The sequence below is a fragment of the Neltuma alba genome, unplaced genomic scaffold (genome assembly GCF_004799145.2).
Source record: "Neltuma alba isolate B1F8T4 unplaced genomic scaffold, ASM479914v2 tig00012964_pilon, whole genome shotgun sequence".
Taxonomy (NCBI): domain Eukaryota; kingdom Viridiplantae; phylum Streptophyta; class Magnoliopsida; order Fabales; family Fabaceae; genus Neltuma; species Neltuma alba.
The window spans coordinates 66,277-138,365 of NW_021637323.1; the positions used below are offsets into that span (position 1 = coordinate 66,277).

General features: G+C 32.4%; 3 protein-coding genes across 3 annotated transcripts; all 3 read right to left on the minus strand.

Annotated features, from left to right (window-relative positions):
- Positions 1–17,421: 17,421 nt before the first annotated feature.
- On the minus strand, positions 17,422–17,862 carry LOC114733081 (putative disease resistance RPP13-like protein 1). The gene has a single exon (XM_028920489.1). The coding sequence runs from the start codon at positions 17,860–17,862 to the stop codon at positions 17,422–17,424; it is 441 nt and encodes a 146-aa protein (XP_028776322.1).
- Positions 17,863–33,174: 15,312 nt separating this feature from the next.
- LOC114733082 (putative disease resistance protein RGA1) lies at positions 33,175–37,341 on the minus strand. The gene is made up of 2 exons (XM_028920490.1): positions 34,694–37,341; positions 33,175–34,261 (listed from the first exon to the last, which is right to left on the minus strand). Exons 1-2 carry the CDS (start codon positions 37,339–37,341, stop codon positions 33,175–33,177), a joined length of 3,735 nt encoding a protein of 1,244 aa, XP_028776323.1.
- A 14,581-nt stretch (positions 37,342–51,922) lies between these two features.
- LOC114733083 (putative disease resistance protein RGA4) lies at positions 51,923–52,993 on the minus strand. The gene has a single exon (XM_028920491.1). The coding sequence runs from the start codon at positions 52,991–52,993 to the stop codon at positions 51,923–51,925; it is 1,071 nt and encodes a 356-aa protein (XP_028776324.1).
- Between the last annotated feature and the right edge of the window lie 19,096 nt (positions 52,994–72,089).

Genomic DNA, 72,089 nt, shown 5'->3' on the forward strand with positions numbered 1-72,089 from the left:
CAAGAGGAGCACAAGAAAATATGCGTAGGGGACATGTAACTATACTGCAACGTGAGCAGTTGTGGAGAACCGGAGAGTTTGACAGGACAAGCTTTCGTCTTCGGCTTACGCCTGTTGGTTGGTTTGATTCTTCCAATACACTTCTTGGGCCCATGTGAAAAAGCCCAACAGTTGGGGTTTAAATATAAGGTGACCCAATTTAATTTTTCAAAATTTTTTTAATAAATGTAAGTTGAGAAAATTGGGAATAAATCCTTCCTTGGAATTTGATGGAACTTTATGTAACTCAACTTTCATTTTGTATAACGTAACTTCTTTAATGTCAATCCCTAGCATGCAATCATCTTTCCTCATGCGTTGTGTAACTCAATTTCTTTGTTCGCAACTAAATTTTCTTTGTATGCAAGTCATATTTCTTATGTGCAAATTAGTTACTTATGTCTAAATAATATTTTGTACAAATCAGCTTCTCTTTATATAACTTAACTTCCATTATATGCAACTTATTTTTTCTTATATAGTCCATTATCCTAGAGATTATTTGCCAATTAAAATTCTAATGAGGGATTTATGCCCAATTTTTTCATATAGGTTTTACTTTTCACATAATATTGATGATTATTATGTCTGATATATAATCATATATTAGTTGTTCTTTTTGCCGTCGCTTGAAATATATAATTGCAACCTTTAAAATTGTCGCTAAAAAAGTTTCACATCCTTGAGGTCCAATTCAATCCGCTCTCGATTAAGTCAATGACATATTTGAAAACCAAGTCATATTATATAAAAGAGAGAACATTCAAAAATTCATTAAATTTACGCCAACATATTTTCATTTGTGTGAATTGGAAAGCACAGCTGATGCTGTTGTGCAGCTGCTTTCAGAAAGTCCTAGCCTGCTTAGTGCTGATGACAATTTGGGCTCAGTACGTTTTTCTGTTCCACTAAGTACAAGCACATAGCATTTCTTCCTAATATTTCTCATGAAACCGAAATAAATATCACTTTTATTATCAAACCGTAGTGGTATATAATTTTAAAACATGATAATATATGTAGGTTTTGGAAACAACAAATCAAGTAGGAAGGGTTTCAGCTTCACCTCCCTTTGACAAGCCTTATAAAGAAATGGCTCTGCATTGTGAGGCCCTCCTCAGATCATAAAGATGGGCAATTCTCAGATTGTTGTGGTTGTCATAGGAGCAATTCCTCATTAGCTTCTTTTTCTTCACCTCAAGTTGACACCAAGCATTTCAGGCAGAGTCAGTGATTGGTTGGTGTTTTTGTGGCAGCCTTGACCAATCATATTGAATAATGCATCATGATCCTTCTTCAGTGATTTCCTTCCTTATTCATTTCCTTGCTCTTTATGCTGAGCTGGTTATATGTGCATAGGTTACCCCAACTCCCCAACCATGTTGGGTGTACACGTCTTTTTCTTGTCTCTCACCATTTGAAAGTGAGAATTTTGTAAAGATAACTCTTTTTAGAATGAAATTATAATTTTAGAGAATTTTTGAGATGCACTACTCATGATTAGAACAGTAATATGATTCTGAGCTTAGTCATCTCATGAATGAGTTTTCAATAAATATTAAGAATTGCAATTCGGCCCTGCTTCCTTCACCATCAAAGCAAAGCGGTAAGAGAGGCTATTGAATTAATTAGAAGTGATGCCAAAACAGAGCCTTCATGGCTCACTTATCCTTCTTGACATGTCTTTTAGATGCTCCCGTCATTCAACAAAGTTAAAGACAAATTGTTTTCTCTACTTATAGTAAAGGTTTGACGTGAGGCTATCAATTAACGATAAAAGAATAAACTGTTTCTCAAGCATGCTTTAAGAAATGGCTTCACACAAAATGGGTTTGTGTGTGTGAGTGTACTCTATTTTCTATCTCAAGTTACTGATATTTATGAATTTCATCTGTTGGTGATTTTATTTTTATAATTTCAATCGAATACAAACCAAAATTATAATAACCTTTCTAAAGGGACTTTTTTAAAAAAAAAAAAGTGAACTAAAGGGAATGTTATTGGTAAAGTTACTATAGTTCCCCTTTTCTTTGACCGTGAAAACAGATAGTTGGTTGACTACTTGTAAAACAGCATAATTTAATCACAAGAAAAAAATTAGTCATATTAATTAGAACAACAACAAAGTTAAAGACAAATTCTTTTCTCCATTTGCAATAAAATATTGACGTCTGAAGTTATGATTTAGAGAAGGAAAAAAGAATAAAAAAAATTCTAAAGTACTCCTCTGGTCCTTAATATAGGACCCTTAACAGGTCTGGCCTGTGGTGAGGCATATTGGTTTGAGCCTGGCCTACGGCCTGTGAAAGACCTTTTGTTTGGCCTGAGCCTGGCCTGTAATCATGCTTAGCCTGGCCTGTGGCCTGTTAAGAGGCGTGTTTTTTTAACAAATTTTAAACATATATAAATCAATTTAAAATTACGATAATTTAACCCAATTTATCTAAAATACAAACAGAAAATATGAAATTATCAAATTAACACAATTTGTAAAACGTGTCCCCTTAGGCCAAAGAAAAAATCAAATATGAAAAATTATTAGAAAACATAATTTCACTCTGGTATAAAAATATCACTTTATCCCATCTCTAGTATAAAAATTAGTTGATTAATAGATCTAGTTTAAAATATGAAACATCTTTAATCCCCTTTATATTTTAAATTTATCATTTGTTCAAACTAATTTACTAACAAAATAATATTTGATCCTGTTGTTACGCATGGTTGTTTTAAAAAAATATGTTACATTTATTATAATTTATTTATTTATTTCAATTAATTAAGCAATTGTTATAATAAGAATTAGATTGAACACGCATATACACAGTCTAAAACATAATAGGTCAATTCTCTTTCTCTCTCTAGGTATTTATATATCCTATATAAGATTAATATGCAAAGCATGGGTCAAATAAACGAATGATGCTTTTATTTTTTTTTAAATGCACTTATGATTTTTTCTCTGTTCAAATATGTGTCGTTATATAAACATCAATTATTTTTATTATAGAGAATGGAAATAAAATGAAGTATGCAATGAGTTCTGAATAACACGTTTATGTGGATGGGAGTTTTCTCAATTAACCAATCAGAATAATAGATTCCCTCCTGTCTATTTATAATTTTAACTCTAAAAAAAAAAATAGCAGGCCCAGGCTGCCTAACAAGCCTAATAGGCTTATTATCAGGCCTGAGCCTGACCTGATAAAGTAAACAGGTCTTTTTACAGGTCTGAGCCTGTTCTGATATCTAAATAGGTCAAGCCAGGCCAGGCTATTTACAGGTCAGGCCACATGCCCTTGATAAGCTGCAACCTATTTCCACCCCAATTGGCGAGGTTCCGTGTTCAATTCGTCCTAATGTCCAACTCCGCATCACTTGAAACCGCATGGGCTCTCTCCATTTCTTTTTCATCTTTTTCCTTCCACTTCTCTAATCTTGAACTTTTATTTAATCTATAACTGAAAAAACACAAAAGCATGGTATTTAGGGAGTATTTGGATGAAAACTAAACCATAATTTAAAAAATAATTTTACGATATACGAGACAAATATATAAAAAAATTTGTCTTGATTTATAAAAAAATACTTTCTAAAAACACTTTTATCTGATCACCCCCTTCTTACCTTCTCATTGTACACTTTAAAAACTCTTATTTTCTTTTTCTCCATGCCCTCGCTTTCTGTCTATGCTCTATACCTTTTGCTCCCTTTTTTTCTTTATCTTATTCTCTCTCTAGCTTTTCACTCCAAAACTACAAGCAAAAATTAGAATAATAAAAATATTACACAAAAGCCATAAACTTTTTTGAAAAAATTGCATGCCAATCGATTAAGATAGTAGAAAATATTTAGTTAAAAGAAGGCCGTATAAAATTGTTGTTTCTTAGGTATAGAATAATGACAATTTTTTTTTAACAACATTTGATTAGAAGGGAGGAATAACAGTTGGCCATAATTTTTTATGGCGTTGGCGTTTTGTTCCTTGTGAATTTAAAGATGAACAATAGAAGACAATAAACAAGCCAAAAAAAAGAAAAAAGAAAAAAGAAAGAGTAAAGAGAGGCCGTAGGGGAAGAGAGAGGGTTTTTAATTTTTTATAATGTGTGATATGAAGATATTACATGTCATCTGCATTTGCGGTTTTTCAACCAGAGGTTAAATGAAGGGTCAGAATTAGAGTAGTGGAAGCAAATGAAAGAAATGGAGAGAACTCGTGCCGCACTTGAAAACCTGATCTGAATTCTTTCTATTTCCTTTTTCCGTACTTCCGACAGAAAATGCCAAAACTATAATGACGTTCTTAATTAAAGAGAATGTTAATGGAAAGCAGACTGATAATTAGTTCTAAAACAAGTAATGGAAAATTATTGAGAAAGGAAAGAATGAGAGACTCAGTGTGAAAAACAATGGAGACAAATCACAAAAGTATGCTTATCTTATCGGAGAAGAAATGGCTTTTTTTTGGCCGGAGACATGAATTCATATATTTATCTTGCTCAAAGACAACGATATAACAATGAATTTATCACATTGGATCCTTATTTTTCCGTTAAATATCAAAATTATATATTAGTGCTATATCAATGTTAATAAGATATTCAAAGTCAAATTAAATAAGGGTTAAAGTATATCCATTATCCTAAAATATTTTCTTAAATGCATCTAACACCCTAAAATATTTTGGTACACCCAACATCAAGGCAAAAAAAAAAAAAAAAGAAACTTCAGGGGGTTGAAGGTTCTGAAAAAAATATTTTAATGTGTTGGATAAATAGATGCACTTTAACCCATTAAATTAATAGTAGTTTAATTTTTCAATGCAGAGACATATTCTTCTCTTTTTAAAAATACTTATTTTTATGGAATATATATATTCCAAATATTTTGATCTAAAGGAGTTTGAATAACTGCATATTTGAAAAGAATCTCATAACTTACTGATTGCTCAGAATTCGAAAATTAAACAACTTTCTTTTATGCGAAGCGTAAACAAATAACAAAGAGGAAGATAAGGATCTTTAATTGAAAAACCCATGATGTCGCTGTGTTTTTCTATTCATTATTTATATTATTTAAAAATTTAAAAATTTAACCTTCGTTCATTAAATTCAAAAGCAGGCGGAAACAGAGTTAACTTTATACGAGTGAAACTCCTGGAAAAGGGAAAAAAAAAAAGGCAAAAGAAGAAGAAGAAAAAACTACTATACAAATTTTTTTTCTCCGTTTGAGATGAACTCTTGACTAGAAGAATTAATTTGTCTGATAGAAAAGAATAAAGAGATTCGTATACATACTTTAATGAATAACTTATTCTCATACATTAAATGTTCATACATTTCTAAAATATAACTTATAAAAAAATCAGATCCATTCAAAAAATTATAACTTATAAAAAAAAAATTAGAAGGAGTAACATTTTATCTACGAACAAATATTTTGAAAGGAGAAAAATAAATATCTCTTACCTCCACGATATACTAGATCCTGTGTAATAAAGCAACATCTAGTAATCAACTATATATATACATAGATATATATATATATATATATGTATATCTCAAATATTAAGATTTGATTTTCCAACACCGCATATGCAGGATCTTCAAGCATCGAACAAGGAATCTCAAGGCCAGATTTAAAGCTTGTGTGAACTATGAGAGCCAAATTATGAATTTTCCAATTCTTTATTGCATTCTTTTTTAATCTAACAAATAATAAAGGACCTCGAAGAAGTGAAGGTAATAAGGCACCAATTCTTTATTCCAAAACAACATTTGGAATGTGAACAATTTTGAAACCCCTGCATGTACATATGATACATATATTATATACTGTGGACTCTTGATATATATGATGCCAAAACCGAGCACTTTATGAGTTTTAGCTTCTTTAATAATGATGCGACACTGTTGATGGATTGAGGAAGAGACGCCAATTTAGAGCATTATTAGAAGAGCTCAATTAGTCTCTGTAATTATGAAGTGAGATCTGCTATCATGAATCAAAATAACTGCAACCATCAATTTGAAGCTTCACTAATGATGTTAGATTCCTTATACATCCACTTTGAATACCTTAAAATTTGCTCCATTAACAAAAATAGTTATATCATCATCATCATCATCCATTATGTGGATTCCTTTCTTTATCAAGAAATGTTCTTCTCTGTTTTGTGGAGTTTTTGTTGGAGATAACTTCTGCACAAGTCAATAAAAGTGCAACAATACTCCTGAGATTAAAAAAAATGATCGGTTGAAGGGTTTTTTTTTTCCTGTTTCAATTAAGAGCAAGGGTAAACAGAACAACCCAACATGCCAAAAGATTTTACGGAAAGAGAAAACTTGGGTACAATATTTACAAATATCTGCTGCCAAATTCTTCTGTACGTAAATTCATCCTTGAAAGCCAAAGAATAATGCAGGTTTCCCGTACCAGTAGATTTTCTTCAAGTTCTTGTATTTCCACATATCAGTGCCGAAGCAACCTCATTAGTTTACCATCATGGTTTTAAAACTTTTTGTTACTCATTAGAATTTCCAACAAATTACTTAAGAACTCAGTACTAATAACGGAAAATGGTTTTGGTGCACAAGACCTCTCAAAGGAATCTCTCAAATATAATTAAGGCAAACCCATATCCATAAGATAACAAAAGTCCACTTCACAATTTCAACGATCTAATCATTCGTTTGGAAACACAAGGAAAAATTAAACAGAATTAATTGTGGTTAAAAATTTTTGGAAAAATGACCAAAAAATACTCATTGAAATTGAAAAAGACAAAAAGATCATCTAAATAAATAAAATGATCAGATGGGCATGAAGTATGTATTTGGAATTTGCAAGTTTTGGTGGAATGACTACAATGCCTCTAAAGTGAAAAGAAACAAGTAGGTGAGAGTTTTCACATATCAACGCATTAACTAAAACAGGTTGCAAAACTCGTTACGCAAATGGTCACTTTTATTTTATAAGTTTTTATTCCCGTTATATGATCAAGAAAATTATAGGCAAAAGGATTAAAATGGTTGCAAATCTCCTGACGCAAATGGTAAATTTCATTATGTAAGGATTCATTCCTATTACTTGTTTTATAAAATTGTCTGCAAATAGCTTTAAACATATTGCAAAACTTGTTATAGAAATGGTCATTTTCATTTTGCATGTTATTATTCCTGTTACATATTTAGTAAAATTGTGTGCAAAATGATTAAAAATTATTGCAAATAAAAAGGTTGCAAATCTCCTAATACAACTGGTAACTTTTATTACGCAAGTTGTCATTCACATTACTTTATAATTAAACTGTTAAAATTTGACATGTAAGTTCGTAACTGCGGTACTGATCAAATAAAAAAAAATTTAATTTATAAAAATAATATAATAATGATTTTATAAAATGCTAAATTTAAGCCATATATTTTTTGATCTAAATGTTAGAATGAGATTTTGAGTGAAAAATGAAAAAGAAAAAAAGGAGGATCTGCTTTCCTTAACTGAACAATACTTCTACTCCAGTCACTTGCAACATATTAAATAATGCATTAAATTAAATGGATATTTTTTTTTAAATTTAGTTTTATTAAAATTTTGTCTATTTCTTTTTATTTAGAAATCATTTTTTATGTTTCTTTCTTTAATGAAAATTAAATAAAAATAGAATTAGAAAACAATGATTAAATGCACCAGTGAGTTATATTATTATTTAGCATAGAAACTACCGTTACCAGCAATTCATGCCAAGGGTAACTGTTGCAAAAACTGTTTCCGCCAAAGAGAAGTCACGGAAGACGGACCTGTTTTAAGAGAATCTTGAATTACTCACTCCAATCTTATTATAAAATTTAAGTTTAGAAAAGAGGTGCTTCATTTTATAAATTTTAATTTGAATTTATTTTAATATTCAATGTATTTATCTTTTTAATTTAGTTTTTAATTAATTATTTTAGTTTTTTTTTGCCAATAACTGTATGTTGCATTAATAAGAAAAGGAGGCTGACTTATTTATGAGAGGGAGAGAGATGGCTTGATAAATATTTTAATTATTTATTTTCTCTTTTTAGTCTATATTCTCTCTCATTATATTTCTCTCATATATAATTCGCCAAAGTTTTCTATCTTTTTCTTTGCATTTACAAACAATTCTCGCATCTCTATCTTCTTCTTTTTTTTTTCTATTTTTAATAAGAATTAAATAATAATAAAATGAAAAAACGATCATTAAATACTTTACAAATGACTTGTGTTTGGCATCAATTTTTTTTAAGACTTATATAAGAATTAGAATAGTATATTGCAGTTTTTGCTTAATTAATTCCATGGTTTAACTTTTTTAATATAATGAAATCCTAATTCTTTGGCTAATTATATTAATGTTCTTTAATTAACTTATCAACAATCTCTGATATAATTGACTCATGATCCAAGTTGTTATCCCATGTTACAGGGAGGAGAGATAATCTTAAACGAAAGAAAGAGGAGGGAAGTTTTCAATCAATATCACACTCTTTAGTAAAGATAAAATAAGTAAATTTTATTAATTTAACATATACTTAATGATTTAACTAACATTTTTTTAATTTGTGCAAATTGATTACCAAAAGTCTTATATTTTGAAATTAAGAAAATATATCAGTAGTCACTACTGATTAAGAATCACATTGTTCATCCACAGAGACTCCAATGCTGTGTGCAAAGGCATAAACTGAGCGCGGAAAACAGGTGCACGCATGTGCTTGTGGGGGTGAAGGGGTTCGAGGGTAATAAAGATGCATGTAGCAGAACTTCAAGCTACAGAAGTAAAAACCCAGCTTTGTATTCTCTCCATTTTTCTCTCTTCATAAGCTCATAATAAAAAAAAAAATCGATTGGTCAAATTTTATTTTATAAAATTATTATTCAAAACATACATATATAAAATTAAACTGTTAAAATTTCACATGCTCAATTTATAACTGCGGTACAGAATAAATAGAAAATTTTAATTTATAAAAATATTATAAGAACAGTTCTGTAAAAGATTAAATCTGAGACATCTATTTTTTGACTTAAAGGTAGAAATGAAATTTTGAGAAGAAAAGAAGGAAAAAAGAGAGAGGAGAATATGCTTCCGCTAACTCAACAATACTGAAATTTTGATTCTTAATATTACCTTCTATTCTTAATATAAAATCTTGTTAATTAATTTGAGAAAACTAAAGAAGTTAAAACAAACGAATTTTAACAAACAAATTTTATCTTAAATATAAATTATTTATTAATGATAATTTTTAACAAACGAATTTTTTAAAAAATATTTTTTAAAATTTAAAATTACAAATCAGTCTTATTTATTAGTATATTTTAATAATAATTAATAACATTTGAAAAGTAAATTAATTACCTGTAAAGGTAGCTTGTATGCTAAATAAGAATATAACTCACTCGTGCATTTAATCATTGTTTCTTAATTTTATTTATATTTAATTTTCATTGAAGAGAGAAACATAAAATTGATTTCTAAATAAAAAGAAATAGAGCACTTAATATGTTACTTACAAGTGACTAGAGGAGAAGTATTGTGGAGTCAGTGGAAACAGATCCTTCCTTTTTTTTCTTTTTCATTTTTCACTCAAAATCTCATTTTTACACTTAGATCAAAAAATAGATGGCGTAAATTTAACATTTTATAAAATTATTATTATAATATTATTTTTATAAATTATTTTTTTTATTTGATCGGTACTGCAGTTACGAACTCGCATGTCAAATGTTCAGTTTCCATTTAAATAAAATATATCGACTACTCCTGTATTTTTTCTAAATTACAAAAACTTTCTTTTTATTTTAAAAATATATATAAATCCTCATAAAATTAAAATATATGTTACACAGAATTTTTTTTGGAAAAATTTCACTGTAGGACCGCAGAAGACAATTAATATCAAAGAGCTCCCAAAACTTTCTGAAACCTCACTGCAGGACCAAGGGACCAATCTGGTATTAATTTTTAGAGTGAGATTACAATAATACCCCTCCCTTTTTATTTTATTAAAAAATAAATATTTACCGGAGTTACTGTTCCGGCCACCGGAGGTCGGAGGTCCGGCCACCGACGCTCAGGTGGCCGCCGTCGGGGTCCGGTCACCGGTGGCTGGAACAGTAACTTCAGCGGGACCTCCGGTGGCTGGAGTTTTTTTGTTTAAAAGAAAGTGACCAAGGGAGGGTTTGAACCCAGGACCCCTTGACATACCAAAAGACTTGTAACCACCAAGCCAAGCAACCCATTCAATCATAAAATGCAAATAAAATTACATATAACAAAATAAACGCAACAGTTCAAATGTAAGTGAACAAGTGAAATTAGACGATTTACAAGTGTAATTCAGCAATTTACAACAAAAATTAGACAATTTACAAATAACATAATAGAAGTCATAACCCCAAATGCAAGTGTTTAAGTGCAAATGAGCAAGTGAAATTTGAAGATTTACAATAAAATTTTATGGATTTACAACCCAAATTTGGTAAACACAAGAGAATTCACAACCCAAAATGTAAGTGTTTGAGTGTAAGTGAACCAGTGAAATTAGACGATTTACAAGTGGAATTCAACAATTTACAACAAAAATTAGGCAATTTACAAATAACATAATGGAACTCACAATCCCAAATACAAGTGTTTAAGTGTAAATGAGCAAATAAAATTTGAAGATTTACAACAAAAGTTTATAGATTTGCAAGTGAAATTCGACAATTTCACTTGCTCATTTGCACTTAAACACTTGCATTTGGGGTTATCACTTCTATTATGTTATTTGTAAATTGCCTAATTTTTGTTGTAAATTTCTGAATTCCACTTGTAAATCATCTAATTTCACTTCTTCACTTACACTCAAACACTTACATTTTGGGTTATGAATTCTCTTGTGTTTACCAAATTTGGGTTGTAAATCCATAAAATTTTATTGTAAATCTTCAAATTTCACTTGCTCATTTGCACTTAAACACTTGCATTTGGGGTTATGACTTCTATTATGTTATTTGTAAATTGTCTAATTTTTGTTGTAAATTGCTGAATTACACTTGTAAATCGTCTAATTTCACTTGTTCACTTACACTCAAACACTTACATTTTGGGTTGTGAATTCTCTTGTGTTTGCCAAATTTGGGTTGTAAATCCATAAAATTTTATTGTAAATCTTCAAATTTCACTTGCTCATTTGCACTTAAACACTTGCATTTGGGGTTATGAATTCTATTATGTTATTTGTAAATTGTCTAATTTTTGTTGTAAATTGCTGAATTACACTTGTAAATAGTCTAATTTCACTTGTTCACTTACACTCAAACACTTACATTTTGGGTTGTGAATTCTCTTGTGTTTGCCAAATTTGGGTTGTAAATCCATAAAATTTTATTGTAAATCTTCAAATTTCACTTGCTCATTTGCACTTAAATATTTGCATTTTGGGTTATGACTTTTATTATGTTATTTGTAAATTGCCTAATTTTTGTTGCAAATTTCTGAATTCCACTTGTAAATCGTCTAATTTCACTTGTTCACTTACATTTGGACTGTTGCGTTTATTTTGTTATATATAGTTTTATTTGCATTTTATGATTGAATGGGTTGCTTGGCTTGGTGGTTACAAGTCTTTTGGTGTGCCAAGGGGTCCTGGGTTCAAACCCTTCTTTGGCCACTTTCTTTTAAACAAAAAAATTCCGGCCACCGGAGGTCCCGCCGGAGTTACTGTTCCGGCCACCGGTGACCGGACCCCGACGGCGGCCACCTGAGCGCCGGTGGCCGGACCTCCGACCTCCGGTGGCCGGAACAGTAACTCTGGTAAATATTTATTTTTTAATAAAATAAAAAGGGAGGGGTATTATTGTAATCTCACTCTAAAAATTAATATCAGATTGGTCCCTTGGTCCTGCAGTGAGGTTTCAGAAAGTTTTGGAGGCTCTTTGAGATTATTTGCCTTCTGCGGTCCTACAGTAAAATTCCTCCTTTTTTTTTGTGTGTATTTGAGATTTAATTCCTATCTATCCAATTATTAATTTACCGTTAAGTTTTATTTTATTTCTTTTCCCCAAGAGAATCCAAGGCTGAGTTAGCAGGCAAGTGGTTTGAAATTCTGCTGTTCGTATGCATCTTTATTACTGGCAGTGCTGTCCAAACCTTTCAGCCCCGCAAGCACATGCATGCACCTGTTTCCGTCATCTGCCAGACTGCCACACTCATTATTGTCCAGCCAATTCATTCAGATTTATCACGAAATTATTGATGGAGGCTGGTATAGTTGTAAATTGAACGCCAGACCAAAAAAAAAAAAAGAGTACTAAAATTGAATGTATTGTCTCCTTCACATTGACGCCAACGGATAAGACTAGAGGCCAGGGTCCATTTCACCCCACGCCACTTTTCACTCTACCCTGCCATTTTTTCCAACATTGCTTGCCTACTTACCATTCCCATAACTTATTATAAATGTCACTTGTAATAAAAAAGTACATTAAATTAATAAATTTTTTTAACTTTATTCCTATTAAAGTGGTTATTAAATTGATGTCGGCACTTCAAAGGCCCGGTGCTGCTATGCATATATACAAATATACTATTGAAACTTTGTAATTGCTGTTGTTTCCTTCATATCATTTTGGGTGTGTTTCGATTAGTAGTGATAGAAGTACTTTTTTTTTTCCAATATGATTAGATAAAAATCAAATGATATAATGTGATTTATGTTTGAATTGAGTTTGAAAAGCTTGAGAAGCTAAAACTTATTTGGGTGATTAATAAAAAAGTAAGTTTAGATATAAAATAACTTAAAAGGATAAGAATTTTATTAAGTTATACATATCTAATATTATATATATAATGTGACCATTTTAAAATAAGTATTAAAAATAAAATTATTAAAAATAAAGAAATTTAATTTATTATTAGGACGAAATCAAAAAATACTAAAATACTTAATTAAATATATTTAATGGATAAATATATATATATATTTAACAGTGGCAAACGCTGCACCTCTGTTCTTCCCCTTTTTTGACTTCCCAACCAAAAAAAAAAAAAGCATACAACACCCAAAATGATTATACTCCAAAAGTTTTTCTTGGACGTACCAATAAAAGCAATAAAAAAGAGTTTCTTCCTAAAATCTTATTTGTACAAATAAATTTGATTGTAAAAATATGATTCTTAACACATCTCAAATAAAAAAAATAAAAAAACTCCTTGTGTCGGCCCAGAAGTCAGTTTAGTGATTCCAAATGCACCTTTTGCCTTTTACTCAAAAATAAAAAATGAAAAAGAAACATGCTATTGCACAAAGCATTGGAGTTGATGTTTTCTTATTATTAAATTACGTTAAAGAATCAAGTGGAGGTTATTTAGGATGAACACTGTGATTGCTAGATTTTGTTTTACTGATTCTAGCTTGCAGCTCTAATCTATGCTCTAGATTTCCAATCCGTTCTTTGGATCTTGTTTCGGACATCATAGCGTTGCCGGAAAGGGTGGCTCTGATGCCAAATTAGTACATAGGGAAAAGAGAGAAATAGAGATCACACGTGTACATTATTCAACAGCTCTTCGTAATCCATCTAAAGGGATATTTATACTTCTAATCCGGTTTAGTAACAAACATTATTCTCTTACACAATTTTTTTATGATAAAAAACTTTAGGTGAGGTGGGTCCCGGAAGCTCACCAGGACTAACACATTCCTCTAGACCTAATGACTGTTTACAGAAATACTTACAGATTGCTTACTAATAAGGTTTTTATATTAACAGCAGGATTCAAACTCACAACCTTATAAGCCGATTCCTTAGTTGTTACACAATTGAACTAACACCTGTCCTAACACAACTTGACATGTATCAGCAGTGGTAAAGTTCAGAAGCCGGACGCAATGGACTGGTGGTGGTCAAATCTCCAAATCAACAACGTCCTTTTTTGCCATTGCACATGCGGGGTTATTTCGTCCGTTATTTTGTTCTAATGCTACTGCTGTCTCTTTTAGAATGTAACATATATTGAAGTTAAGCATTTGTTTATATTTTTCTATTGCTCACATATTTTCCCGCAATCGTGAACTTAATTATGATTATAATATACTCTTCTGGTCCTAAATATAAGACCCTTATACACACTAATATAAAAGTCTTAAAGTGTGTATAAGAGTCTTATATTTAAGAACGGAAAAATACCATTAATCTCTTGAATTTGGCGTCGAATGAAAGCAAGAGTGAGGATGGGACGTTGTGAGGAAGAGGTCTGAGTGCAAAACTGAGTGGAAGAAGATAATTTATATAAAATTTTTGATGTAAAATTTTTTCAATGTATGATCATTTTTTTAGAAGTAACAATTATAAAATTATCTTTATTTTAAATTAGATATATCTATCAAAATAAGAATTTGTCTAAAATATAAAATAAATTTAAAACTAGGTCTTGATCATGTAAAATTAATTTGGATGGTTGGCCTCGATCAATCAGGTTGTATAATGAATCATAATTCTTCTTCAGCTATGCACATATAAACAGCTCTGAATAATGCGCAAGAAAGTCAATAAAAGAGACACCTAATTGCTGAAAGCAGTGTACATGTCGCTTTTTTTGTTTTGTTACAAGGGGTGGATCGAACCCGCAACACCCACACCCCACACACACACCACTCGGCCAAACGGCCAATTGTGGTGGGTTATGCCTTTTTAGAATGAAATTATCATTAGAAAATTTTGAGATGTGCTCATGAAATGAACAGTAATATGATGACGAGCTTACTCATATCATGGATAGAATATTCAACGTACTAAGAATTCTAGAGCTCAACCATAACCCGTCTAACCTAACGGGTGGTTCTTTGAACCCCCACCTCTTACGGTGGTCTTGTTGCCACTAGCGGCGTTTTTCTCTGCCATGGGCTCTGGTGCGGTAGCGCAGCAACAGGGAAGTGGCTGTGGCGGCGGCTCACTGCTCCTCTTGTTCTTTTATTTAGGGTTAGGGTTTTGTTTCTGTGGGCTTAGTTGTTTGGGCTGTGTTTTTTTGTGATGCTATTTATTTTTCCTTGTAAGTCTTTTTCTTTGTTAATGGATACTTTTCCCTGGTCAAAAAAAAAAAAAAACCATAACCCGTCCAAAAGCCCCCCAAAAAATAAAACTAATAAATATTAGGAATTGTAATTTGGTCCTGCTTCCGTCAGCATCACTTTGGCAGTGATGTGAAAGTAGAACAGTGGGAGAGACTATTGGACTTTTATTAATTATTGGACTTTTATTAATTAAAGAAGCTTTCAACTCAAAACTGTGCGAAGGGTATATAATATAAGCATTTAAGTGGAATAATTTTAACGCATAATATGTGATCTCAATTAAGCACATACACAACATCAAATCCAAGGAATATGAAAAGTCTACATCAGTACAATTTCGAAACACAATTAAGAAACATTAAACATAATTAATCGTAGGTAAAAGTATTTTCAAAAGAGTTCAAATCACAACTTTGAAGATTCCATAATGCACAAGAAATAGAATTTGGAGTTGCAGCAACAACAACATCTTTTCTTGAACGCACAAACACTCGAGGACTGCAAGAGAAGGAAGAAAAGGCAAATATCAAGTCAGAATATGAAAAGAGTACATTTGAATGAGCTCATATTAGTTGTTCCTACTGGCACTTGCAATTTGGGTCCTCAATATCTATCCATGAAATAAAGCTTATAGAGAGTGGTCCTGAACCAACTACGTACATTAATAGATTAAAAAGAGTAGAATGGAGTTGAAGGTAATAAATACCCTGATTTTGTTGAAATGGATGATAACAAAACCCGTTATTTATTCACCAATTAACATGTGGTATGTGAGCAAGTCCTGGCCAATCCACACCCTCTAATTTTTGTCTGTATCTCTCCTTTAAAACCGAGCAACCGATGACATCAAAATGTTGCAATGATGGGAGACTCTTTATCAAGTCTGAAAGTGATGCCAAAGCAATGCAGCCCCATAGGCTTAGTGTTTGCAATGATGTGAGTCTTCTAATAGACTCTAGAAGTGATGCCAAAGAAATGCAATCGGAGAGGTTTAGAGATTGCAATGATGTAACATTTCTAACGGACTCTACAAGTGATGCCAAAAAAAATAACAACTACTGAAGGTTAGTTCTTGTAATGATGTGAAACTTCATATCTACTCTTGACAACCATTTGCCAAAAACATTGTAAATAGGCAGTAATCTGATTGTGCGACGTGGCTCTAAAACTTCTAAAATTATCTCATCCTCATCATGCACTTTTTCTCCCATAAGTCCATATCTTAAGGTCAATCCTCCAAGATATGACATGTAAAGCAGAGACTATGATGACTCAATCTCCTTTACATTTCTCCACTGCCTTCTCAAATTTGTAATCTCCAAATGTCTCCTTAAACAGATTAGATCACGTAGCTCACTTATCCTTGCACCACCACTACCACTCACTTCGTCCACCACAAATGTGGTCAGTGTTTGGAGATTAATCAAACACCCCGAACCACTTGGCATGCATATCGAGCGCTTACAATAATCCAATTTAAGATGTCTCAGTCTTACCAATCTCTTCAAGTCACTAGGAAGTTCTATTAAAAATTGACAACCATTAAGTATTAGAGTCAGCAAGTTATGCAACTTGGTAATTCCTCATGAGAGCTTCTTAAGTGGCTCATTATTACTTAAGATATCTTAAATGCTTCAAGTCTATGATACTTTTTGGAATTCGCAAGTCTTGATTCGTAAGAACCAATACATGTAGCTGCTTCAGAAGTGATGTTGTGGACCTACAAATTAGATTAAAAACTTTTGACGAAGAGTGACTTGGGATAAATTTCCACTATCCTTTTACCGACAAAATTGTTCTCATTTTCTTTATCTTGATATTACCAAGTGGAAACTTCCCAAAATTGCCAAGATGACTTCACATATGACAAATCCCATAACCTGAGTTCTCTATATCTATCCTTTCACTTGTGACAATGTAACTCTCATTTTTACTGACTGTGCTAGATCATCTATGAGGTCATGCATCTTGCACCATCCTATGTCACCAAAAAAATCTCTCATCACATCTTGAAACAAGCACCTTGACAATAACTATTTGAAATACTCGTCACTAACATCTTCTAAGAACCTATTTTTATGTAAGGGTTAAACGAATCCCTCAGCTCTCCATAGCTGAATGAGTATTGTTCTCTCAATCTTATAATCTTTTAGAATTAGAGAGCAAAATGCAAAGCAATTTTTTAAATGGGAGGGAAGATGATCATAACTAAGTTTAAGGATGGAAAAGATTTTGTTGTCCTCAGAATCTGTAGTTGAAAGTTCATTATCCCTAAAATATGACCATTCACTCACTTCTAACTCTGTTGAACAATAGGATACCAATGGTTCTTATTGCAAGTGGAACTCCTGCATATTTTCTCACAATATCCTTTCCCATCCCCAAAAACCACTCTACAACATAGCTCCCAAGAGTTACCTTCATGCAAATCTTTCAAGGAAAGAGGCGGATGCGTGCCCATTGTATCTGCCACTTCCATACTGCTTGTAGTGACAACGATCATACTCCCTTTTCTTCTAGCCCTGAACAAGTTTTCTAATTTAAGCCATTCCCTACGATCCTTAATATTCCAAACATCATCTAACACACGTTGAAAAAGTTTCCCCTCAATTGTATGTCTCAATTCTCGGGCTGCTTGGTGCGCCTTATTAGCAGGTGTTTCCTGCTCAATAATCTTTTGAGCTAACATGTTATTGCCAAGTGCATGGGATTCATCAGACACACAAAGCCTTGTCATAACCTCAAAATGATTTTTATAGCCACATCATTATACACTTGTTGAGCAAGTGTCGTTTTTCCTTCAATTCCAACTATGGGAACTACCCGACATCATTTTTAACATTAGAGTTTAAATGGGTACTAACAAGACGCATTCTTTACTCATCTCTCCCCACAACATCTTGTTCGCTTGCAAACAGGTCGGTTCGTCTCCATTCATGAGACTCATTCGATGTACTCGAAGAGCTCTCATGCAATAGAAACGAATTCTTCTCGTCATAAATCTCGTCTAGTTTCTTTCTAATTGCCCTAATTTGCATCCCATTTTATGATCACAAGCACGTCGGTTTGATTTGGAGAAGAATATGCGTGCCTCCTTTGCCATTTTATCTTTGGTCATCACTTCCCTGGCTAGCTCCTGATAGACCATATTTTTAAGATGTTTAAAAAGTAGCCCAATGACATTTTCAGCAAGGGCTTCCATTGATTATCGATGGCAAATTCAAATGGGGTTTGTATGATGAGGAGAGTAATTGTAATAAACACACCTCTAATTGAATACAATTCGTGTAATAATCGGAGACATAATAAGAAACTACAATGCTTATATCATAATATGGAGAGGTTCAATCACGGGATTCAGCCTCAAGGGTAAGCAATTACACCTCAAAATTTAGAATAAGAGAAGTAATAGTCTTCTATAGAGGAGGGATTAATGCGGATAGTGAGCGGATGGTGAGGAGAAAGGCGGTGTGCGTACAGAGAGAAGTTAGATAACAAGTTAGGGTGTGTTTGGATTAGTGTCAGGTAAAACTGATTTCTAGTTTAATTGGCTTTTTTAATTGAAGTTAGAGTAAAAGTCAGTTAATATAATGCGATTTATGTTTGGATATGTATTTATAAAAAGTCAGTTGGAAAAGTTAAAAGTTCTTTGGATGATTAAATAGAGAAATGAGTTCAGTTGTAAAATGACTAAAAAGGATAAAGACTTTATTGAATAGTAGTGTTTAATATTTTATATTTTTGATGTGATAATAGTTAAAAAATTACCTAAAATTATTAAGATAAAATAAAAATAGTTTATTTGTGAGATTATAAAATAAAAAATTTGTTACAAAAAAAATTTGAAAACACATTGTAGATAATTAATTAAATATATATAAAGGACAAATATGAATGTAAATTAAAATTCATTTGGTCTCTAATAAAAGTAAATGAAATCACATAATTAATTAAATCGTAAGTTTTGTACAATTTGGTCTCTAATTGAGTCACGAACACGATTCATTTGTGCGATGAGAACAAAGGAGATAAGGCAGAGGAGAAAATGTGAGGGTCAATCTGGGTTGGCATATTTTTATTGCTCATTTAATGCTACACTAACGGTATAATGCATTTTGAAACTGCAGTTTGAAATGAAAAAAGTCATATTTTCCTCCGTTTTGTCCAACTAAGGTTGAAGGCTAGAAGTGGGTTGGGTTTTTAGCTCATCCAAACAACCATTTAGGGTGTGTTTGGATTGGCGTTGGGCAAAACTGACTTCTAGTTTAATTGACTTTTGTAATTGAAATTAAAGTAAAAATTAGTTAGTGTAATACAATTTATGTTTAGATTGATGCTTATTAAAAGTCAGTTAAAAAAGTTAAAAGTTATTTGGATGATTAAATAGAAAAGTGAGTTCAGTTATAAAAATTTATGGGAAGGGATGAAATTACATTTTGAAATGAAAAAGTCATATTTTCTTCCGTTGAGCCCAACTGAGATTGAAGGCCAGAAGTTGGTTGGACTTTTAGACCCATTCAAACAAACATTTGGTCCTAAATAAGTCATAAATTACAGTTTCATGCTTTCCCATGAACTTTTATCATTTTAAACTGCAATCCAAATATAGCCTTAGCCTTAGATATCTTGACTAGTTGCTGGCTTTTTGCTGTTATTGGCTACTTAATTAGGAGTTTCTTTTCCTAGTTTATTTCTTTTTTATGTTTTTTAAAAAAAGCCTAGGCTTGCCTTTGTATCTGAAAAAATAACAAGTTAGATAACCTCTCCACTTTTTTATGGCATTTCTTTCCACTGGTCTAATCCGCATCCTTCATCAAATTTATTGGTGAAGAAAAATCATTCACGTAAATGGATAGTTCTGCTTTGTGAAAATGCCATGGTGTTCTGTTCTTTAAAAAGGGAAATCAAAAGAATAAAAATAAAAAAGTGTAAGTCTTATGTTTGTTTTTTAAAAGCGCAAGATATTAAAATTCAATTAGCACTGTGCCGTCAGAACAGTGAACCAATGTTGTGGCTGTATTTCTCTTTCATTTTAAATTAAATAAAAAATATTATATGTAATCCTAAAAATATAATATTTAAATAAAAAAATCGATTAATTCATAAGTAAATAGCATCACACCATTTACATGAATCATTTTTAATAGATGTGATGAAGGGTGTGGCCTCGTGTGGATTAGAGAAGTGGAGGGAATTTGACCTTAAAGAATTGGAGAGGTTCCTCGCTCAGTCCATCCTAACGTCCAACTCGGTGTCACTCGAAACCGCGTGGGCTCTCTCCGTCTATAACTGAAAAAACACAAAAGCATGATATTTAAAGAGTTTTTCTAATGAAAATTAAATTATGATTTCAAAAATAATTTTATAATATACAAAATAAACACATGAAAACATTTGTCTTAGTCTGTGAAAAAATACTTTTTAAAAGCATTTTTATCTAAATACCCCCTTAATACCTTCTCATTGCACGCTTTAAAAACTCTTTCATTTTCTTTTTCTCCATGCCCTCGCTTTCTGTCTCTACGTTTTCCTCCCTTCTTTTTTTTATCTTATTATCTCTCTAGCTTTTCACTCCAAAACTACAGAGGAAGAGGATAGTATACAACCCCTTGGACTTATAAAAGAAAATTCCTGCTAAAGAAGATAGAAAAACACAGAAGACGCTATATATTTTATTGCAAGCAAAAATTAGAATAGTAAAAATATTACACAAAAGCCATAAACTTTTTTGAAAAAATTGCATGCCAATCGATTAAGATAGTAGAAAACATTTAGTTAAAAGGCGGCAGTATAAAATTGTTGTTTCTTAAGTATAGAATAATGACAATTTTTACGGTTTTTTTAATAACATTTTATTTGAAGGGAGGAATAACGGTTGGCCATAATTTTTTATGGCTTTGGCGTTTTGTTCATTGTGAATTTAAAGATGAACAATAGAAGACAATAAACAGGAAAAAAAATGAAAGAAAGAGTAGAGAGAGGGCGGGGGGGAAGAGAGGGTGTTTTTAATTTTTACAGTGTGTGATGTGAAGGTATTAAATGTCATCTGCATTTGCCTTTTTTCAACCAGAAATTAAATGAAGGGTCAGGATTAGGGAAGTGGAAGGAAACGGACGTAAAAGAAATGGAGAGACCCAGGAACACATACAAGATTTGTCACCACAAAAAGAATAATGATAACCCTACCATTAACCATTTCATTTATGAATTTTCTTGTAACAGAAATACATGTCCTATCAAGACAGAATTTGTAACCTATTATCCTCTTGCCTAGCAGGCAAAGATTCACCTCCATGAAAAGGATGATTCATTCGAATCGATATGAGTATCCAACACATTGCATTGCTAGTGCCGCACTTAAAAACCGGGTCTGAATTCTTTCTATTTCCTTTTTCAGTACTTCCAAGAAAAAAGGCCAAAACTATAATAACGTTCTTAATTAAAGAGAATGTTAATGGAAAGTAGACAGTTAATTAGTCCTAAAATCAGTAATGGAAAATTATTGAGAAAGGAAAGAATAAGAGACTCTGTGTGAAAAAGAATGGAGACAAATAAGAAAAGCATGCTCATCTTATCGGAGAGGAAATGGCATTTTTTTGCCGGTGACATGAATTCATATGCTTATCTTGCTCAACGACAATAATATGACCTCATCGTTCTGTGTCATGATATAACAATGAACATATTGCATTAGATACTTGTTTTGCCGTTAAACGTCAAAATTGTATATTAGTGCTATATCAATGTCAACATCATATTCAAATTCAAATTAAATTAGAGTTAATGTGAGCATTACAAACTATTTTTATCAGTACATCCAGCATTCTAAAATATTTTGATGTGTATCCAGCATCTTGAAGTATTTTTTTCAAGTGCGTCCAACATCTTTAAGTATTTTTTGGTGCATCCAACATCCTAATATTTTTTTGGGTGTGTTCAGCACACTAAAATATTTTTTGGTACATTCAACACTAAAGCAAAAAAAATTTCAGGGGGTTTGATGCTCCAAAAAAAAAAAACTTCAAAGTGCTGGATAAATCACAAAATATTTTAGAACACCTAAAAAAAACTTTATAACGTTGGATGTACTTTTAATCCATTAAATTAAGGAAGAATGACAAAAAAAGAAGTTGGAAATTACTAAATCTCAAATTAGGTTTGATAATAACACTTTATTTAATATTAACAACACTGAATTTGCAAATAACAACAAATTTTTATTGACATTTCATATTTGATATTTACAAATTTTCAGCTTATTTTTTGTCATTTTTTCTTAGATTAATAGCAGTTTAATTTTTCAATATATAGACATATTCTTCTCTTTGTAAAAATATTTTTTTTATGGAAAATAACACTTCTTTTATAATATCTTCATATATATTCTAAATGTTTTGATCGTAAAGAGTATGAATAACTTCATATTTGAAGAGAATTTCATAACTTACTGATTGCTCAAAATTAGAAAATGAAACAATTTTCTTTTTTTTTTCCCAATAACATAAAGAATTTTCTTTTATGCGAAGCTCAAAAAAATAATAGAGAACAGGAACAAATAATAGAGAAGAGGAAGATAAGGATCCTTAATTGAATGATCCATGATGTAGCAGTGTTTTTTTCATTATTTATATTATTTAAAAATTAAAATATTTAACCTTCGTTCATTAAATTCAAAAGCAGGTGGAAACAGAGTTGACTTTATACAAGTGACATTACATTCGAAGAAAAAATGTAACATTAAGAGGAAAAATTCTGCCATTATATAAATTATTGTCTTTATCGGATAACAAAGGCGTAAAAAAAATAAAATACATGTTGCTTCTGTCATTTTATTTTCAACAGGACAAATTCTTTTCTCCATTTGAGATAAACTCTTGATGAGAAGAATTAATTTGTGTGAGAGAAAAGAATAACGAGATTCCCATGCCTACTTTAATAGATAACTTACTCTCATACATTAATAAATAGTTTCATGAAAGCAAGGGGGTGTGTGTGAGAGAGATTTTCAAGTTAAAAATAGTATTTATTCATGAACTCTTTAAGTTATAAATCTGTTTAATATTTTTTTAATAGCAAAATTACAATGGCATTTCTACTTTCTAAAACGAACGTTACTGGAAAATCACCTTTTTATGATATGCTACCTCCGGTCCTAATTATAAGATCTCGTTTGTAGACTACAAACGAGATCTTATAATTAGGGCCAGAGGTAGAGTGTGTGTGTGTAAATTTATATTTATTGAATATTTAGATTTGATTTTCCAACATCATATATGCAACTACAAACAAGATCTTATAATTAGGGCCAAAGGTAGAGTGTGTGTGTGTGTAAATTTATATATATTGAATATTTAGATTTGATTTTCCAACATCATATATGCATGGATCTTCAAGTATCAAACAAGGAATCTCAAAGCCAGATTTAAAGTTTGTGTGAGCTATGATAGCCAAAATTATGAATTTTCCCATATTAATTTTTCTAACAAATACTGAAGGACCTCGAAGAAGTGAGGGAATGAGACACCAACTCTTTATTCCAAAAGAGCATTTGGAATGTGAAAAATTTTGAAACCCCTGGATGTACCTATGATACATATATTAGATTCTTTGGGGACTCTTGATGTGATTCCAAAACAGAGCACTTTATGAGTTTTAGCTTCTTTAAAGATGACATGACACTGTTGATAGAATAAGGAAAAGACGCCAATTCAAAGCATTATTAGAAGAGTTCAATTAGTCTCTGCAATTATGAAGTGAGACTTGCTATTTTATTATGAATCAAAATAACTGCAACCATCAATTTGAAGCTTCCCTAATGATGCTAGATTCCTTATATATCCACTTTGAAAACCTTAAAATATGCTCCATTAACAAAAATAGTTATATCATTATTACAATTATCTGGATTCTTGTCTTTATCAAGAAATGCTCTTCTCTGCTTTGTGGAGTTTTTGATGGAGATAACTTCCACACAAGTTGATGAAAGTGCAATAATACTCATGAGATTAAAAAAATGATGGGCTAAAGGGCTTTTTTTTTCCTGTTTGAATTAAGAACAAGAGTAATTAAAAACTCAATATGCGAAAGCTTTTAGTGAAAGAGAAAACTTGGGTACAATATTTACAAATATGTGTCAAATTATTCTGTACGTGGATTTTCTTCAAGTTCCTGTATGCCCACAGATCATTGCCGAAGCAACCTCATTAGTTTACCATCATGATTTTAAAATTTTTTTGTTACTCATTAGAATTTCTAACAAACTACTTGAAAACTCACTACTAAAGACGGAATGCCGTTTTGGTGCACAAGATCTCTCAAAGGAATCTCCCAAACATAATTAAGGCAAACCCATATCCATAAGATGACAAAAGTCCACTTCACAATTTCAGCGATTTAATCATTCGTTTGGAAGCACAAGGAAAAATTAAACGGAATTAATTGTGGGTAGAATTTTTTTGAAATATACACCCAGATTTTGTTGAAATGGATGACAAGGAAACCGATTATTATATTCACCCAATATAAGCTTTTGGTACGTGAGTAAGTGCTGGCCAATCCAAGGGGGTGTTTGGATGAAAACGAAACCATGATTTCAAAAATAATTTTACAATATACGAAGTAAATATGTAGAAGAGTTTATCTTGATTTGCAGAAAAACGTTTTTAAAAAGCACTTCTTACAGTTCCCAAACACCCCCCAAGTCCTCTAAACATCATCCATATCTTTTCGGTAAAGCAGAGCAATCAAAAATGAAATGATGTTGCAATGATGTGAGACTTTTTATTGAGGGGGTTTTTGGATAAAACTAAGCCATGGTTTGGAGAATAGCTTCTGGAGAGAATAGATTTAAAATAGATTTTGTGAAAAATAGATTTTCTGAAAAAATGATTCTGATAAAGTGATAGTGTTTAGATAGTTATTATCAGAAACACTTTTTATATGTGCAAATTACTAAAAAAAGCATACAAATATGATAATTACATAAAAGATAGGTTTTATAATATATTTTAATTTGAAGGAATAAAATTGTTAATAATATATTTTTTTACCAACATAATTAATAATATATAAGAAAATATAATTAATAAATAATTAATATGTGTATATATATTTATAAAAAAAGATTAAATATGTTTATAGAAAAATGAATTAAAAAAGTTCCGTAATAATTAAGATGTTGCATCGATATGGAGCATTTATAATAGTTTTTTTTAACTACATATTACCAGTCTGGTCGAAGCTTTCCTTCAATGAAAGTTTAAGACCTTGTCTGCATATTAACTCTCTAATTAGGTTTTATATTAAGGACCGAAATAATAATCTTACATTTAAGACCAATATTAACTCTCCAATTAGGTCCTACATTAAAGACTGAAATAATAAATTTGTTAATTTTTTTTTTGCCAACATAATAAACAATGCATAAAAACATATATTAATTACTATATCCAGTTCTAAATATAAGAGCTAGTTAACTAATTTGAGAAGATTAAGAAAATGAGTTAAGTTAGTTATTTATAATAAATAGTTGTTGTCTTTCCTACAATATCCCTATTAATCAAGTTTATTGATTATAACTACTGTTATTAGAAGGACTATATTAAGAAACAATAGAGAAATATGAGAAATAAAATATATTGAGGTTTTATATTTAGGACCAAATAAAAATCAAATAAAGTCTTATGTTAAAGACAGGATGTAGTAATTGTTAATATGTGTATATATAATTATAAAATATAAGATATATTTTTAGAAAAATGAATAATTGTTTTCAACAAAAAAAATGTATTACTGTAGGGGGGAGAACTGCTCAAAAGACAAAAAAAAATTCTAGGAGAGAGAAGAAAAAATGTCAAGGCATGAAGATGACAGGGATGGGACAAACAATTTCTCTGACAACACCCATATATCGTTCAAAAAGCGAAAATTTTTTGCTTATTATGAAACCAAGGTTTCAAAAAATTGATGGATATTTGGATAATTTTTTTCCCAAACCATGGTTTGGGCAATCATCCAAACACCCATGAGTCTGGAAGTAAATTCAAAGCACGTAGCCCATCTTTGACTTCTAGATACCTTGTTTCTGCACATTGTGTGCTTTGTTACATTAATTTTGTTATGGTCAAGATTTAATTTAAATTTATTTTATATTTTATTTTAGTTTTTATTTTAAGAGACATGTACTTTAAAATAAGTATAATTTTATAATTCTCACTTTTAAAAAAAATATTAAAATAAATGTACATGAGATTTTTTGAATCTGTACTGTATTTATAGATAGGATCAAACTCACGACCTCTTGCTTACAAGATAATATCAATGTTATTAGGTTACAACACCTGTTGTTGTGAAAAAGAAAATCTCCTTCAATTAAATCTTAGCAAGTCAATAGCATATAAAAAATGAGTTAAAATAAAAATAAAAAAATCTTCCTCCCTGTAATTCTAGGCCTTTGAGCTCGCTGCTGTCTTACTAATAAATGAATAAAGAAGAAATCATCAAGTTTATCTCACTAGTATAAATTTAACGAACGATTTAAACCACCATTGACCAGTTGTATTTTTTAAATATTATTTCATTTTTTGAATCGGTTGCTAAAACATGTAGTTTAAAATATATATTTTTTTAGACCGGTGGCGTAGACAACAGGCATAAAAGTCTCTTATTTTAGATCAGTTGTTAATGTTAATGCATCTAGTCTCAAAGCCTTAGTAAGTTAGTGGCATATTATAAGAAAATATGCCAAATAAGAAAACCTTAGAAACCTTAGACATAAAAAAAGTTTCATTTTAATTAAACATTAGTAAGTCAATGGCGCAAAAAATATCAGGCCAAAAAATATGGGAAATGAACAATATGTCATTGTGTCAGTTTTAAAAAAATTGCAATATTTGATCTGAAAATAATAAAATTGTAACTTCATTTTATGAAAATTACACAGACAAATTGGTTATTTTCCCCCATTTTCATAATTTCAGTTCAAGTTTTTCCTCTTTTCCTGTTATTTGGAAGTGATAACTTTTTTTTTTTGGAAATTTCCTATCACTATTAGAAAAAAGACTTTTAACGTCACAAAATAACGACGGTTAAGTAGAAAAATGACGTGGAAAAAAAGGCAGTGGCATTTTTGTAAATAAGTTGAATAGGTTGTTATTTTCCACGGTGGTTTTCTTAAAAACCGCCGTGGAAAGTGCGTCCATTAGCCCTACGCCGCTTCGTGGTCCGTCATTTTCGTTCTCGTTTCATCAGTGCGCCGTGGTCCCCCTCTGTCCCACCACCAAAAAACTGCCATTACCGGCCATTCCCGCCACTACCCCACCGTTTAAACTCCTCCATTGAGCTTGTGGTGCCTCGCCGCCGTTCGCCGCTGTTCGAACGCCCCTCATTTCGCATCATTCTTTCTCGGTCGTGGTCCCCTCTGTCCCATCACTGAAAAACTGCCATTACCGGCCATACCCCTCACTATCCCACCGTTTAAACTCCTCCATTGAGCTTGTGGTGCCTTGCCGCCATCTGCCGCCGTTTGAACGCCCCTCATTTCGCATTTGAATCTTCTCTACTCTGTGAGTATCCTCTTTTTTCATTCTTTTCAATTTTTCTTGGTTTGTTGAATGTTTTGGCCATGAAAATCTGTTGTATTTGAAATGGGTTTGTTAGTTTTACATTGTGGTTGGCTTGTATTGTTCATTTTGCATTTTTTATGTGGTTGAACCGTTGATTGGTGGGCATTGGATGTGAGAAAACCTTAATTCCTTCTTATATACTGTATTAGAAACATCTTTAAATGTTTGGAGTTGATTAGTTGTGAAGTTTTTAAATTTTTTGATAATTTTTTGATATTTATTTTGAATTTTTGGTAATTTTTTTGTAATAAATATAAGAATTTAGTAATAAATAATCTGTTTGTTATTTTGTGTTTTTTTTCTTCGTTATGAATTTTGATTGATAGTAAAGTGTTATTTAAATAATCTTTAGAACAATGGATCATAGTTGGATGAAAGCTAAGAGAATTAGCAAGGAATATGAGGATGGGGTTGAAAAGTTTCTTAAGTTTGCTCAAAGAAATGCCCCTGATAAAAGAGATGGATTGTACTATTGTCCTTATATCAAATGTTTAAACAATAGTCGACGGAGTATTTCTGAGATAAAAGAGCATCTTATTTTTGATGGGATAAATTTGAGGTATACAAATTGGATATGGCATGGAGAAATTAGAAAGACTACACTGTCTGCAAATAAGAAGGTTGTGAATGAAGACTTTGGTAATAAAATTTCGGATATGTTTCGTGATATAAGGTCTGAATCCTCTACACAGTTCTCTTCCACCTTTGAAACTTTGTGTAGTGATGCAGAGACACCTTTATACCAGGGGTGCAAAGATGATTATACAAGGTTGACAACCGTATTGAAACTGATGAATTTGAAAGCAAGAAATGGTTGGACCGATGCTAATTTTACAGAATTGCTTGAATTGCTAAGTGATATTCTTCCCAAAGGGAATTCACTTCCGAAACAAATGTATGAGGCAAAAAAGATTTTGTGTCCGATGGGTTTGGAATATGAGAACATACATGTGTATCCTAATGACTGTATATTATTCAAAAATGATTATGAAGGGCTGAATAAGTGTCCTAAATGTGGGACTTCAAGATACAAAATGAAGAAAGATGATGGTGATTATAATGAGATGACCAAAGGTTCTCCTTTGAAGGTTCTGTGGTATCTTCCAATAATACCACCATTTAAGCGTCTATTTGCTAATGCCACAGATGCAAAGAACTTGAGATGGCATTTCGATGAGAAAATATGTGATGAAAAGCTTCGTCACCCAGCAGATTCTCCTCCATGGAAAACAATAGATCAAAATTTTCTTCAATTTGGTGGCGAGCCAAGAAACCTTCGACTAGGGCTTTGTACGGACGAAATTAACCCATATGGTAATCTTAGTAGCACACACAGTACTTGGCCAGTGCTCCTCGTAATTTACAACTTGCCTCCTTGGTTATGTATGAAAAGAAAGTATATCATGCTATCTTTGATGATCTCGGGGCCAAAACAACTGGGAAATGATATCGATGTGTATTTGGCACCTTTGATTGAGGATCTGAAGAAATTATGGGAGGAAGGTGTTGATGTGTTTGATGCATATAAACAAGAGACCTTCAATTTACGTGCCATGATCTTCACCACGATAAATGACTTTCCAGCATATGGAAATTTGTCAGGATACAGTGTTAAGGGGCATAAAGCATGCCCAATATGCGAAGAAAGCACCCACTATATGCAACTTAAACATGACAGGAAGACAGTATAACTTGGTCACAGAAGGTTTCTTAGTCTGTATCACCCTTACCGTAGATTGAAAAAGGCATTTAATGGCTCACAAAAATATGAAATGGCTCCAAGACCATTAACTGGAGAAGAAGTTTATCAGCAGGTGGAAGGAATTAATGTGGTCTTCGGTAAGAAGAAGAAGAAGAAGACTGCCGATGAGAGGAATATATGGAAAAAAAGATCTATCTTTTTTTATCTTCCATATTGGCAAAGTCTTGATGTGAGGCATAGTCTAGATGTGATGCATGTGGAGAAGAATGTATGTGAGAGCCTTGTTGGTACACTTTTGCATATAAGTGAAAAGACTAAAGATAGAATCAATACAAGACGAGACTTAGTCGAAATTGGAATAAGAAATGTCCTTCACCCACAAGAAAGAGATGGTAAGAGGGCTTATTTACATCCAGCTGCGCACACATTATCAAAAGAAGAGAAAAGAAGTTTCTGTGCTTTTGTCAATAGTATTAAGGTGCCACAAGGTTATTCTTCTAATTTAAGCAAACTTGTTTCAATGCAAGATTTGAAGATAACGAGAATGAAATCTCATGATTGTCATGTGTTGATGCAATAATTACTTCCACTTGCTATTCGAGGCATTATGAAAACCGATGTGAGAAATACTATTACAAGATTCTGTATGTTTTTTAGTGCCATTTGCAGCAAAGTCATTGATCCTGCTGAGTTGGATGAATTAGAAAATGAAGGTTATGTGATCCTCTCTCAATTGGAAATGCATTTTCCTCCATCATTTTTTGATATTATGGTCCACTTGATAGTTCATCTTGTGCGAGAGATAAGACTTTGTAGTCCTGTGTGTTTAAGATGGATGTACCCTTTTGAGAGATACATGAAAATCCTAAAAGGGTACTCTAAGAATCCTTATCAGCCTGAGGCATCAATTGTTGAGAGATATGCAGCTGAGGAGGCAGTTGAGTTTTGTAACGCATATCTTGATAGGGTAAAGGCAGTTTATGTTTATATATTTATTACTTGTGAAGTTTATAAAAACATGCTCTAATACCATTTTCTTTTATACTATTGATAGGGCTTTTCATAGTTTTAATGTTGTGGCGATTAAACAAAATAGACAAGCACCAAGATGGATTCTTCCAAAGGTATATGTTGTTTTGAACTAACTTTTAAATATTTTTGGATGAATTAAAGTTAATGTTTATAATCAATAATGTCTAATATTCAATTTTATATCTTATTTTTTTAGTACCATTGTCAATAAGGACATGTTGAATGTGGATATTATGTCATCCGCTACATGAATGACATAATTGAGACAGGAACGATTGAGAAATTAGACGAGGTAAAGATGAGTTACGTTGCATGACGTTCTTCAATTCATTTCACATTTTTGACTAAGTTTACTATGTTATTTTTTATTAACAGATATTTCAAAATACTGCGCCATATCTCATGGATGACATCAACTTCATGAGGGACACTTTGTCAACAACATTGGTACAAACTATTGAAATTTAGCTTTCAAATAGTTAGATCATTTCTCAAAAAATTCATTGTTAGATGTTTTCTCTTGGTTCCCTCTTATATATACATGTTCATGATTTCTATTGTACAGAGAAGTAGTTACTTCTATTTTAGAATTGCTGGTCCTAGCCAATACGTGTTCTTTGGTCTTAACCCCTTAGTTCTATTGGCCGATTTTCCTATTTTCGTATTGTGTAAAAGAAATTTCAATGTTGTATATATATTAACTAGCTAATTGATCTTGTTCTGCGTATTCTGCACTGCTTATATTTATTTGGAACTGTAAACTGCAGAGTGGTAAAAATGAAAATCCAGCAGAATTTTTTTAAAAAAATTTTTTTTTTAACGGCGGTTATCTTCATAACCACCATTAAAAGTATTTTCCACGACAGTTAAAACAAAAAACTGCTGTTAAAAGTTAAATTTCAATGGCGGTTTTTTGTTTAACCGCCATGGAAATATTAATTTCCACAGCGGTTTTTTATTTAACTGCCGTGGAAAATCAATTTTCCACGGCGGTTTCAAACCGCCGTGTTTTCTTTACCTTTCAACGTCGCCTTTATCAATTTTACCTTCAAAACCGCCGTGAAAAGCCTTTTTTCTGGTAGTGTACTTTTAAGATTCTTGTTTAGTCATTTTTCCTATAAAACATGCGTTAAAACAAAAATAAAGAAATGTTCCTCACCGTGATCGGACCATTGAGCTCGCTGTCATATCGATCAATAAAGAAGGAAGAAATCATCAATTCCCTCTCATTAGGGTTAAAAAAATTTGAAATACCTTGTTAAAAACAATTTTACCATGTATGAGATAAGTACGTGAAAATAATATTATCTTAATGTGTATAAAAATACTTTTTTAAGTGTTTTTTAGAATAAGCAAACAGCGACTGTTCTATTTAAACAGGTCATGGGAAATAAAGTTTAAAATGTATGACATATTTTTAAATATTATTTAACTTTTTAAATGGTTTTGTAAAACATATGGTGTAAAATATATTTTTAAGAAAATTAATATTTTAGTCCTTCAACTTTAAAATTGACTCTTTGGTAAAATTTAAAAAAAAATTTAAACTAACTTATAACTCAATCCCTTAACTACGACTCAGTGCGACTTAATTTTTAAACTTTTGATTGGCTTGTAATTCTCTCGTCTTTTAATTTTTTTTTTATATTACTATCCTTATCATTTATAACTCATCTTATGTGACAAAGTTTTGTCTCCAACTCAGTTCCACATGGCTCCTCCTTCCCAAAAAGTCCATGCCACTTCACCACCTCTTCTGATGCTCCCCAACTCGGCGTCTTTCCATTCAGCTTTGGCGATGACACCGTCTCTTGTGCTTGTCGTCAAAATCCATATTAGCTTATTTTTCTCGAGCTTATAAAGACACCAAACATTTTAGTTAGGGTAGTCAGTAAAATTTTCCCAAAACATTGATGCAATTATTTTACTCTTTTGTGATAAAATAAAAAAAAATCATATTCAGCACCGTCCACAAAATTCCTCATCTATTAAAAAAACTTGACAAACACAATAAATATTTAAGAAAGTCATTTTATTATTTACTCTGAAACCATTTCTTTTTGTTTCTAAACAAAAAATTTTGGCCCAAGTAGCTCTTGATTTGAAATATTGTCTTAAATGTGATGTTCCCTAAGAAGCTTTTAACTCAAAACTGTGCGAAGGGTATATAATATAAGCATTTAATTAGGTGGAATAACGCTAACCCATAACACGTGATATCAGTAAAGCAATTAAATTTACACAACATCAAATCCAGGAAATACTAAAATTCCACTTCAGTACAATTTCCACAAATTATTCATTCATTCACGGAATTAATAGTAATTAAGAGTCTTTTTAAAAGAGTTCAGACCACAACTTTGAAGATCCCATAAATGTTCAGGGAATAGAGTTTGGACTTGACCAGCAGCAGCGTCTTTTCTTAAGCACATAACATAGAAGCGGCACGCACAAACACATGATGAGGACTGCAAGAGAAAGAGTATAAGCTACGTGTGAAACTACCAACGAAGAGAAGAATGGAGTTAAAAGTAAATATATACGTACCCTGATTTTGTTGAAACGGGTGATAAGAAAACCCGTTACTTATTCACCAAGAAAAATGTGTGTGAGCAAGTACTGGCCAATCCACACCCTCTGATTTCTGTCTGTATCTTTGTTTTAAAGTAGAGCAACCGCTGATAACAAAACATCACAATGATGTCAGACTCTTTATTGAGTCTGGAAGTGATGCCAAAGTGCAGTCAGACAGGTCAAGAAATTGCAATGATGTGAGATTTCCGATGGACTCTGGAAGTGATGCCAAAGAAGTACAATCAGAGAGGTCAAGAGATCGCAATGATGTGAGATTTCCGATGGACTCTGGAAGTGATGCCAAAGAAGTACAGTCAGAGAGGTCAAGAGATTGCAATGATGTGAGATTTCTGATAGACTCTGGAAGTGATGCCAAAGAAGTGCAGTGACGGAGGTAAAGAGATTGCAATGATATGAGACTTCCGATGGACTCTGGAAGTGAATCCAAAGAAGTGCAGTGACGGAGGTAAAGAGATTGCAATGATGTGAGATTTCCAATGGACTCTGGAAGTAATGCCAACGAAGTGCAGTCAGAGAGGTAAAGAGATTGCAATGATATGAGATTTCTGATGGACTCTGGAAGTGATGCCAAAGAAGTGCAGTCAGAGAGGTCAAGAGATTGCAATGATGTGAGATTTGTGATGGACTCTGGAAGTGATGCCAAAGAAGTGCAGTTAGAGAGGTCAAGAGATTGCAATGATATGAGATTTCTGATGGACTCTGGAAGTGATGCCAAAGAAGTGCAGTGATGGAGGTAAAGAGATTGCAATGATGTGAGATTTCTGATAGACTCTGGAAGTGATGCCAAAGAAGTGCAGCTAGAGAGGTTAAGAGATTGCAGTGCTATGAGATTTCCGATAGACTCTGGAAGTGATGCCAAAGAAGTGCAGTCGGAGAGATGAAGACATTTCAATGCTGTGAGATTTCCGATGGACTCTGGAAGTGATGCCAAAGAAATGCAGGTAGAGAGGTTAAGAGATTGCAGTGCTATGAGATTTCCGATAGACTCTGGAAGTGATGCCAAAGAAGTGCAGTCGGAGAGATGAAGACATTTCAATGCTGTGAGATTTCCGATGGACTCTGGAAGTGATGCCAAAGAAGTGCAGTGATGGAGGTAAAGAGATTGCAATGATGTGAGATTTCCGATGGTTGCTGGAAGTGATGTCAAAGAAGTGCAGCTGGAGAGGTCAAAAGATTGCAACGATGTGAGATTTCTGATGGTCTCTGGAAGTGATTCCAAAGAAGTGCAGCTGGAGAGGTCAAGAGATTGCAATGATGTGAAATTTCTAATGGTCTCAGGAAGTGATACCAATGAAGTGCAGCTGGAGAGGGGAAGAGATTGTAATGATATGAGATTTCCGATGGTATATGGAAGTGATGCCAAAGAGGTGCAGCTAGAGAGGTGAAGAGATTGCAATGATGTGAGATTTCCGACGGTATCTGGAAGTGATGCCAAAGAAATGCAGCTAGAGAAGTCAAGAGATTGCAATGATTTGAGATTTCCTATAGACTCTGGAAGTGATGCCAAAGAAATGCATTTGGAGAGGACAAGAGATTGTAATAATGTGAGATTTACGATGGACTCTGGAAGTGATGCCAAAGAAGTGCAGTGATGGAGGTAAAGAGATTGCAATGATTTGAGATTTCCGATGGACTCTGGAAGTGATGCCAAAGAAGTGCAGTTGGAGAGGTAAAGAGATTGCAATGATTTGAGATTTCCGATGGACTCTGGAAGTAATGCCAATGAAGTGCAACTGGAGAGGTCAAGAGATTGCAATAATCTGAGATTTCTGATGGACTCTGGAAGTGATGCCAAAGAAGTGCAGTTGGAGAGGTGAAGATATTTCAATGCTGTGAGATTTCTGATGGACTCTGGAAGTGATGCCAAAGAAGTGCAGCCGGAGAGATGAAGACATTTCAATGCTGTGAGATTTCCGATGGACTCTGGAAGTGATGCCAAAGAAGTGCAGCTAGAGAGGTTAAGAGATTCCAGTGCTATGAGATTTCCGATAGACTCTGGAAGTGATGCCAAAGAAGTGCAGTCGGAGAGATGAAGACGTTCCAATGCTGTGAGATTTCCAATGGACTCTGGAAGTGATGCCAAAGAAGTGCAGTCGGAGAGATGAAGACGTTCCAATGCTGTGAGATTTCCGATGGACTCTGGAAGTGATGCCAAAGAAGTGCAGCTGGAAAGGTGAAGAGATTTCAATAATGTGAGATTTCCGATGGTCTCTGGAAGTGATGCCAAAAAAGTGCAGCGGGAGAGGTCAAGAGATTGCAACGATGTGAGATTTCTGATGGTCTCTGGAAGTGATGCCAAAAAAGTGCAGCTGGAGAGGTCAAGAGATCGCAATAATGTGAGATGTTCAATGGACTCTGGAAGTGATGCCAAAGATACCCAATTTTTAAGTTTCAGGGTCAACAAGTTATACAACTTGGTGATTCCTCGTGGGAGCTTCTTGAGTTTAACTTTCCCACTTAAATCAAGATATCTTAAATGCTTCAAGTCTCCAATACTCTCTGGAATTTCCAACTCTTCATCTACAAGAACCAATACACGTAAGCGCTTTGGAAGTGATGTTGTAGGCCTACAAATTAGATTAAAAACTCTTGATGAAGACTGACTCAAGATAAATTCCAAATGTCCTTGTAGGAGCAAAATTGTTCTCATTTTTTTGGTGTTGGCATTGCCAAGTGGAAACTTCCAGGCACCGTCAAAATGAATTGACATATGACGAGCCCCATTACCAAATTTCTCTTCTTCTATTCTTTCACTTGTGACAATGTAACACTCATTTTTAGTGACTAATTGTGCTAGATCATGTATGAGGTCATGCATCTTGCAGGACCATATGTCACCAAAATTATTTTTCTTCACATCTTGAAACAAGCACCTCGACAACAACTGCTTGAAATACTCATAACCAACATCTTCCAAGCACTTCCTTTGATCCAAAGATTGAATGAACCCCTCAGCTATCCACAACCGAATTAGTGTTTCTCTCTCAATCTCGTAATCTTTTGGAAACAAAGAGCAAAATGCAAAACACTTTTTCAAATGGGGGGGAAGATGATCATAACTAAGTTTAAGGATAGAAAAGATCTTATTATCCTTAAGATCTATATTCGCAAGTTTATTGTTCCTAAAATTTGACCACTCATTCACTTCTAACGCTTTGTGAAACAATATGCTACCAATGGCTCTTATTGCAAGCGGAACTCCAGCACATTTTCTCACAATATCCTTTCCAATCCCTACCAACTTGTGATCATCAGGTTCTTTCCCGTCCCAAAAAGCGACTCTACAAAATAGCTCCCAAGAGTTACCTTCATCCAAATCGTTCAAGAAAAGAGGCGGATGCGGGTGCATTGTTTGCGCCACTTCCATACTCCGTGTAGTGATAATGATCATACTCCCTTTTCGTCCAGCCCTGAATATGTTTTCTAATTTAAGCCATTCCCCACGATCCTTAATATTCCAAACATCATCTAACACAAGTAGAAAACGTTTCTCCATAATTTTATCTCTTAATAGTTTGAGGGCATCATCAGATTTTTCCTGCTTAATGATCTTTTGAGCTAACGTGTTATTGGAAAGTTGATGGGATTCATCAGACACACAAACCCACATCATAGGCTCAAAATGATTTTTAGAAGCCACATCATTATACACTTGTTGAGCAAATGTCGTCTTCCCCAATCCTCCAATCCCAACTATGGGAACTACTGAGACATCATTTTTCACATCAGGGTTTAAAAGGATCCTAACAAGATCCCTTCTTTCCTTGTCTCTCCCGACAACATCTTGGTCGCTCACAAATGAGTCGGTTCGTCTCAATTCATGAGGCTCATTCGAAGTACTCGAAACGCTCTCATGCAATCGGATCGGATTCTTCTCATCGTAAATCTCGTCTATTTTCTTCCCAATTGCCCTAATTTTTTGACCCATTTTATGCGCACAAACAAGTCGGTTTGATTTGGAGAAGAATATGCGTACCTCCTTCGCCATTTTATCTTTGGTCATCACTTTCCTTGCTAGCTCCTCAGCAGAGTAGGCATCCAACAAGTCTTCGGCATCAAGCACCATATCTCTCAGCTTTTGCAGCAAATCATTGTTCACTTCACTTTTCGTGGCCTTTCCCTCATCATCATGAAGCACGGCTTTAATTCCAGTGACTTTCCTCTCCAGAGTCTCCAAATCATCTTGGAAATTGCAAAGAAGGTCAAGCTCTTTAGCAGTTAAACAGCCCAGTAGCCGAATGACATTCTCAATAAGGACTTCCATTGATGATCGATGGGAAACTCAAATGAGGTGTGAATGATGACGAGAGTAATTGTAATAAACACACCTCTAACTGAATACAATTTGTGTAATAATCAGAGAAATAACAAGAAACTACAATGCTTACGTCATAATATGGAGAGTTTTAGCAATTACACCTCAAAAATTAGAATAAGAGAAGCAATAGTCTCATATAGAGGATGAATACAGACAGTGAGGAAGAAGGCCGCGTACAGAGAGAAGTAGCTAGATAACAAGTTAGATATCTTGACTAGTTGCTGGCTTTTTGTTTTTAGGTAGGAGCTTCTTTTCCGAGTTTGTCCCCCGCCCCCCCAAAAAAAAAAACCGAGGCTCGTTTTTGTATCTCAAAAAAAAAAAGACACTTAGATAGCTTCTCCGCATTTTTATAGTCCATTTCCTTCCACTTGTTTAATCCACACACTTCGTCAAATTGAAAAATTTTGATCCAAAATATAAAAGATTGACAAAATAATTAATTGTAGTCTTTCACTTTTATCTGTTCTTGTAAGGAGAAGACAGAATTTTAAATGCATGAGAGGGCGATGAGAGAATTTTTCAATTACTATCACATTCTTTAGTAAAAATAAGATGAGTAAATTTTATGAATTTAAAATATATTTAATGACTTGATTAATATTTCTTGATCTGTGTACTTGTGTTTTGAAACGGAGAAAGTATGTCAGTAGTCATTACTGTAGAAGGATCAGTAAAACAAATTCCAACAATCACAGTGTTCATCCTAAATGACCTTTCCAATGTTTTGTGCAATAGCTTTTTTTTTTTTTATATAGTAAAAGACAAAATAATATTAAGGTAATAACAACAATTACAAAGTTTCAATAGTGTGTGTGTATATATATATATATAGCATTAACAGGCCTTTGAAGTGCCGGCATCAATTTAATAACCACTTTAATAAGAATAAAATTAAAAAAATTATTAATTTAATGTTATTTTTACATGTGAATACTTATTACGAATGATAATCATAATGAGTATCGGAATGCCAAGTAGGCAAGTAATATTGGGGAGAAAAAAAAAAGCCAGGATAGAGTAAAAAGTGGCATGGCGTGAAAGGGACCCTAGTCTCTGGTCTTATCCGTTGGCGTCAACGTGAAGTAGACAATACATTCAATTTAACACTTTTATTTTTTTGGCCTGACGTTCAATTTATTGCTCTGCTAGCCTCCATCAATCATTTCGTGATAAAGGCTGGACGATAATGAGTGCAGCGGATGGAAACAGGTGCATGCTTGTGCTTGCGGGGCTGAAAGGGTCGGACGGCACTACCAGTAATAAAGATGCTTACCGGTAGCAGAATTTCAAACTTCTTGCGTGCTAACTCAGCTTTTGTATCCTCTTGAAAAAAAAAAAAGGCAAATAAAAACTTTAAAAATAAAAAAATTATCAATAAAACTTATAATATTAGTATTAATTTTGATAACAATTTAATAATTTTTTTAAATTGGTCTCTGTATGCAATTTTTTAATTTTTTGGATTTTTTTAAAAAATCAATGGTTCAAATTTTATTAGAAAATCCCACTAAAAGAATCTAAAATAACTAAATCCTAAATCAGTAATTCCTACAAATTTCACAAATTATTCTTACATTTCTTTCTTCTTTATCTTTTTGAATGAAAATTAAATATGACTAAAATAAAAAAAGAGAAAATTCTAAAAAACTTTTAAAATTTTGAAATCTTAAATTAGTGATGACCACAAAAATATGTTGTCATTTGTTTTTTAAATATTATCAATTATTATTAAAATATAATAAACAAGACTAATTTGTAATTTTAAATTTTAAAAATATTTTTTAAGATTCTCTCGTTAAAAAATGATCATTAATAAATAATTTATATTTAAGATAAAAAAACTTATTTGCGTGTAACTTATAATAAGCAATGGTTAGGTAGAGATATAGACTAGACAGGCAACTTTCTGAAAATTTAATGTGTTTTTTTAATTACAAGTGACAATTATAATAAGTTATGGGAATGGTAAGTAGGCAAGCAATATTGGAAAAAAAATGCCAGGGTAGAGTGAAAAGTGGCATGGGGTGAAATGGACCCTCTCCTCTAGTCTTATCCTTTGGCGTCAATGTGAAGGAGACAATACATTCAATTTAGTACTCTCTTTTTTTTCTTTGCGCTGACACTCAATTTAGTACTCTATCAGCCTCCATCAATAATTTCGGGATAAATCTGAATGAATTGGCTGGACAATAATGCGTGTGGCAGATGATGGAAACAGGTGCATGCATGTGCTTGGGGGGCTGAAAGGGTTGGACCGCACTACCAGTAATAAAGATGCAAACCGACAGCAGAATTTCAAGCCACTTGCCTGCTAACTCAGCCTTGCATTCTCTTTTTTGGTTTTTTTTTTTTTTTTCCCGGGGGGACAAAGAAAACTGGTGAACAAAAATCTTAAAAATAAAAAAATTGTAAGTTAAAACTTAACGGTCAATGATTAGATAGATAGAAATTAAATCTCAAATATATAAATAAGATTTGTGTAACATACATTTTAATTTTATAAGAAGTTTATATATATTTTTAAAATAAAGGAAAAGTTTTTATAATTTAGAAAAAATGCAGGAGTAGTCAATATATTTTATTTAAATGGAAACTGAACATTTGACATGCGAGCTCGTAATCGCAGTACCGATCAAATAAAAAAAATTATAAAAATAATATTATAATAATAATTTTATAAAATGTTAAAGGGAAAATGACAGTAAAATACCATGTGAATTTCAAAAAGACAAATAAGGCACCTGAATAAGCAAAACGACAAATAAGGCATCAGGTACCAATCTGAAATTTTGATTTTTAGCCTAAAGACCGAATTGCCCTTATTATGTTTGAAAACTGAAGAGATAGAAAAAGGTAGAAGCCACCTCCTCCCTGCGAAAGCAATCCCTCCACTCGTCGAAAGAGAAACTGCCCCCACTTGGCGAAACCAATCCACCTACTCGGTGAAACTAATCCCTCCCCTTAGCGAAACCGAATCCTCCTACTTGGCGAAACCAATCCCTCCACTCAACGAAACTGAATCCCTCCCACTTGACAAAACTAAATCCAAGCTCCTTCAGTCACTGAAAAAGGTTCTTCGATTTGCAAGGGGATTTGTATGTAAGGGGATTTACAAACTATTTTTAGGAAATGTAAAGCTGCCTGATTTTCAAGTATTGTTAAATCATTTGTCCAGAATGTTACTACACGTATAACGAGATTTATAACTCGCGAAGTGAATTTGACTACTTCTTCGAAGGGTTTAACAACTTGTTTTGAGGGGCAAGGCAACTTTTCTCTACAAAAATATAATTCCATGCTGAATTTGACAAAACACATAGTGGGATTTACAGCTTTCACAGTAAGTGTTACTACATTTTCAATGGGATTTGTAACCTTTTGTGAGGGGCTGACCAATGTTTCTGTCAAAAACAAAACAATTCCACGCTGGATTTTACAAAACACATAGTGGGAATAACATCTTTCACAGTGAGATTTACGACTTCTTCAATGGGTTTTGCAACCTTTTGTGAGGGGGTGGGCAACTTTTCTATCAAAAACAAAACAATTCCACACTGAATTTTACAAAACACATAGTGGGAATAACAACTTTCACAGTGAGATTTACTACTTTTTCAATGGGTTTTGCAACCTTTTGTTAAGCGCTGGGCAACGTTTCTGTAAAAAACAAAACAATGCCACACTGAATTTTACAAAATACATATTGGGAATAACAACTTTCACAGTGATATTTACTACTTTTTCAATGGGCTTTGCAACCTTTTGTGAGGGGCGGGATAAATTCTCTATAAAAAACAATATAATTTCAAGCTGAATTTTACAAAACACATAGTGGTATTTACAACTTTTATAGTGAGAGTTACTACTTTGTGTAATGTAATGCACCATTCACGAAACAATATTTGCCAAAAACCAGCATCCATATAACAACAGATACATTACATATATTCAAATGATTGCACCTGAAGTACATCAAAGTAAACATTGAACCATTAACTTTCATATTAACTACATGTGTAATGGAATGTACCATTCACATAACAGTATTTACCAAAAACCAGTAGCCATATGACAGCAGATACATTACATATATTCAAATGACTGCACTCTACTCTTGCGACGGTTACCAATTTCACCAACAGCAGTTTACTCCTGTGATGGCGGCAATGTGATTTCGGAGAACCTTTTTCGGTGACTGGAGGAGCTTGGATTTAGTTTCGCTGAGTGGGAGGATTGGTTTCTCCGAGTGGGGGATTCGATTTCACTAGCTGAGTGGAGGGATTGGTTTCGCCAAATCAGGGGATTGCTTTCGTCGGGAGGAGGTGATTTCTCCCTTTCTCCATCTCCTCAGTTTTCAAACATAATAAGGGTAATTCGGTCATTAGTCCAAAAATCAAAATTCCAGATTAGTACCCAATGCCTTATTTGTCATTTTGCTTATTCAGGTATCTTATTTGCCTTTTTGAAATTCACATGATATTTTACTGTCATTTTCCCAATGTTAAATTTACGCCGTCTATTTTTTGATCTAAATGTAAAAATGAGATTTTGAGTGAAAAGTGAAAGAGAGAAAAGGGAGGATCTGTTTTCACTGACTCGACAATACTTCTACTCTAGTCACTTGTAACATATTAAGTGCTCTATTTCTTTTTATTTAGAAATCAATTTTATGTTTCTCTCTTCAATGAAAATTGAATAAAAATAAAATTAAGAAACAATGATTGAATGCACGAGTGAGTTATATTATTATTTAGCATAAAAGCTGCCTTTGCAGGTAATTAATTTACTTTTCAAATGTTATTTATTAGTATTAAAATATAATAAATAAGACTGATTTGTAATTTTAAATTTTAACAAATATTTTTTTAAAAATTCGTTTGTTAAAATTGATCATTAATAAATAACTTATATTTAAGATAAAATTTGTTTGTTAAAATTCGTTTGTTTCGACTTTTTTAGTTTTCTCAAATTAATTAACGAGATTTTATATTAAGAATCAAAGGTAATATTAAGAATCAAAATTTCAGTACTGTTGAGTTAGTGGAAGCATATTCTCCTCTCTCTTTTTTTCTCCTTTTCTTCTCAAAATTTCATTTCTACCTTTAAGTCCAAAATAGATGTCTCAGGTTTAATATTTTATAGAACTATTATTATAATATTTTTATAAATTAAAATTTTCTATTTATTCTGTACCGCAGTTATAAATAGTGCATGTGAAATTTAAACTGTTTAATTTTATATTTATGTTTAGAATAATAATTTTATAAAATAAAATTTGACCAATCGATTCTTTTTATTATGGGATTATGAAGAGAGAAAAAATGGGAAGAATACGAAGCTGGGTTTTTACTCCTCTGACGTTCTGCTATGTGCATCTTTATTACGGTCTAGCCCCTTCACCCCCACAAGCACATGGACTTGGATTCTCTCCACTATCCTTCCCATCCTCTTCCCCTCCATTACCCTCATTTTCTCTTCACAACTATTGGATCAAAATTCTAATGGTTCAGATTTAACATCTTATAAAAATAATGTCATTAAAAAAAATAAATTTAAACTGTTAAAATATGGTCTGAACAGTTCACAATTGTAATAAAAAAATTTAAAAAAAATTTGCTTTATAATAACAGTCTGTAGTTATGAACTGTTCAGATTAGATTTTAACCCTAAATATAAAACTTTTTTTATAGTATAATTTATATTAAAAAAAATCTTATATTTAAAACTGAAGTTGTATTTTCTTAACTTCAAAATATAAGACGTTTGGTAATCAATTTACACAAATTAAAAAAATGTTAGTTAAATCATTAAATATATGTTAAATTAATAAAATTTACTTATTTTATCTTTACTAAAGAATGTGATATTGATTGAAAACTTCTCTCCTCTTTCTTTCCTATGTTTAAGATTATCTCTCCTGATAACAATTTGGATTATGAGTCTATTATATCAGAGATTGTTGATAAGTTAATTAAAGAACATTAATATAATTAACCAAAGAATTAGGATTTCATTATATTAAAAAAGTTAAACCATGGATTAATTAAGCAAAAACTACAATATACTATTCTGATTCTTATATAAGTCACTCGCCAAAAAAAAAAAATTTGATGCCAAACACAAGTCATTCGTAAAGTATTTAATGATCATTTTTTCATTTCATTATTATTTAATTCTTATTAAAAATAGAAAAAAAAAAAAGATAGAGATGCCAGAATTGTTTGTAAATGCAAAGAAAAAGATAGAAAACTTTGGCGAATTATATGAGAGAAATATAATGAGAAAGAATATAGCTAAAAAGAGAAAATAAATAATTAAAATATGTATCAAGCCATCTCTCTCCCTCTCATAAATAAGTCAGGCTCCTTTTCTTATTAATGCAACATACAGTAATTGGCCAAAAAAATACTAAAATAATTAATCAAAAACGAAATTAAAAAGATAAATGCATTAAATATTAAAATAAATTCAAATTAAAATTTATAAAATGAAGCATCTCTTTTCTAAACTTAAATTTTATAATAAGATTGGAGTGAGTAATTCAAGATTCTCTTAAGAGAGGTCCGTCTTGCGTGACTTTTCTACGGTGGAAACAGTTTTTGCAATAGTCACCCTTGGCATGAATTACTTGTAAAGGTAGTTTTATGCTCAATAATAATATAACTCATTTGCGCATTTAATCATTGTTTTCTAATTCTATTTTTATTTAATTTTCATTAAAGAAAGAAACATAAAAAATGATTTCTAAATAATAGAAATAGAGAAAATTTTAATAAAACTAAATTTAAAAAAGTTTATCCATTTAATTTAATGCATTACTTAATATGTCACAAGTGACTGGAGTAGAACTGTAGAAGTATTGTTGAGTTAAGGAAAACAGATCCTCCCTTTTTTTTCTTTTTCATTTTTCACTCAAAATCTCATTTTTATATTTGGATCAAAAAACATATGGCTCAAATTTAGCATTTTATAAAATTATTATTATATTATTTGTATAAATTAAATTTTTTTTATTTGATCAGTACCGCAGTTACGAACTTACATGTCAAATTTTAACAGTTTAATTTTAAATAAAATATTTTGACCACTTCTTTATTTTACCTAAACTACATAAATCTTTTCTCTATTTTCAAAATGTATATAAACTTCTCTTAAAATTAAAGCATATTTTACACAAACCTCCCTTATATATTTGAGATTTTATTTCTATCTATCCAACTGTTAGTTGACCTTTAAATTTGACTTATAAACTTCTATTTTAACCAAAATATCCCTATCTAACATAAACATTATTTAAACATTTATATATGTCAAAAAATAATTTTGATCAAACAAAAAAATATTTATAACCTATGTATTTTCAAACTTCTTAACATATTATAAAATTTACAAATTGTGATTATATAATAGAATTACGTAATTTTAATTCTTCATAACATATTGAAACTATTTATTTAGGTTTCTTTTAAATCGCTAGAAACTATTTTAAATGCATTCAATTTTGAACAAAAATTTTTTTGCAAACATTTATGACTTATTTGACCAGTTATATATTTATCTAAAGAATTAATAAAATTTTCATTTAAATTTTTTTATGGTTATATTAACTAAATTACTTAATTTTTTATCCCAATATGATAAAACATTAAATAAATAACTATTTATAAGAATAAAAACTAAAATTAAGCTAAAGAAAAATTCTTAAATTTTTAAAAATAGTTTTAGCCAAAATTTAGGGATTTAGTATTATGAAGGGTAAATCAGTAAATAAAAAATAGTTCAGCCTAAATTTTAATTAAAACATATTTTTTAGAATATTCTTAATAGAGTTAGTGGTTTGGACTTAATCGTATATTTTCAAAATAGAAGGGAGGTATGTATAATTAGGACAAAATATAAGGGATGTTAGAGTATTTTACTTTTTAATTTTATATATTTATGTTTAAAATAAAAACTATAAAAAATAAAATTATGAAAATCTCACAAAAAATCTGAAAATTATTAAATCTTAAATTATGATTGTTAGACTGTAACAAGTTTTGTCTATATTTAACTTACAAATAACAACACATAATTGTAGGAATTACTGATTTAGGATTTTGTTATTTTGAATTCTTTAGTGGGATTTTCTAATAAAATTTGAACCATTGATTTTTTTTATAAAAAAATCATTAAAAAGACTCTAAGAATTAAAACAATTACACATAGAAACCGATTCAAAAAAATTATTAAATTATCGTCAAAATCAACATTAATATTATAACAAGTTCTTATTTATAATTTTTTTTTATTTTTAAGATCTTTGTTTGTTTGTTTGTTTTTTTTTTTTTTTTTTGCCTCGTGAGAATCCAAAGCTGAGTTAGTACGCAAGTGGTTTGAACATCTGCTATAGGTGTAATTTTTTATAAATAAGTCGTTAATTTCTCAAACTAAACTTGTTATTCTCAACTACTTCTCATGCTTATTATTTCTAATTATTAACTTGTTATTTATAATTATCAACTTGTTATTTCAGATTATAAAGTTTTCCAATTGTCATGATCCGTTTTGTTATTCCCAACTTGTTATTGTCAATTTTAAACTTGTCATTTCTTATTATTAACTTATTAGGACCCCATGACAACCTTCTTATTCACAACTACTCAACAACTTATTATTCATTATATTAAACTTGTTATTTCTTATTACCAACTTCTCAATTTTATAATTGTTTTTTTATATTATCAACATATTTTATATTTTTCTTATTGACCTTGTTAAATACCTGCTTTTATGTTGTTATTTTAAACCAAACAAACACTTTAACACTTCTTCCATTCAATTTACACTTAACTAATTTAATTTGCACTTTATCTATTCTTTTGACGTCATTTCTCAAACTAATCCTGTCATCCTCCTAACTGATTTTGTCATGCCCTCCCCACTCAAACCCATTGCACATGTTCTTCTATAGATAAGTACTTTTCACCAATCAATCACAACTTATTTGACAGAAAAACACATATATATATATATATACACACACATACACACTTTTGTGCTCTAAATGCATTTCCTCTCCTCAATGTATTACACATGCAGCAACTAGCACAAACAAACCAAAGCATCAAACTTATCATCAGATTTTGTTGCTAAATGCCGCTGCTAACAGAAAATTGGCGAACCAAGGCTGTTTTATTTGTCATTTTTCCTAAGTTTTAACTTACAATTTTTTTTATTTGTTTTTTTTCCTCCAAGAGAATCCAAGGCTGAGTTCGCAGGCAAGTGGTTTGAAATTCTGCCACAGGTATGCATCTTTATTACTGGTAGTGCTGTCCAACCCTTTCAGCCCCACAAGCACATGCATGCACCTGTTTCCATCATCTGCCACACTCATTATTGTCCAGCCAATTCATTCAGATTTATCACGAAATTATTGATGAAGGCTGGTTGAGTACTAAATTGAATGTCAGACCAAAGAGGAAAAAAAAGAGTACTGAATTGAATGTATTGTCTCGTTCACATTGACGCCAAAGGACAAGACTAGAGATCAGGGTCCATTTCACCCCATGCCACTTTTCACTCTACCCTGGCATTTTTTTCCAACATTGCTTGCCTACTTACCATTCCCATAACTTATTATAATTGTCACTTGTAGTAAAAAAATACATTAAATTAATAAACTTTTTTAACTTTATTCTTATTGAAGTGGGTTATTAAGTTGACGTCGGCACTTCAAAGGACTGGTACTGCTATGCATATATACACATATACTATTGAAACTTTGTAATTGTTGTTATTACCTTAATATCATTTTGCCTTTTACTCAAAAAAAAAAAAACCAAGAAATATGCTATTGCACAAAGCATTGGAGTTGATGTTTTCTTATTATTAAATTATGTTAAAGAATCAAGTGGAGGTTATTTAGGATGAACACTGTGATTGCTAGAATTTGTTTTACTGATTCTAGCTTGCAGCTCCAATCTATGCTCTGGATTTCCAATCCGTTCTTTGGATCTTGTTTCCGACATCAAAGCGTTGCCGGAAAGGGTGGCTCTGATGCCAAATTAGTACATAGGGAAGAGAGAGAAATAGAGATCACATGTTTACATTATTCAACAGCCCTTCGTAATACATCTAAAGGGATATTTATACTTCTAATCCGGTTTAGTAACTAATATTATTCTGTTACACAATTTTTTTCGTGACAAAAATGTTTAGGTAAGTTGGGTCTCGGAAGCTTATTAAGATTAAGGCATACCTTCAGGGTTAGAGACCGTTTATAGAAATACTTACAGATTGTTTACCAATAAGGTCCTAATATTAGTAGTAGGATTCGAACTCATGATCTTGTGGGTTATGAGCTTATTCCTTGTCAACTGAACTAACACCTGTCCTAACCAATATGCACAACTTGACATGTATCAGCAACAGTAAAGCGAGAAGCCGGACGCAATGGACTGGTGGTGGTCAAATCTCCAAATCAACTACGTCCTTGTTTGCCATTACACATGCAGGTTTATTTCGTCGGTTATTTTGTTCTAATGCCACTGCTGTCTCTTTTAGGATGTCCCATATATTAAAGTTAAGCATTTGCTTATATTTTTCTACTCCTCACATATTTTCCCGCAATTGTGAACTTAATTATGGTTATAATGTATCATCAATCTCCTGAATTTGGTGTCGAATGAGAGATTGTGACGTTGTCGAGTAAGAGTGAGAATGGGACGTTGTGAGGAAGAGGTCTGAGTGCAAAACTGAGTGAAAGAAGATAATTTATATAAAATTTTTGATGTAAAATTTTTTCAATATATGATCATTTTTTTAGAAGTAACAAGTATAAAATTATCTTTATTTTAAATTAGATATATCTATCAAAATAAAAATTTGTCTAAAATATAAAATAAATTTAAACTAGATCTTGATCATGTAAAATTAATTTGGATGGTTGGCCTTGATCAATCAGATTGTATAATGAATCATAATTCTTCTTCAGCTATGCACATATAAACAGCTCTGAATAATGAGCAAGAAAGTCAATAAAAGATACACCTCCTTGCTGAAAGCGATGTACATGTCTTTTTAATCCCCTTCCTATTCCCTCTTGTTTCTCGCTATTTAAAAGTGAGAATTTTGTAAACATAACTCTTTTTAGAATGAAGTTATCATTAGAAAATTTTGAGATGTGCTCATGAAATGAACAGTAATATGATGCTGAGCTTAATCATATCATGGATAGAATATTCAACGTATTAAGAATTCTAGAGCTCAACCATAACCAGTCCAAAAGCCCCAAAAAAAAAAACTAATAAATATTAAGAATTCTAATTTGGTTCTGCTTCCTTCAGCATCACTTTGGCGGTGATGTGAAGAGTGGGAGACTATTGGACTTTTATTAATTAAAGAAGCTTTTAACTCAAAACAGTGCGAAGAGTATATAATACAAGCATTTTGAAGTGGAATAATTTTAACGCATAATACGTGATCTCAATTAAGCACATAGACAATATCAAATCCACAAAATATAAAAAGTCTACATCAGTACAATTTCGAAACACAACTAAGAAACAATAAACAGAATTAATCGTAGGTAAAAATTATTTTTAAAACAGTTCAAATCACAACTTTGAAGATCCCATAATGCACAAGAAATAGAATTTGGACTTGCAGCAGCAGCAACATCTTTTCTTGAACGCACAAACACTTGAGGACTGCAAGAGAAGGAAGAAAAAGGCAAATACCAAGTTAGAATATGAAAAGAGTACATTTGAATGAGCTCATATTAATTGTTCCAACTGGCAGTTGCAATTTGGGTCCTGAATATCTATCAATGAAATAAAGCTTATAGTGATTGGTCCTGAACCAACTACAGACATTAATAGATTAAAAAGAGTAGAATGGAGTTGAAGGTACTAAAGACCTTGATTTTGTTGAAATGGATGATAACATAACCCATTATTTATTCACCAATTAACATGTGGTATGTGAGCAAGTACTGGCCAATCCAGGCCACACCCTCTAATTTTTGTCTGTATGTCTCCTTTAAAACCAAGCAACCGATGACATCAAAATGTTGCAATGATGGGAGACTCTTTATCGAGTCTGAAAGTGATGCCAAAACAATGCAGTCCCAGAGGCTTAGCGTTTGTGATGATGTGAGTCTTCCAATAGACTCTGGAAGTGATGCCAAAGAAATGTAGTTGGAGAGGTTTAGAAATTGCAATGATGTGAGATTTCTAATAGACTCTGGAAGTAATGCCAAAAAAATAACAACTACTGAAGGTTAGTTCTTGTAATGATGTGAGACTCCATATCCACTCTGACAACCATTTGCCAAAAACTTTGTAAATAGACAGTAATCTGATTGTGTGACGTGGCTCTAAAACTTCTAAAATTATCTCATCCTCATCATGCACATTTTCTCCCATAAGTCCACATCTTAAGGTCAATACTCCAAGATATGACATGTAAAGCAGAGACTATGATGACTCAACCTCCTTTGCATTTCTCCGCTGCCTTCTCAAATTTGTAATCTCCAAATGTCTCCTCAAACAGATCAGATCACGTAGCTCACTTATCCTTGCACCACCACTACCACTCACTTCGTTCTCCACAAATGTTGTCAGTGTTTGGAGATTAATCAAACACCCCAAACCACTTGGCATGCATATCAAGCTCTCACAATAATCCAATTCAAGATGTCTCAGTCTTACAAATCTCTTCAAGTCACCAGGAAGTTTTATTAAAAATTGACAAACATTAAGTATTAGAGTCAGCAAGTTATGCAACTTGGTAATTCCTCATGAGAGCTTCTTAAGTGGCTCATTATTACTTAAGTTAACATATCTTAAATGCTTCAAGTTTATGATACTTTTTGGAATTTGCAATTATTGATTCGTAAGAACTAATACACGTAGCTGCTTCGGAAGTGATGTTGTAGACCCACAAATTAGATTAAAAACTTTTGATGAAGAGTGACTTGGGATAAATTTCCATTGTCCTTTTACCGACAAAATTGTTCTCATTTTCTTTATCTTGATATTACCAAGTGGAGACTTCCCAAAATTGTCAAGATGACTTCACATATGACAAATCCCATCACCAGAGTTCTCAATTTCTATCCTTTCACTTGTGACAATGTAACTCTCATTTTTACTGATTGATTGTACTAGATCATGTATGAGGTCATGCATCTTACACCATCCTATGTCACCAAAAAAATCTCTCATCACATCTTGAAACAAGAACCTTGATAATAACTATTTGGAATACGCGTCACTAACATCTTCTAAGGACCTATTTTTATCTAAGGGTTAAACGAATCCCTCAGCTATCCATAGCTGAATAAGTATTGTTCTCTCAATCTTATAATCTTTTGGAATTAGAGAGCAAAATGCAAAGAAATTTTTTAAATGGGAGGGAAGATGATCATAACTAAGTTTAAGGATGAAAAAGATTTTGTTGTCCTCAGAATCTATAGTTGCAAGTTCGTTATCCCTAAAATATGACCATTCACTCACTTCTAACTCTTTGTTAAACAATGGGATACCAATGGTTCTTATTGTAAGTGGAACTCCTACATATTTTCTCACAATATCACTACAAAAAAATAGACTTTAAACAACAACTTTTGGCGGCGACAGAAAAAGTCGCCGCTGAAAGTCCACTTTTGCGGTTTTTTTATTGCTGAAAGGTATACTTTCAACGGTGACAAAAAATTTGCCGCTGAAGGTCCACTTTTTGCGGTGACTTTTTTTGTCACTGTTGAAAGTCCACTTTTTGCAGTTTTTTTTACTACTGAAAGGTATACTTTCAGCGGTGACTTTTTAGTGTCGTCGCTAAAGGTCTGACTTTCAGCGGTGACTTTCTAATATCGGCGCTGAAAGTATAATCTAATAATATAAATTTTATTTTACAATAATAATAAACAAATTCAATCCAACTCAGCGGCAAGATGATTGGACACGAAAAGAGGTGGTCACAAGTTCGAACCCTGAAGAAGACACATTTAAGGTGAAAATATTTGGACGGTGACGTGGCAGGGAGGGGTGATGTGGCATGAGAGTGGTGATGTGGCAATGACGTGGAGGTGGCCGACGATGACATGGAGGTGGCTAGTGGTGACGTGGCATCCGATAGATGATGATGTGGTAACCGGCAACGATGAGGTGGAGGTGGCCAGTAATGATGTGGCGTCGATAGTGATGACGTGGCGTCAGTAAAGCCAATTTTTCTTAAGCATTACTTTCAGTGGCGACAAAAAAGACGCCGCTGAAAGTCACTTTTGGCGGCGACAGATTGTCACCATTGAAAGTTCTTTCAATGGCGACAATAAGGTCGCCGCTGAAACCAGCTTTTAGCGGTGACAAATGTCGCTGCTGAAGCTTTTAAAAGTCGTTGCTGAAAGTGTCTTTCAGCGGTGACCTTTTTTATCAGTATCACCACTGAAAGTTTTCAACCACGGTCGTTACGGCTACTACGTTGCCACTGAAAACTTTCAGCGGCGACTTTTATACTTTCAGTGGCAACTTTTTGTCGCCGCCGAAAGTCAATTTTTTTGTAGTGTATCCTTTTCCATCCCCACCAACTTGTGATCATAAGGTTCTTTCCCATCCCCAAAAACCACTCTACAAAATAGCTCCCAAGAGTTACCTTCATCCAAATCTTTCAAGGAAAGAGGCGGATGCGTGCCTATTGTATCTGCCACTTCCACACTGCTTGTAGTGACAACGATCATACTCCCTTTTCTTCCAGCCCTGAACAAGTTTTCTAATTTAAGCCATTCCCCACGATCCTTAATATTCCAAACATCATCTAACACAAGTTGAAGAAATTTCCCCTCAATTTTATGTCTCAGCTCTCGGGATGCTTGATGCGCCTTAGCAGGTGTTTCCTGCTCAATAATCTTTTTAGCTAACATGTTATTGCTAAGTGCATGGGATTTATCAGATACAAAAAGCCACGTCATAACCTCAAAATGATTTTTGATAGCCACATCATTATACACTTGTTGAGCAAGTGTCGTTTTTCCCGATCCTCCAATTCCAACTATGGGAACTACCGAGACATCATTTTTAAGATTAGAGTTTAAAAGGGTACTAACAAGACGCATTCTTTCCTCGTCTCTCCCTACAACATCTTCTTCGCTCACAAACAGGTCGGTTCGTCTCCATTCATGAGACTCATTCGAAGTACTCAAAGAGCTCTCATGTAATAGAAATGAATTCTCCTCATCAGAAATCTCGTCTAGTTTCTTCCTAATTGCCCTAATTTTCCATCCCATTTTATGAGCACAAACAAGTCGGTTTGATTTGGAGAAGAATATGTGTGCCTCCTTCGCCATTTTATCTTTGGTCATCACTTCCCTTGTTAGCTCCTCAGCGGAGTAGGTATTCAACAAGTCTTCAGCATCAAGCAGCATATCTCTCAGCTTCTGTAGCCAATCATTGATCGCTTCAACTTTCGTGGCCTTTCTCTTAGCATCACGAAGCACGGCTCTGATTCCAGTGACCTTCCTCTTCGTAGTCTCCAAATCATCTTGGAAGTTGCAAAGAGGGTCAAGCTCTTTGGCAGCTAAAGAGCCCAGTAGCCCAATGACATTCTCAGCAAGGGCTTCCATTGATGATCGATGGCAAATTCAAATGGGGTTTGTATGATGAGGAGAGTAATTGGAATAAACACACCGCTGACTGAATACAATTTGTGTAATAATCAGAGACATAATAAGAAACTACAATGCTTATATCCTAATATGGAGAGGTTCAGTCACGGGATTCAGCTTCAAGGCTAAGCAATTACACCTCAAAATTTAGAATAAGAGAAGCAATAGTCTTCTATAGAGGAGGAATTAACGCGGATAGTGAGGAGAAAGGCGGCGTGCGTACAGAGAGAAGTTAGATAACAAGCTAGATATCTTGACTAGTTGCTGGTTTTTTTATTGGGACTACTTAGGAGTTTCTTTTCCTAGTTTGTTTGTTTTTTTTTTTTTCAAAAGAAAAACCAGGCTTGCTTTTGTATCTGGAGAAAAATAACAAGTTAGATATCTTGACTACTTGCTGGCTTTTTGCTGTTAGTTGGGATATTAGGAGTCTCTTTTCCTAGTTTATTTCTTTTTTATTTTTTTTAAAAAAAAGCCTGGGCTTGCCTTTGTATCTGAAAAAAATAACAAGTTAGAATGTTAGATCACCTCTCCACTTGTTTATGGCATTTCCTTCCACTTGTCGAATCCACACCCTTCATCAAATTTATTGGTGAAGAAAAATCATTCACGTAAATGGATAGTTCTGTTTTGTGAAAATGCCATGGTATTCTGTTCTTAAAAAGGGAAATCAAAAGAATAGAAATAAAAAAGTGGAGGTCTTATGTTTGTTTTTTAAAAGCGCAAGATATTAAAATTCAAGTAGCACTGTGCCATCAAAACAGTGAACCAATCTTGTGGCTGTATTTCTTTTTCATTTTAAATTAAATCAAAATATTATATGTAATCCTAAAAATATAATATTTAAATAAAAATAGATTAATTCATAAGTAAATAGCATCACACCATTTACATAGGAATTATTTTTAATAGATTTGATTTGATGAAGCGTGTGGCGTCGCGTGGATTAGAGAAGTGGACGGAATTTGACCACAAAGAATTGGAGAGGTTCCGCGCTCAGTCCATCCTAATGTCCAACTCCGTATCACTCGGAGCCGCCCGGGCCCTCTCCCTTTCTTTTTCTTCTATTCCCTTCCACTTTCCTAATCCTGACCCTTGCTTTAATCTATAACCGAAAAAACACATAAACGTGATATTTAAATAATATTTGGATGGAAACCAAATTATAATTTAAAAAATAATTTTACGATGTACGAAGTAAATATGTAAAGAAATTTACTTTAATTTACAAAAAAATATTTTTCAAAAACACTTTTAGTTTATGCCAAATACCCCCCTTAGTACCTTCTCATTGCACACTTTAAAAACTCTCTCTTTCGTTTTTATCCCTCCTCCACGCCCTCGCTTTCTGTCTATGCTTTTTCCTCCTTTTTTTCTTTATCTTATTCTCTCTCTAGCTTTTCACTCCAAAACCACAGAGGACGAGGATAAATAATATACAGCCCCTTCGACTTATAAAAGAAAATTCTTGCTAAAGAAGCTAGAAAAACGCAGAAGGCACTATATATTTTATTATAGGCAAAAATTAGAATAATAAAAATATTACACCAAAGTCATAAATTTTTTTGAAAAAATTGCATGCCAATCGATTGAGATAGTAGAAAACATTTAGTTAAAGGAGGCCGTATAAAATTGTTGTTTCTTACGTATAGAATAATGACAATTTTTACGGTTTTTTTAATAACTTTGATTGGATGGGAGGAATAACAGTTGGCCATAACTTTTTATGGCGTTGGCGTTTTGTTCCTTGTGAATTTAAAGATGAACAATAGAAGACAATAAATAAGGGAGAGAGAAAAAAGACAGAGTAAAGAAAGGGCGTGGGGGAAGAGAGAGGGTTTTTAATTTTTAGAGTGTGTGATGTGAAGGTATTACATGTCATCTGCATTTGCGTTTTTTCAGCAGAGATTAGATGAAGGGTCAAGATTAGGAAAGTGAAAGGAAATGGACGAAAAAGAAATAGAGAGATCTAGGAACACATACAAGATTCGTTACCACAAAAAAGATTATGGTAACCCCATCATTAACTACTTCATTTATGAATTTCATAATAATAGAAATACATGTCCTACCAAGACAGAATTTGTAACTTCCTATCTTCTTACCTAGCAGGCAAAGATTTACCTCCATGGAAAGGATGATTCATTCGGATCAACACGAGAATCCAACCACATTGCATTGACAGTGCCACACTGGATCTGAATTCTTTGTATTTCCTTTTCCAGTACTCCCAACAGAAAATGCCAGAACTATAATAACGTTCGTAATTAAAGAGAATGTTAATGGAAAGTAGACAGTTAATTAGTTCTAAAACAAGGAATCGAAAATTATTGAGAAAGGAAAGAATCAGAGGCTCAGTGTGAAAAAGAATGGAGACAAATCACAAAAGCATGCTTGTCTTATCGGAGAGGAAATGGCATTTTTTGGCCGGAGAGATGAATTCATATACTTATCTTGCTCAAAGACAATGATATGACCTCATCGTTATGTGTCATGATATAAAAATGAATAGCTTAGATACTTTTTTTGCCGTTAAATATCAAAATTATATGAGTGCTATATCAATGTCAATAAGATATTCAAAGTCAAATTAAATTAAGGTTAAGGTGCATCCAGTATTACAAAGTATTTTCTTAGGTATATCTAGCACTCTCAAATATTTTGAGATGTATCCAGTATCCTGAAATATTTTTTCAAGTACATCCAACACTTATATATCTTTTGGTGCATCTAATATCCTAACATATTTGTTTTGCACTACAAAAAAACAGCTGATTAGCGACGGAATTTGCGACGAAAACAAATTCCGTCGCTAATTTCTGACGGAATTGCGACGGAAATTCCGTCGCTAATTTTTTCGACGCATTAGTGAAGGAATTTTTCCGTCACTAATATTAGCGACGGATTAGCGACGGAATTTCTGTCCGTTGCTAAATTCAGTAGCTAATCCGTCAGAAAATCTGTCAGTAAATATTTAGTGACGGAATTTCTGTCCGTCGCTAAATTCAGTCGCTAATCCGTCAGAAAATTTGTTCGTTGTTTGTCATAGAAGTTTTTGTCACTAATAACGTCACTAATTCTGTCGCTAATTCTATTCCGTCGCAATTCCGTCACTAATTTTAAATTTCGTTATTTTAAATTATAATCTTACAAAAATTATATTATAACAATTAAGAATATAATGATTTAAAAACATTTTTAATTATAAAATAAATTGATATACTTATGGAGTTGGCGTTAATGAAGATATTGTCATGATTCATGTCATCATTATGTATATACTGAAAATAGAAAGATAATTTCTTAGAAAACTTATTTATATTTTGTTAAAATAAATTCCTCTTGATTATTAATAATAATTAAAAAATACAATAAGAATATTAATAACTTTTTTATACAAACTAATATAAGAAAGAAATAATTTTATCATATGTAAAATATATTGAAATATATAATATATAATAGAAATTCAAAACGATTTAATAAATTTATATGAATGCAAATTAATATTGAAGTGAATTTTGAATTTCAATCATTAAACAATAAAATTTAATCACGATATAATTAATACCCATGATAGATTGATTTTGGTCTTAATACAAAAACAAATGGTATATATAAAAAATTTTAAGAAATAAATTACCTAGGATATATATACAAGCAGGAGAATACTGTTTATCATAATCTATTCAAATCATTTAATTTTTTATATAGAATAATTTATTTATTATTTTTATTATAGTAGTTATTTTTTGAATAACAAGATTTTTTGACTAATTATAAATGATTTTCTTCAAATATATAAAACATATATAGATAATATAATATAATGTAATATAATACATATATCATTAAATTGTATATCTTATCAATGTTAATTAAAAAATAAATTTAAAAAATATTTATAAAAAAATTATTTATGATTTAAAATTCAAGATTAGTGCGGTTAGAAATTAAAATTATATTAAAATTATTTTTTAAAAAATAAAAAATTATAAAACAAATATTGAAAAATTATTTTTTCATTAAAATAGTTATGATTAAAATTATCATATAGTATATTTTTAGTTTTTAATAATATATATAATTGTTTGTGTAAAATAATATTATATATTTTTAATTTTACATAATAAGTCAACAGGTTCATTGCAGCTCAACTGGTAAAGCCGCACACGCGCATAGAGGAGGTCCTGGGTTCGTGCCATGGAAAAGTCACTTTGAAGAGGGAATTATATGGTGGTGACACGTGGCAGGCAAAGGTGACATGTGATGTGGTAGCAAAGGTGATGTGGCAGCACACTTGACTAAATAACCGAATAATGCTAACAACGAACCGAAACCGAATGTAGTTAACTAACCGAACCGAATTAACCGAAATATATTTGGTTCGGTTAGTGGGCTTATTCAGTTATTGGGCTTTTTTTTTTGTTCCAAGTATCATACCAGTAGCCAACCAACGGAATAAAAGTCCAAACAATAATATTCCTTTTGGGCAATACAATGCATAAAACGATGTTAATTAAAATGTAGAACAACTTTCACACGCTTTTCCAAAACCCAAGCTTCGCATCTTCAATTAAAATCATCAAAATAGGACCGCTTATAAATTAAGTCATGAAGTTGAATACAAGCTTGATTCGTTGTGGGCAATAAAATCATCCAAGTGAGGTTAATTAATCAGTCTTTTCAAGCGCGAAGTATCAAGTAAACTAGATTGCTGAATAGCGCGAAGTATCAAGTAAACTAGATTGCTGAATTAATGGATGTCTCACCCACCTTCCACACGCTGATTTCACAGCCCCTGTTCCTTTCTTTATCATTAACCCTGTTTTCATTTAAGAAAATCTTGGCCGACATTTCTGTTTAACATAACTTGTGAAACATAAATAAATTAAATTATTCACAAATATGTATATCTAAACACACTATCATAGTTAAATCAGTTGGAGATGTTTACATCTATCATAAAATTATATTCATCATTAATAAACCACCAATGATGTCAAACATTGTTGGACATTCGATGATCTTTCTATATATATGTATAGTGCGTTTTCAGGATGAGACTATAGCTGGTCTGAAAGTGGCAGCTAGAAAAGTAGAGAGACTAGAGAGAACACACAATGTATAGGGTTAATTTACTAATAATGGTTTTGGGACCATATTCTAAATTTTGACCACGTGAAAAGGCTACTTGAGAGGCGAGAGCGATTTCCTTCTTATCACAATTCACACCTGAGAAGATTCCACATTGTCAGAGCCCCCCTAAAAAAAATATTAGAGCGATGAATTAGGGGAGAGAAAGAAGACTAAAATTTTTGAACTATGGCATATGTCTTACCTCACAATAACGAAGATTGAAATGCAAGAGAACCAGGGGAATCTGACTGGGATGCGACGAGCAACAGCCAAGGAGGGAGGAGATTGCGGCGAGTAGCGCGGTGTGAATCCGAACTTTGTGACGGTCAAGGAGTGAAGATCGGAACTTAAGAGCAAAGGTCGAAGAAGGAGAGGAGAACTAGAGATGGGAGAAGAAGGCTGCAACTGCGACGATGCGACCTACAAGATTTAGGGCTTGAGATGGGAGTGAAAGGCTATGGGAGAGAGTGATGGTGTGAGGACTAAGGAGGCGGAAAAGCAGTCCCGAGCGTGTAAAAAGAAAATAGGGAGAAGTATTAAAAAAATAAAAAATAGTTGTTTTTAAATAATTTCGGTTATTCGGTTCTAACCGAATTATTTTTAAAGAAACCAAACCGAAAACCGAAAAAACCAAAAAAAAAATAACCGAAAAAAAAAACTGAATTGAGTTTGGTTCGGTTCGGTATTCGGTTTCAGTTCGGTTTTGTTCACCGCTATGTGAGGTGGTAGCACACCTGGCAAGCAGAGGTGAGATGGCAGCACACGTGGCAGGTAGAGGTGAGGTGGCAGAGACACATGGAGGTGGTCCCAGTGATGACTTGGCAATTGGTAAAAGTGCCACATGGCATTTTATTTTATTTTTAAAAAAATCGGGTTAGCGACGGAAAAATTCCGTCGCTAATTTGTGACAAAAATTTCTGTCAAGAATTAGCGATGCAAAATTTCTGTCGGTAATTAGCGACGGAATTTTCCGTCACTAATTAGTGACAGAATTTCAATTCTGTCACTAATCAATTAGCAACAAAGAAATTAGCGACGAAACAAATTCCGTCGCTAATCCGTCGCTAAATAAAAAATTCCGTCGCTAAAAGCATGTTTTTTTTGTAGTGTTGGGTGCATCTAGCACACTAAATTAATAGTAGTATAATTTTTCAATATATAGACATATTCTTCTCTTTCTAAAAATACTTATTTTTATGGAGAATTAACATTTCTTTTATAATATCTTCATATATATTGTAAATATTTTGATCGAAAGGAGTATGAATAACTTCATATTTGAAGAGAATTTCATTCTTTTATGCGAAGCTTAAACAAATAACAAAGAACAAGAACAAATAATAGAGAAGAGGAAGATAAGGATCCTTAATTGAATGATCCATGATGTAGCAGTTTTTTTTTTTCATTATTTATGTTATTTAAAAATTCGCTCATTAAATTCAAAAGCAGGTGGAAATAAAGTTAACTTTATACAAGTGACATTACATTCGAAGGAAATATGTAACATTAAGGGGAAAAATTATGCCATCATATAAATTATTGTCCTTATCGGATAACAAAGGCGTCAAGAAAAGAATACACGTTACTTCTGCCATTTTATTTTCAACAGGACAAATTCCTCTTTCCGTTTGAGATAAACTCTTGATGAGAAGAATTAATTTGTCTGAGAGAAAAGAATAACGAGATTCTCATGCCTACTTTAATAAATAACTTATTCTCATACATTAATAAATAGTTTCATGAAAGTGGGGGTTGTGTGAGAGAGAGATTTTCAAGTTAAAAATAGTATTTATTCATGAACTCCTTAAGTTATAAATCTGTTTGATATTTTTTGAATAGCAAAATTACAATGACATTTCTACTTTCTAAAAAGAATGTTACAGGAAAATCACCTTTTTATGATATACTATCTCCGCTTCTAATTATAAGACCTCATTTGTAATTTATAAACGAGATTTTATAATTAGGACTGAAAGTAGTGTGTGTGTATATATCAAATATTTAGATTTGATTTTCCAACCCCATATATGCAGGGATCTTCAAGCCTCAAACAAGGAATCTCAAAGCCAAATTTAAAGTTTGTGCGAACTATGAGAGCCAAATTATGAATTTTCCCATGTTATTTATTTTAACAAATAATAAAGAACCTCGAAGAAGTGAATAATGTGATATAATATGTGTGTGTGTTTAATTATAAGAAAATTTTATTTTCATTAAACATTGGTAAGTCAATGGCGCATAAAATAGAGAAAATGACCAAAACAAGCTTGAAAATAGAAAATTCTAAGAAAGGCAGCTAAAATGACATGAAATGAGGGAATAGTGGAACTGAAATTATAAAAATATGGTATGACCAATATGTTATTGTGTCAGTTCAAAAAAATAACTATATTTAATCTGAAAATAATAAAAGTGTAAAATAAATTAATAAGTTTGGAATACAGAATAACTTTATTTTCTAAGTATTGCACAAAGGCAAATTGGTTATTTTCCCAATCATAATTTCTGTTGAAGTTTTTCCTCTTTTCCTGCTATTTGGAAGTGATAACTTTTTTTGTTTGAATTTCCTATTTTTAAGATCCTTGTTTAGTCATTTTTCCTATAAAATATGTGTTAAAACAAAAATAAAGAAATGTTCCTGTCCGTGATTGTAGACCATTGAGCTGGCTGTCATAGCAATAAATAAATAAGGAAGAAATCATCAAGTCCCTCTCATTAGGGTTTAAAAGAATTTGGACTACCTTTTTAAAAGCAATTTTACCATGTATGAGACAAGTATGTAAAAAAATATATTATCTTAATTTACATAAAAGTACTCGTTTTAAGTGCTTTTGACAGTAAGCAAATAGCGACAATTCTATTTGAACAGGTCATGAAAAAAAAAGTTTAAAATGGATGACATATTTTTAAATATTATTTAACGTTTTAAATGGTTTTGTAAAACAAGTCGTTTAATATACATATTTTTGAGAAAATTAAGCTTTTAGTCCTTCAAGTTTAAACTCAGTTTTTCGTTAAAAAAAACTTTAAACTCACTTATAACTCAGTCTTTTAACCCTAACTAGATGTAACTTAATTCCTAAACTTTTGAATGGCCTATGACTTCCTCATCTTTTAATTTTTTTTATATTACTATCTTTATTATTTATAACTCATCTTATTTCCCATGCTTGTCGGCAAAATCCTCATTAGCATCTTTTTCTTGAGCTCATATTGCCACCAAGCATTTTAGTTAGAGTAGTCACTAAAATTTTCCCAAAACATTGATTCAATTATTTTACTCTTTTGGTGATGAAAAAAAAAAATTGATATTCAGCACCGTCCACGAAATTCCTCATCTATTAAAAAACAAAATTGACGGACACAACACATATTTAAGAAAGCCATTTTATTATTTACTCTGAAACCATTTCTTTTAGTTTTTAAATAAAAAATATTTTGGCCCAAGTAGCACTTAATTCAAAATATTGTCTTGAGTGTGACATTCCATAAGAAGCTTTTAACTCAAAACTGTGCGAAGAGTATATAATATAAGCATTTAACTAAGTGGAATGATGCTAACCCATAACATGTGATATCAATTAGGCAATTACATTTACACAACATCAAATCCAGGAAATATAAAAATTCTACTTCAGTACAATTTCCACAATTTATTCATTCATTAACAGAATCAATAGTAATTAAAAGTCTTTTTAAAAGAGTTGAGACCACAACTTCGAAGATCCCGTAAATGCACAAGAAATAGAATTTGGACTTGACCAGCAACAGCAGCAACATCTTTTCTTGAACATGTAACGTACCAGCGGCACGCACAAAAACATGATGAGGACTGCAAAAGAAAGAGTAAGGGGGAATATAAGCTACGTGTGAAACTACCAACAAAGAGAAGAATGGAGTTAAAGGTAAATATATAAATACCTTGATTTTGTTAAAATGGATTATTAGAAAACCAATTATTTATTGACCAATAAATGTCTGGTATGCGAGCAAGTCCTGGCCAATCCACACCCTCTAATTTCTGTCCGTATCTTTGCTTTGAAACAAAGCAACCGCTGACAGCAAAATATTGCAATGATGTGAGACTCTTTATTGAGTCTGGAAGTGATGCCAAAAGAGTGCAGTCAGACAGGTCAAGAGATTGCAAGGATGTGAGTCTTGCAATGGACTCTGGAAGTGAAGCCAAAGTAGTGCAGTGACAGAGGTTAAGAGATTGCAATGATGTGAGTCTTCCGATAGACTCTGGAAGTGATGCCAAGAAGTGCAGCAAGAGAGGTCAATAGATTGTAATGATGTGAGATTTCCTATGAACTCTAGAAGGGATGCCAAAGAAAAGCATCCACTGCAAAAAAAAAAAAAAAAAGGCATTTTACCAGCGGTTCATTTCTAGCGGTTAAAAAAAAAAACCGTTACAAATTTAGAAATTTCTAACGGTTTCGTCCAAACTGTAAGAAAATTGTAACATCTTAAATTTTACTCCACGAATTTAAATATTAAAAAAAAAAAAGGGTTCGCAATTGTTATTTTCTCCGTTTTATTTTGGGTCTTTAACTTTAGTTTACCCTGAGTGACTTCTTTTTACTCTCTCCCGTCATTTTTCCTCTTCTCCTTCTCTCTCTCCGCGTTCATTCTTCGTTCTGCTAGAGCGACTCTCTCCCTTCTTTCTTCATCGTTCCAGATAGTTTTGGTAAGTAAAACTACTTCTAATTGCAAAACTTCCTTTATGAAAGTTGTTCTACTCACTCAGATCTATCTAATGATAGTAATTTTGTGTTGCTTAAAGAAAATTTTTGATATAAAGTTTGGAACAAGTATTTAGTTTTGATGATTATTAATCACAATATTGTAGATCTGTTATAATAAATCATTTCTACCGGTTTAGATTTGTCTATTTGTTGATTTTAGTATTTACAAATTAATTTTTAATAAAAAAATATGTTATTTATGAGATATATCATATTTATACCGATTAAAATTAAGTTAAACAATTTATTTGGGTTGTTTGACATATTATTGAGATTTTAATCGGTTTAGTTGTATTTATTGGGTGACTGGAGGTTTTAAAATAATTATTATAGTTAAAGTTTCTTATGTATGAAAATATATATATGCCATTAAAATTTTGATTAGATTATTTATATATATAAATATTTGAGACACTATTGAATTTTTGATGGTCCGGTTTTGAGGTTTAAATTTCAAATGAGATTTTTTTTAGAATTTAGAATATACTAATTTCATATTTAGAAATTTTAGAAAATTCTTTTATTAAAGTAAATAGGTTGGAGGATGTAAATAAATAATTTGGCTTGTTAGAAAATTATCAATTAGTTCTAAAGTACTTAATTTTGGGTTATAAGAGTTGTGAGAATTGAGAATGAAAATTAAATTAAATTAGGAATTTAACTAATATAGAGAAGTTTAATTAATCAATTAGTTTGTATTAATATGTGGTTATATTAATTGTGTAGATTAATTTTTGGTTGAGCAAAGGATTGACCTTGTGGTAATTCTTAGTATTGCTTTGGTGAGAGGTAACCACTTTCCACTTGTTATATGTGCTAATATGTTGTTTGTGAGTATTTTGCTGTTTTTAGAATAATATTTGATATTTAGAACTTGAGTAGATATGTTATATCTTTTGAGCTATGGAAATTGTCTTGTGGGATTTTTGGAATTGTGATGGAGAAGTTTGGAAAAGATATATGATTTATATCTTATGGATTATACTAAGAAAAGATTGAGACATTTTTATTATATTGTGAATGATTGGTTGTTATTTGGATTTTGGATTGAGTCCTATCCTACCACGTGGTAAGGCCGCCATTGGTGCACATTGGTTGGCTTCTTCTTTCGTCCCCCATAGTGAGGGATAGGCCTTTGTGGCTTCTTATTCGTCCCCCAAAGTGAGGGATAGGCCCATATGTTTGATTGATCCCCCAGAGTGAGGGATAGACTTATGTGGCTTGTGTGTTGACCCCCATAGTGAGGGTTTGGATGATTGAAATTATATTTTTATGGATATATCTATGTTTCTCGAGAATTAATAACTATCCCACTTGACACCTCACGAGCACCTGTTAGTATGTATGATGAGTTGGAAAGTTGGTTACTGAGGCGTTTGTCTCACTCCCGTGGTTTAACATTTTTCAGGTGATAACCTGTCAGGGAAGGCCTCTGAGGCTTAGTGTGCTATCACAGCGTGTATAGCCTCCCTTCGTTTGTTTTATGTGCTAAATTATTATATATTGCCACATAGGGCTCATCTATTTTGATGTTGTGAACTAATACATTTGATTATTGCTAATTGATGAAAGCGCTGTTAGAAAGTTAAAGGCCTTTAAGACTTTGTATGTGACATTCGTTTGAAAGTATGAGTTTTGTTTGGATTAAGGGTGGAATGATATTTCTGGACTTTGGAAGTCCAAGGCCCAAGTTAAGTATCGACGTGCTCGTGATATAAGTTGATTTCTTTTAACCATGATAGTGATTTTAAAATTTTAAGATTTCTTCTTTTCTATCATGGTTAATCTTTCAAATAAATTGAAATTTTGATCTAAATGGGTTTTAAAAGAGTGGTCGTCACAATTTGGTATCAGAGCTAAAGATTCTGCGAACTGAGTTGCATTACATTGTATTTAGTGGCAATATATAATAATCTCACATAACCTTCCTTGTTAGTTTGTGTTGGTGCTTGACTTTACTTCTTGTTTCTTTTAGTGGATTCCATCCTTAGGTGGGGAGGATGATATAGACACGATCCCAACAAACCGATTCGAGTGGGAACGAATCCACAAACCCGCATAATCAACCACTGAATCCTTTGTAATTTAACCAAGAGATTTTACTGCAACAGCTAAAAGAAGTAGTAGTTATGGTGTTAGATGAGAGAGTAAGAAAGATGAAGAAAGACTTGAGAAGTAAGAAAGTTGTGGAAAAGTTCGAAGAGAGTAAGCTTCCTAAGCCGTTTGTGGGTAATTTTGGAACCCACACGGTTTCTATTAAAGAAACCAGAGAGCAGAGGAGCTCGTAAGGGTGATAAGAGAAAAAGGAGGCTGTGAAGCTTAAAAGTGTATGGAAGGACATAGAGTGTCATCACGCAAATACTTTTTATGGGAGTATGGATCCTAATAAAGTTAGTGCATAAGAAGGAGTTTATTACCAAGTACATGGACTTCTCCAAACATGTTACCTACTTGCAGTAAAAAGGATAACCCAGAGTGAATGGCCCAGCAATAGATGGAATAGGCAAGGTCAGAGTTGAAGTAACAAATGGCTTTATATAAGTTTAAGAGTTGCAAGGATACCTGCATGAAACTCATGATAGTAGCTCGCGAGGCTTGAAAGGTAAAGAAGAGCCAGCTCCAGATAGTCAGGGTAGGTTCTCTAGTTTTGTAAGGCTGATGGGAAGAATTAATAAGAAGAACCATACTAGGGGAAACTAGAACCCCTATCATTATTTTTCTATGTCCCAATCTAGTATTAATGAACCCTATCAGAAATATGAAGATGTGCATTTAGAACAATGCTGGGAGTGTTATCAGTGCCACAAGCTAGGGCATATCATCCGTAATTGCCTAGAGGCTAGGTAGATTCCTCAGAGCAATCATTCTACTATTTCAAGACATGTTCTTAGGATGACCTAAGAGGAGGTTGGGATATCCCTTGATCCTATTAAAAGTACAGTTCACTTTAAGGACATGATATGTTCATCTTGTTGAGTCAGGTGCAATGTATTCCTTTTTATTTGTTGAGGGTGCTAAAAGTTTAATTCATGTATGATTGATTTGTTCTGTTTGCTGCTTAAGGACATCGATGTGATTATAGACATGGATTAGTTATTAGCTAGTGATGTCGTAAGAGACTTGTGACTTCTTCCCTTTGTACTGTGTTTATTGAGGTCATTATAGATTCCACACTATGCTTGCCTACTCAAATGAATAAGTATAAGTGCATTTAAGAAAGTGGCCAATGTGTATGGCATTCTTCTCTGTCAGTAGGAACAAGGAGATCATTATTAAAAAGATTGAGGTGAAAATATTTATTTAATTGAGAGTTACATTACAGGGTTCACTAGTGCTGTTAGTAAAAAAAAAATGAGGACTGCAACATATGATAGTGTATTACCAGCCACAATTTGAAAAGTGACCAAATGGATATTTTGAATGGATTTATGGATGTAATTCTAGATGAAATTCTAAGTGTACTTCAAGGACATGAGGTGGAGTCCTCTTTTGAGTTGGAATAAGGAATAGAGCATATCTCAAAGGTCCTCTATGTGAAATATTACCATCTAAGTTGGAAATGTTGAAAGGAGAGAGTGAGAATCTACCAGTTTATCATGCCTGGTGTTTTTCCTTCCGATTCTTAGGTGTTGTTGTGAAGGGGAAAAAAAAAAGATAATAGCTTGAGGTTGTGTATTGATTACTATAGATCCTAATTTGTTTAATTATAAGGTATATAATGGTGCTTCAAATTTTAGATTCATATGAAAATTTAGAAATATTATTCTTGATTAAGGTTAATTGAGGATTAGCGATATTATGAATGATGATTTGAAATATTTCTTTCAATATTTCGAGCAGTCTTGGAGTATGAAAATTTTGATGGATTTAAGTTAGTTACTTGGCTTATATAAAATGCTTAGTCAATTTAGTTTTGTTATGATTTAGGTTTTGATGATTTGGAGTTATAGTTTGTGGTTAGAAGAAAGTTTTATGGAGATTGGTAATATGATATTTTGAAATAAGGTTTAAGGATCGGTTTACATTTGTTTGATTGAATATTTTGGGATTTGGTATGCTCGAGGTTAATAGTTCTAAATGTAAATTGGAGATTGTCATGAATGATTATTATTAAGGTTAACAAATGGATTTAATGGGCTATTTAAATAGAGGAAATAGTTATTATATCCTTTGATTGAAGAATTGAAATTGGATTGACAGTTAAATATTTGGAGTTATTGTGGATTGTGAGATATGAGGGTTGATCTTGTGTTAATAGTGTTTTTCTTAAAGATTTAGAGATGTTATCCTCGGGTGCTTAATTTTTGTTCTTTAGTGATAATGAAAGTCTAAAGTATCAAGTAGACTAGAAAAGTTGGACAACGACAGTATAGATAGATGAGAATTCTTAAAGACTATGACTTTGAACTTTAAGTGTCACTCAAGTAAAGCTATCGTGGTTGCTGATGCCTTGAGTAGGAAGACAGTGTATGTGTTTCATATGAGTTTAGAGGAGTTCTATGTTCGGTAGGGTTAAGAGATCTATAAGTGGTGCCTGAGACATCAGATACTTTGCAGTTAAATATGAATTCTTTAAGGATTTGAATGTAGCACAAATAGAAGATGAATGATTATTGAGTAATTGAGACGTATGGGAAATGGGGATGTGCCAGACAATGATATTGGAGAAAAAGGAATCTTTAAAAAAAAGAAGAAGAAGAAGAGAGATTTTCCATCCCCAAAGATGATGAGATTAAGAAAACCATTTTTTTAAGAGGCTTATCGGACTAACTATTCAATGAATCCAGGAATAATGAAGATATATAATGATTTGAAAAGAAACTATTGGTGGCAGAAGATGAAAAGAAATGTGACAAAATTCGTGATGTAATGTTTGACTTGTTAAAAGTAATATAAAGCACAAAAGTCTCTAAGACTACTCTAAAATTTAGATATTCCTCAAAAGAAGTGGGATAACATTTTTTTTTAGATTTTATTACTAGTTTGTCAAGGACACTAGCTAGATATAACGTGATATGTGTGATTGTTGACAGATTGATTAAGTCGGCACGCTTCTTACCCTTAGAGCCAATTACTCTTTGGGGCGGTTAACATAATGGTATATTGATGAAATAGTTTAACTTCATGGAATACCGGAATCCATCGTATCTGATTGAGGTCTAAGATTTACATCGAACTTTTAGAGGTTTTTACATGGAGCCATGGATACTAAGTTAAAGTACAAGTACTGCCTACCACCTCAGACAAATGGACAAAACGAGAGGACGATTTAAACTCTTGAAGACATGTTAAGAGCTTTTGCTATTGAGTTGAAGGATAGTTGGGACAGTCACCTATTGTTAGCAGAATTTGCCTATAACAATAGCTACTGTGCTAGCATTTAGATGGCATCGTACGAGGCGTTATACAAGAAAAAGTATAGATTTCCCCTTTGCTGGATTGAATTAAGTGAAAGAATAATTATTCGCCCAGATTTAGTAAATATCATAACTAGAAAGAGTGAGCTCATTAAGTAGAAGCTGTTGACAGCCCAAGGCCGATAGAAGAGTAATGCAGATCGTTGGAGGATACCTTTAGAAATTGAATTGGATGATCATGTATTTCTGAAAGTCTCACCTATTATAGATGTTGGCAGATCCATTAAGGTTAAGAAGCTTACATCCCAATTCATAGGTCTTTATGAGATTTTAGGATGGATTGGACCTATTGTGTGAAATCCCATATCGGCTAGAGAGAAAAACGAAGTATGCCTTATAAGAATGTGAATACCTCTTCCTCGTAGATGCATTTTCTGGGTGGCTACGGCTGCACCCAGGAAAACAAAACGGTGAGGTGACCACGGCTGGACCAAAACGGAAAATGTACGAGAGACACCCTGGGGTGGCTATGGCTGCACTCCAGGACCTGTGGATGTTACATATTGTATATCGGATTGTACTACCCCTATATTTTTCTAAATTACATGATGTGTTCCATGTATTGCAATTGAAGAAGTATTATTCGGATTCGTCTCATCTTATTGAGTTGAAACGGTTGAGTTATGAGAAAATTGATCTATAAAGCGGAACTAGAATAGATTTTAAACGTTAAGGATAAACAATTGAAGAACAAGACCATCCATCAAGTTAAGGTCATTTGGAAGGGCATGAGTCCCATTGATGCTACTTGGGAGACTGAAAAGCAGATACGTCACAGTACCCTTACTTGTTTCTTTAGTAAGAACCTTGGGTTGTTTCTGTTTTGATTTTTGTATATGGTTGTTTGAATTTTGGGGACAAAATTCCTTAGGTGGGGAGAATTGTAACATCTTAAATTTTACTCCACGAATTTAAATATTAAAAAAAAAAAGGGTTCGAAATTATTTTTCTCCGTTTTATTTTGGGTCTTTAACTTTAGTTTACCCCGAGTGACTTCTTTTTACTTTCTCCCGTCATTTTTCTCTTCTCCTTCTCTCTCTCCGCGTTCATTCTTCGTTCTGCTAGCGGCGTCGCTCGTCTTTCTCCCTTCTTTCTTCATCGTTCCAGATAGTTTTGGTAAGTAAAACTACTTCTAATTACAAAACTTCTTTATGAAAGTTGTTCTACTCAGTCAGATCTATCTAATGATAGTAATTTTGTGTTGCTTAAAGAAAATTTTTGATATAAAGTTGGAACAAGTATTTAGTTCTGATGATTATTAATCACAATATTGTAGATCTGTTATAATAGATCATTTCTACCGGTTTAGATTTGTCTATTTGTTGATTTTAGTATTTACAAATTAATTTTTAATAAAAAAATATGTTATTTATGAGATATATCATATTTATACCGATTAAAATTAAGTTAAACAATTTATTTGGGTTGTTTGACATATTATTGAGATTTTAATCGGTTTAGTTGTATTTATTGGGTGACTGGAGGTTTTAAAATAATTATTGTAGTTAAAGTTTCTTATGTATGAAAATATATATATGCCATTAAAATTTTGATTAGATTATTTATATATATAAATATTTGAGACACTATTGAATTTTTGATGGTTCGGTTTTGAGGTTTAAATTTCAAATGAGATTTTTTTTAGAATTTAGAATATACTAATTTCATATTTAGAAATTTTAGAAAATTCTTTTATTAAAGTAAATAGGTTGGAGGATGTAAATAAATAATTTGGCTTGTTAGAAAATTATCAATTAGTTCTAAAGTACTTAATTTTGGGTTATAAGAGTTGTGAGAATTGAGAATGAAAATTAAATTAAATTAGGAATTTAACTAATATAGAGAAGTTTAATTAATCAATTAGTTTGTATTAATATGTGGTTATATTAATTGTGTAGATTAATTTTTGGTTGAGCAAAGGATTGACCTTGTGGTAATTCTTAGTATTGCTTTGGTGAGAGGTAACCACTTTCCACTTGTTATATGTGCTAATATGTTGTTTGTGAGTATTTTGCTGTTTTTAGAATAATATTTGATATTTAGAACTTGAGTAGATATGTTATATCTTTTGAGCTATGGAAATTGTCTTGTGGGATTTTTGGAATTGTGATGGAGAAGTTTGGAAAAGATATATGATTTATATCTTATGGATTATACTGAGAAAAGATTGAGACATTTTTATTATATTGTGAATGATTGGTTGTTATTTGGATTTTGGATTGAGTCCTATCATACCACGTGGTAAGGCCGCCATTGGTGCACATTGGTTGGCTTCTTCTTTCGTCCCCCATAGTGAGGGATAGGCCTTTGTGGCTTCTTATTCGTCCCCCAAAGTGAGGGATAGGCCCATATGTTTGATTGATCCCCCAGAGTGAGGGATAGACTTATGTGGCTTGTGTGTTGACCCCCATAGTGAGGGTTTGGATGATTGAAATTATATTTTATGGATATATCTATGTTTCTCGAGAATTAATAACTATCCCACTTGACACCTCACGAGCACCTGTTAGTATGTATGATGAGTTGGAAAGTTGGTTACTGAGGCGTTTGTCTCACCCCCGTGGTTTAACATTTTCAGGTGATAACCTGTCAGGGAAGGCCTCTGAGGCTTAGTGTGCTATCACAGCGTGTATAGCCTCCCTTCGTTGTTTTATGTGCTAAATTATATATTGCCACATAGGGCTCATCTATTTTGATGTTGTGAACTAATACATTTGATTATTGCTAATTGATGAAAGCGCTGTTAGAAAGTTAAAGGCCTTTAAGACTTTGTATGTGACATTCGTTTGAAAGTATGAGTTTTGTTTGGATTAAGGGTGGAATGATATTTCTGGACTTTGGAAGTCCAAGGCCCAAGTTAAGTATCGACGTGCTCGTGATATAAGTTGATTTCTTTTAACCATGATAGTGATTTTAAAATTTTAAGATTTCTTCTTTTCTATCATGGTTAATCTTTCAAATAAATTGAAATTTTGATCTAAATGGGTTTTAAAAGAGTGGTCGTCACAAAAATAGTAGTGCTTTGACCCCAAAAACAATGGGTCCCACAATTTTCTAGCGGTTTTCACTAAAACGCTAGAAAATAACCGCCACAACTGTTGGCACGTTTTGGCGGGAAGATGGCGCTACATTTCTAGTGTTTAATTTCTAGCAGTTACACTGCTGTAACCGCTGGAAAATGCAAATAGTCTTTGCACTTTCTAGCGGTTAGAGAACTGCTAGTAATTTAAAAGAATTTTCTAGCGGTTGGATATTAACCGCCACAACTGTTGGCTCGTTTCGGCGCGAAGTTGGTGCCACTTTTGCAGCGTCTAATTTCTGGCGGTTTTTCTGCTGGAAGCGTTAAAGAATGCAAACTGTCATTATATTTTCTAGCGGTTTTGTAACCGCTAGAATTTTCAATGAAGTTTCTAGCGGTCTTCGCCAAAACCGCTAGAAAGTTTTTATTTCTTCTGAGGACGTGTGACACGTGGCTGCATGCATGTGGTTGCGGTGGTAAATAGCTAGAAAATGCCTTGTGAATCGCTAGAAAATCGCCGCCTATATATACCCCCCACCGCGTCATTTTTGCTGTTTGGCAAATTTTGAAGTGAAGCTCTGCCGAATTCTCTCCACGAAGCATATCCAGATCCAGATCCAGATCCACATCTATATTTTCAGGTAAGTATAATAGTTTATTTATAAATAATTTTTGTTGTTTTTTTAGTTTCTTTATTTTATTATATTTTTACATTAAGTTTAATGGACTGTTTTTAT

Coding starts and splice junctions, on each gene's coding strand:
- LOC114733081 (XM_028920489.1), bottom strand. CDS start 17,862: ATGACAAGGCTTTGTGTGTCTGATGAATCCCATGCACTTGGCAATAAC.
- LOC114733082 (XM_028920490.1), bottom strand. CDS start 37,341: ATGGAAGTCCTTATTGAGAATGTCATTCGGCTACTGGGCTGTTTAACT. Junction 34,262..34,693: donor GAGTCCATCGGAAATCTCAA/ATCATTGCAATC, acceptor CAGAAATCTCAC/ATCGTTGCAATCTTTTGACC.
- LOC114733083 (XM_028920491.1), bottom strand. CDS start 52,993: ATGGAAGCCCTTGCTGAGAATGTCATTGGGCTACTGGGCTCTTTAGCT.